We start from the raw sequence: 52,910 nt of genomic DNA, 5'->3' as shown, positions 1-52,910 counted from the left end.
CATTTGATCCCTATATTTTAATAAGAATGTGTTTTGTATGCTTACTTTTTTTGATAGAAAGAAACACAACATTTCAAACTCAAAAATTATATAGATAGAACACTTGAAACCCACTTCCAATTTAAGTTACAATACATGACAAAAGTGAATGCAGTGTTGAATTTTTGCGATAAATCAAAAATTAGTCTGCTTGACCTCAAAACTCAAAATCAAGTCTTCTTGACCAAAAAGTCTCTGCATATCCTTGTCTCATCATTTACTTAACGTTTGTGGCAAATCCCAGGCGGATTACTTAAGGGAAAAGACATTACAACAAATGCATACCATACTTACAACCCGACAATCAGCACGTGCATTGCTTGCAATCAATGACTACTTTTCTCGGCTTCGAGCTCTCAGTACTCTTTGGCTTGCTCGTCCACAAGAATAAGTCGTTCACCCCTTTAGGTAGCATTGTTGAAAGCATAAAGTATGTAACATCATGTACAGTAGTGTTTGTAACTCTAAATTGCAGTGTGGCTGTTTAAAATAGGCGACAGCAATATTCTCTTAGCATTAAGTAGGAGTAGCAGCAAAATAAAGTGGATTGTTTTGTGATTATGAGGAAACATCAGTGATGTTGATCTCTCTCTACATACATTAGACTGTGATTTCATGTAATTTTAGAAATGTCAGTATATCATTTAGTTTATTGACTCCTTTAGAAACGATACCTGATGAGTTTTCTCAGTTTATTAGTGCTTACTGCTTAAGAAGATACAGGTGAAAGTTTTTCCAGTTTAAGGAGCAACAATAACATGTGTTTTTGTTCCTGGAGTATTTAGTAATGTAAGATAATTGCTGTAGATTTTTGTACTCGTGCGTTTATATGATGTATACGACTTCACTCGTTATGTATCTAGAAAAAGTGCATCGAATGCATTAAGTGTGAAAATATGACCCATCTTCCTTCCTATCATATTTTTTTGTTTGAAACACTTCTTACCGGAATAGCATCTGTATTGTAACTGTAATGTATGTTAAATAGTGTAGTGAACCTTTTAGAAAATAAAGGAAAGTAGGTATTGGAGGGAATGTAAGTATTAGAACTATAATTAATATTGTGCAAAAGGTTACAAATTGTGGAGTGGTGGAGGGTTTATATAGACCTAGCAATTACACTTAGCACCCTTGCTAATTTCAATACAAGCCCTTAATTAATTATCAAAACAACCCTCCAACCATACTTAATTAAATACAAGGACAATACAAATAGGAAATACAAAACTAGCACTAATTATTACAAAAGCTAACAATCTCCCCTTTTAGTGCGGTTTTGGAGTTGATCCTTGTTGGGTTTTCTTCTTTTTCCTCTGCCTTCGGTTTCTTTTCTTGGTGGAGGATTCGGGTTTGTCTTTGAAGAAGGTTTGAGGTTTGAATGCTCTTTTTTCATATCGGCTCTTGGCTTCCTTCCAGTACTTTCTTGGGACAAAATGGTATCTAGGATCAGCAGGTCGGTTGGGAGGTTTGATGATGTTGTCGGCGAAGTTGACAGGAGGCATGTTGTGTAGACCAGGCTCATTGTTTGGCGAATATATTACCCAAGACCCTTCTGGTACGTGAATGACACCTGTTTGTTCATTGGGAAGCCTTGCCGCAATGATTGTCCTCGATCTTTCTCTATGTTCAAGCCTTGATTTGATCCTTTTAATCACCTTCAATAATCTCCTCTTTTCTTTATCCGATTCTTCAAATTCATGTAGACTTTCAATGACTCTCAAGCATTGTCTGAGGGTGCCGTCAGAATACTTGCACAGCTCGTCGAGTCGGATGAATATCTTATGTCCCTGATCGCTGTTGAAAACAAAACCCCTCGGGTTATCAAACACTGCACCGATGTGAAAGTTATCGAGGTTGATGCCTCTTATCCTTTGATTTGGAGCGGTCAGGTTGACTTTCTTCCTTCTCTTTTCGATGGCCAGTTGGAAGTCTTTTTGTGTTTGGCTGAGGATAAGACTGTCCATATATCTTTTGATAGCATAGTAGGCCTCTTGGTTTTCTGGATCTGGCTGAAGGAGTTTTCGGGCAAAGTAGTGGAGAAGAAAGATGAGATCTTCTGCAGTTAATAGATTGAAACGAGCCTCAGTAAACATGTATTGCCGACCATCTTCTCTCTTAACGACTAACCAAATCAAGCCTGGAGGTCTTGCAAACCCCGGTTCCTTCCATTCCTTGAAATGAATACCAACAACATCAACAATTTTTAGCTTAAACTGTTTCTTCCATTCTTTGTTTGCCTTTTTACTTTTGGCATCAACAAGATCTTTCAAGTACTTCTCACGCTGATGCTCGAGATCATAAGCCCTTCTTGCTCTTAGTTCATCAATGTCAATCCTTTCTAGTTCCTCTTGTTTTGAGAAGATCTGAGATGCTTTTTCTTCTAGAAATCTTGTAAGTCTGAACAATTGAGAAGGAATGGCCAGATAATCGATTCATTTGTCCTGAAGCCTCCTTCATTGATTCTGGGTGTAATGGTGGTGTTTTGAATGCGAGGATGATTGAGGTGATGAGCGAGTTGGTATAGGTTCAAATGGCTTAAGGAAGGATTTGGTTGAGGGACAGATGGATAGGTATCATAGCTAGGAGGGGGAAGATCATCATTATCAGAAGAATCGTCATCATCATTTGGATCAATATCGTTGCCACCAATGTCAAATACATCAAATTCATCATTATCTTTTGCATCTTCAACAATTACCAATGAGTCAAGATTAAACCCCTGAGATTGAGCATCATCTCTTAAGTCCACATCTTCTACGACTTCAGTGTCATTCCTTGCTTGATTCTCAGTGGTTTCTATGTTCAATTCCTCTGTTATCACAACATCATCATTTCCAGCTTCATCGTTGGCCACATTTTCATTGACATCTTGTTGAGCATCATGAGATCTCGTGTCTGTGCTTCATCTCCAGCATCTACATTGTCGCTAACAACTTCAGTGGTAGCACTTGCTCTGACTTCAGTCGTCTCAGTATCTCTGTTCTCCTCCTTGTGTTGATCCTGATCATCAGGACCATCACGTTTGCAATGGACGACTGCAGCTTGTTTACAAGATTCTTCTAAGTCCGCAATTCTCTTTAAAGCTGCTTCAAATTGTGCATTATGAAGAAACTGTTGCTGTTCGGCTTCTCGTTTTTGAAGTAGTAGCTGATGTTGATGATCAAATCGAGCTTGGAGAATTGCAAGAATGGCTTTGTCAAAGGTATCGGTTTGATTGTCTAGAGAGAGGAGAGCTGCATATAAGTCACCATATAAGGAATTGACTTTGGAGCGAAGTGATGAATCATGATGTGGAGTTGAATGATGAGGGGTATTGTTATGATGTGAGGATGAGACGGAAGGTGAAGAGTGTGGTAGTGATGGTTGAGGATTTGTATGAGGAAGAAGTCCAGCACCTTCTAGATCCATAAAGGTTTGTCTTTCTTATGGATTTGCTCTTAGTCTGATGCCTTCAGGATTAGGAGGAGGACTATCACTTGATGATGATGAGGGGGATGTGATTGGTGCTTTACCTTTGTCAACAGGTGGACGGAGCACTGCGGTTGGTGGCGGTTGAGTTGAATGGACAGGAACGACCGACATGGATGTCGTTTGCACACATGTAGGCTCCGTTGGGTTTACAGTGTGGCCTGAATGGTGTTGGCCACCAGGACTTCCCAATGATTTATGAAGCAAATGCTCTACATTGGTTGTTTCAGAACTTATTGGCTCAACACAAGTGTCAAGCGCAATGTTCCGGATGGTGGGACTACCGGGTTTTCCAAGATCGCCCGTTATGCTGGGGATTGCATCCTCAGCGCTTGTCATGATAACATAAGTAGGACTTCCAGACACTCCTTGAGAAGGTGGAATCACCGACTCTCGGTCTGTTGATGCAACATCCAAAGGATGTGTGTGCTCAGACACATGTGACCTGGGAGATCTAGACTCAATTGTGTGAGGAAATGAAAGTGGGAGAGAGGCAAGAGTCTCCGCTGCTTCAATATCGACATCCTCCGAGCGAGGAATTGATAGTGGACGTGGTTGGTGCCTGTGCAGAAATGAAACTGGATCCCGTAAAGAGAATCCAGAGTGGCGAGAAGGTGAATCATGCGAGGGTGGGGAGTCCTCGGCTTCTATCCTAGTGGTGGCATCACGACTAGTTGTTTCAACTATCAGAGGGCCATCGTTTTCTTTTTGCCCTATACTTAGCCCAGACCTCACATCTTCTCCATTTTGTTTTTCAACCCCTCCCTCAGGACCACCTTGTCTCTCCGGAATATCAAACACAACGTCATCAAAAGGATTATAATCTTGAGTATCATCATGACATGTGGAAGGAACAATTTCGGGAACATCCTCAGGAATTGGATTAAGAGGAGTTTTGACCCTTAAGGTGATTTTAGGAATTGGAGGGCGAGCAACAGATGATTATGAGGATGAAGAAGATGGAGTTAGAGGAGAAGGAGCAGTGAAGGAAGCAGAACGAGATCTTGATTTTGATTTTGTTTTAGATTTTGATCGGTGGTGAGTTTTATGCTTCTTTTGTTGAGGCTCAGTTGATTCTGGAATGTCGGTGGAATGAGATGGAGCGGAAGTGCCAGGTGCCGAAACATCAACAAACTCCTCTTTTCGTTTTCTTGACATACGACCCTCACGAGGCGACCTATGGGGGCGTGGGGAAGGCACAACTCGGTGTTGAGCGGCCATACGCCCTTCTAAATACACTCTATAGATCCTAAGGTCAGGATCATCTAGGGGCACCCGGCTAAGAAGAGATTCAGGAATTTGCATGAAAGGAAGATGAGAAAGGCGATCGTTTGCATAAACAGATCGGAAGCTTGATATTACAATGCGTGGAGAAGCGGGGAATCTTTGAATGTTGTGATTGTTGGTGATGAAATGCTGCAAGATAACAGTTAAGAAACGAATAAAAGCTATATACTTTTTGATAGCAGTAAACTTCCCATTTACTTGAAGACGGAGATGATCAAAGGCCACGGCAACAAAATCAATGTGGAGATCATATGCAATGCCAAATAAGTATGTAATGGTGGCTTTTGTGAAGTCGTCTTGCCCTTTTCTTGAAGGAGAGAAGCAATTGTTGATGATTGAACATAAAGTGTGCCACAGGGGATGAAAATTCTTCTTCTTTACGTCTTTAAGAGCTTTGATGTTGCCATCATATCCCAAGTCCTGGACTCGATGCAGGATTTCAATCAAAGGGGGAAGTTCGATGAAGTCATTGAAGCCTTCCCTTGAGTCAGCAGTAGGGAACTGAAGAATTTGTCTGAACTCTTCAAGGTTGAAGGTGAACTCTTGTCGGCCACCATTAGTTGTGAGCAGTGAGAATTTAAAGAATGGTACAGCTCTGCCTCGTCTAGGAACAAATTGAATCGTGCGCCATAATTCAAATAGTAGTTGTTCTTCGATTCCAGAAGCAGTGATGGTGAAGACACGATGTAATGGATGATGTGTGATCATTACTGGGATGATACCATGTTGACAGGAGAATGGTATCATCAGCTGTAGATTGTTCGGCATATGTACGGTGGCACCATCAACGAGGAAATCCATTATGCGATTAACAAGTATGCGAAAAGGAAACATTGTTTCCAAGGTTAATTTTATTTCAAAAAGGTTTAATCGTACACCGTTTTTCACAAAAGATGTAAAGATAGTCTAACAAGGCGTTCTATATCTTACTTCTTGGGAAAAACAATGTAAGATTAATAAAAACTCACTGTATGTGAGTGAAAGGAAATTAAAGAAACAGATCATACAACTTGTTTTGCAGAAGATGCGAAGGCAGTACATCAAGGCGTTCGATGCCTTGCTTCTAAAGAAAACCCGAAGTATGATAAGTTTGAAAGAAAAGTTTTCAAGTAATCACAGTTGATTGTACACCGGTTTTCACAAAAGATGTAAAGGTAGTACATCAAGGCGTTCGATACCTTACTTCTTAGGGAAAACCGATGTATAATTAATTGCAAGTAGAATCATAGAAAGATGAGGCAACAGCTGTTCGTGAGTCCATTCAAGATTCATGAACATTAGATTGTTCATAAACACGAAAATTCAAGGATACACCAATTTATATAAGGAAACCATGAAGAAATAAGGTTTAAAGAATTTTCTAAGTATTTAGTCCAAAAAATTTTCTAAGTTATTGAAGGTCGTTATTGGATTTGAAAATTTGTGAAAAATGGTATCTGGTGAGAGAAAAATTGGGCAGAGTGTCATTTTAGGAAAAGTAGGTTTTCAAGAACTAATATTGGTATGTAATGGTACCAATATTTGCAAAGCATCAAGAAATCAAGTGAAAACTTGAAATCGATGCACTTGCTTAGTTTGGGAAAACAAAATTTAATATCATGACAGAATAAACGCAAATAAGCACATAAATAAGGCAAGTAAGCAAGTAATTCATGTATACCACAAAGAACATATAAAAGATAAACAAGCATGAAGTAATATGAAAAGAAATAAGAAAATAAGATACCCGAATACGTGACACAGTCAGATAAAAGCACACGAAAAAGACACGAAGTCAATCCTGAAAATGAAAATTACAAGTTCTAAACATATAAGAGAAAACCGGTATTAAAACAATAAAGAAAAGTGGAAAACCGTTTTTCGTGAAAGAAAACTGGGATCTACACTATAACTATGGAAATGCCGGTTTCTGGGGTGAAAACCGGTATTAAAACAGGTAAAGTCAAGGAAAGCCGGTTTAAGTAAATGTTATACCTGAAAGCCGGTATTGAAGAATGGAAGAACAGAAACCGGTAATCAACAGAGATATTCAGAAAGTGAGGGAAAGCCGGTAGGAATGCCGGTTTTTGAGAGAATACCGGTATTAGTGAAGAAAAGAAAAACTTAGAAAAATTTTTGGAAAGGTTTTATAGGGGTCAAAGTCGGGTATTTATAGTGGTCAATACCAGGTTTTGACTACTGGTATTGGTTTGAAACTCGGTATTGATTTGAAATCCGTTTTTTTTATTGAAATAAACATGCAAACCAAAGTGATTTGGAAAAATGACAAAGGAAGACATTCATGGTGACGAGCATAAAATTCATGAGGATGGTAAATAATCAAATAGAACAAACTATGTACAAGAACGCAAACTCCCCCTAGACAGAAGCATGCAGTCAAGAAAGAAAATAGTTAACTCCCCCTAAATTCATGCATTCTACCCTTTTTCTCCCCCTCAAACATTGCACGTAAGATCACAGAAGCATACATCAAATGTTTGACAAGCAAAATAAACATAGAATGTATGGTGCAGAAGCAGTTAAGTTTCTAAGTTCAACATACCCAGCTTGGTTTTCAACATATTGAACCTTTGTTCGTCCAAAGGTTTAGTGAAAAGGTCAGCAAGCTGGTAGTCAGTCGGGACAAAGTATAATTCGATGTTACATTTCTCAACATGATCTTTGATAAAATGGTACCTCACATCGATATGCTTCGTCCGGCTATGTTGAACTGGATTGCAGGAAATAGCAATAGCACTTTTGGAATCACAGTATATGGGAATACGATCATAGTTGAAGCCGAAGTCAGATAGTTGTGTTTTCATCCACAGAACTTGAGAGCAACAACTGGCAGTTGCGACATACTCAACCTCTGCGGTTGAAGTGGAAACACAATTTTGTTTCTTGGAAGACCATCCGACAAGCTTATCTCCCAAGAACTGTACACTACCAGAAGTGCTTTTCCTATCAAGTTTGCATCCTGCATGATCTGCATCTGAGTAAGCTGTTAGTTCAAATCCAGTATCTTTTGGATACCATAAACCAAGATTCATGGTGCCCTTAAGATACCAAAAGATGCGCTTGACAGCCTGGGCATGACTATCCTTAGGGTCTGCTTGGAATCTTGCACACATGCAAGTGGAGAACATAATATCGGGACGGCTGGAAGTTAGGTACATTAATGAGCCAATCATGCTCCGATAAAGTTTTTGGTCAAAGATACCATTGAGGTCGGCATGTATTTTAGTTCTGGCTTCCATTGGTGTACCAATTGGTTGACAATTAAGCATATCAAACTTTTTCAACATATCTTGTATGTATTTGTTTTGACAAATAAAAATCCCATTTGAAAGTTGTTTTACTTGTAAACCCAAGAAAAAGTTTAATTCCCCCATCATGCTTATTTCAAATTTGTCAACCATAAGGGTAGAAAAGTTTTTGCAATATTTGGGGTTGGTAGACCCGAAGATGATGTCATCAACATAAATTTGAATGAGAATGATGTCACTTCCTTGTCGTTTGATAAACAAGGTCGTGTCGATTGTACCTTTTGTGAAGCCATACCGCAGAAGGTAAGTAGATAGAGCATCATACCAGGCACGTGGGGCTTGTTTGAGACCATATAATGCTTTATCCAATCGGTAGACATGATTCGGACGTTTGGGATCCACGAAACCTTCTGGTTGACCGACAAACACCTCTTCTTTTAGAACTCCATTAAGGAAAGCAGACTTGACATCCATTTGGTAAACTGTGAAGTTCTTGAATGCCACGTAAGCAAGAAAGATGCGAATGGCTTCTATACGAGCAACTGGAGCAAAGGTTTCATCATAGTCAATACCGTCTTGTTGAGAATAACCTTTAGCTACCAATCTAGCCTTATTCCGGACAACAATTCTGTTTTCATCCTTTTTATTCTTGAATATCCATTTTGTTGGAATTGGAGCTTTGTTGACATTTGGATTGGGAACCAGTTTCCACACCTCCAGTCGATTGAATTGAGTTAATTCCTCTTGCATTGCACGAACCCAGTCAGGGTCTTTCAGAGCATCGTTAACGGTTTTTGGTTCAGCAATACTTAGGAAATTGACGAATAAACATTCGTTGGCGGAAGCTGAGCGGGTTGTCATTTTGGCGTTTGGGTCACCAATGATTTGAGATGGAGGATGTGGAAGCATAGAGCGGGACCATTTACCATAGTGGGGATGAGGTGTAGCAGGTTCATTATTTTCATCAGGATTCAAAAATCCCGCAGAGTGTTGATCAACAATTTGTTCAAATGAAGGTTCAGTAGGAAGGACATAATCAGCATTAGGATCAGTGTTATTGTCAAAAGGATGATGAGAATAGCTGGAGGAACTTTGTTGGGAGTAATCATGAGACGAACTAGTTGGTGCAGGGGATTCAGGAGGAGACTCAGTCGAAGATGGTGGAGATGATTCAGACGATGAATATGTTGATGGAGTTTGCTGATGGAATCTGGATGAATCTGACTGAGAGGAGGTCGAGGTTGAATTCTTAGGAGTGACCAAATTTGTTGGTTGAATTGGAGGATGATCGTGATAAAATTCATCAAACACAATGTCTAATTCAGCAGGTGTTGGAGTGGGGAAAGATCTATGACTAACTGTTGGAGTGGAAGATGCGGAATTCGATGGACAGTTGTGGGTAGAGTCAGAACCATGTTGTTCAAGAACCATATCAGTTAGTTCATCAAATTTGACATTCATGCTTTCCATGATATGCTTTGTTTGACGAAAGTAGACCGGTATGCAATGGATTCTTTTGAGTACCCAATGAAGTAGGCCTCGTTCCCTTTGGGTTCAAATTTACCAAGATTTTCATGATCATTCAAAACATAACATACGCATCCAAAAATATGCAGAAAATTTACATTAGGCTTCCGATTGTTGATCACCTCGTAAGGAGTTTTGTCGAACCGCTTGTTGATGATTGAGCGGCTTTGTGTAAAACATGCGGTAGCAATTGCTTCAGCCCATAGATTTTGTGGTAACTTAGAGTAAGCAAGCATAGTGCGTGCAGCTTCAACAAGGGTTCGATTACGTCTTTCAACAACTCCGTTTTGTTGTGGAGTTCTGGTGGCAAAAAACTGATGAGTAATGCCAATGGAGGAACAGTAACCTTCAAGAGTGGCATTCTTGAATTCAGTACCATTGTCAGAGCGGATGATTCGAACATTTGATTGGATGTTGACTTGAGTCTTTTTGATGAAGTCGATGATAACTTGAGGAGTTTCACTCTTTTCTCGAAGGAAGAAAACCCATGTATAGCGAGAATAATCATCGACAATGACAAGAATGTAACGCTTTGCATGAATGCTCTGAGCGCGCATCGGGCCACACAGATCCATATGAAGAAGATGTAAGGGGGGCTTCAGTGCTTAAGTGTTTCTTTGGACGATGCGATGCTTTCTTCATCTTACCAATGGCACAAGCAGAACAAACGGTGTTTGTTTCAAATTTAGCATCAGGATGTCCATCAACCAATTGTTTACTGGCAAGAACATTAATTGTGTGAAAATTGAGATGAGATAAACGATGGTGCCATAACCAGGTTTGTTGAGCAGAAGCTTTGGACACAAGACAAATTTCGGATGAAGGAGTGGGGAGTGAGTTAAGATCAATGGTGAACAAGTTGTCATCACGGGTTCCGGTAAGAATATCAACACCATCTTCCGTTTGAACTTTGCATTCATATCGACGGAAGAGAACTTGAAGATCATTATCATAGAATTGACCAACACTAAATAAGTTATGTCCAAGTCCTTCAACATAAGAAACATGTTTGATGGTAATCCCATTTTGAACAATATCTCCATATCCAAGAATAGGAGCAATGTTATCATTACCAAATCGAACAGTTCCCAAGAATTTCTCAACAAAGTTCCTTAGGATGGATCGGTTTCCAGTCATGTGTCTTGAACATCCGGAATCGACATACCAAACACATATAAAGTATTCCTGAAGAGTTTGAGAATATGGTTTTAGGTACCCACAATAAATTGGGTCCATGAGGGTTAGGAAATCACATGCAAAGCATTTATTAAGAAAGAGATGAATCACGAGAGCAAGTACAGAATAAAAGCAAGCACACACAAACAAGAAAAGATAAAACACTTAAGCACAAGAGTATAGTTATTGAGAATAAAGGAAACATCACACAAACAAGTTCAAAAATAAGAAACAAATTACAATCATCCAAAGGTCTTATTGTCTAGAAAAAGTAGTCCTATCAGATCTAGAACTAGAAACATAAGGTCCACGAGCAATCCATTCTTGTTTCACAGAGGTGGTTTTCCCATTAGTCTTGACTGTCCTAGTAGCATGCAAAATTCTATCTTTAGGAAGCCACCTACTCATAGTGTCTAGGCGCAAGTCACCTGAAACATGAAAATGTTTGTCATTAGTAGGGGTTTTCTTATGAGAATTAGCCACAAGTGTCTTTCTAACGGGTTTCTTCGAGGTAGTTGTAAACCATCCATATTGATCATGGTATCTAGCAGATCCTAAGGTCTCGTCTCTAACAACTTTTAAAGTGCATTTAGGGGTGACAAACGATTCCTTAGGGAGGCTAGAGTACTTGTGATATTTAGGTTGGGTAGGAGCAGAATTATCAAGTGGAACCTTAAGTCTTTGATGTGAGAAATTACGGCCTTTAAAAGGTGCTCTAGGTAATGAAGACTTGGAAGTCGTCTTAGTGAGAGGTCTAACAAACTTGGAATCTTGAACAACAGATGGAGAGTTGTTGTTCTTTGGTTTTGAGGATTTAACAGTTGATGAAACCTCTTTCTTTTGAAAAATTTTCTAATATTTCTTAGAACCTTGTTTTGAGACAGAGGATTGCTTTGGTTTTGAGACAAAAGGTTGCTTTTGTTTGGAAGAATGAACCTTTTCTTTTGTTTGTTCAAAATGTTTTTCAAAAACAGGATCGAAAACTAGATCTTCTTCAAGAAAGTTATTCAGATTTGGCAAGGTCGAGAAATCCATTTTGACAGATTTAGACCCCGACTTTGATTCCAAGTTTACATTGGGGACAGCAGAAGTAGAAGGACAAAAATTGTCATTGGCAGGGATTTTTGGTATAGAAGGGGAAGGAGAAACTTTGGCTGAGTTTGAAGAACTTGAAGACATTGGTTTAGTTTCAACATTTTGCTTTATTGGAAAATTACATGATTTGAGCAAATTAGAAGCTTTTTCATAGTTATTGTTAACAAAAGCTTGAAGTATGATGTTTTTATATTCCGTTTCCAATTTAAGTTTGTTGAAATCTAAAAGCAAGGTCAACCGTTTATCTCTTTCATTTTCAAATTTCTTTGTTAAGGTATCAAGTTCACTGAAATAAGCTTGAGTTTCTTCAGAAAACTTGACTGGTTCATCAATATTTGGAAAGAAATGATCATATGAAGCATTTTGATTGACACTCTTCTCAGACTCAAACTCAACCAAAGGATCAAGGGTCTCACTGTTGAATTCATCGAAGTCATTGTCATTGTCAGTTTGGATGGCAATGCTACGGGTCTCAATAGGATTATCAACATCAGAAAATGGGTCATTGCTCTCACTTTTTGGTTCATGAAATTCATTATCCTGGTCAATTTGGATGGAAATACTGCGAAACTTTATGGGACTATCCACATCAATCAAAGGGTCAGAATCACTATCAGTAGCTAAAGTAACATCAACTAATTCACAAACAGATTTGATTGTAGAAGAGAAAGTAGAAGAGTTTTTCAGGACATCACAGACAGGACAATTAGGATCAATACAATCAGAAGAACTATCAGAAGAGGTAGCAGGTTTATCATGCATTCTTGAGTTACAATGGCCTTGAGACACCAGAGCATTTATCACACGTTGTAGTTCCAAAATGGTTTGTTTCAAGTCGGCCACTTGGTTTTCTAAAACACCTTGAGGGATATAAGGTCTTGGTGGAGCTGGTTTAGGAGCAGGAATGTCAACCTTGGGTGTTTGATTACTTGAAATGATAGCAAATTTGTTATCCTCGGACTTTTCATCAATTTCCTCAATGATGATAGATTTTGATTTGTTTTTAGGATGAAGTGGAAGATTGAAAAGATCGAAAGAGTCATTGATTTGATCATAATTTAAGTTAATTCTACAACATTTGGATAAATGCTCGTCAGTCTCAAAGTCACCATAACTTGGTCGAACATATTGAATGGTTAGTCCATATCGCATAAGATCAGCATCATACAGTGATGGGACTTCAGTTCTTCCAGTGAGTAAGTTATTGGGTTTCTCGAAACCCAACCCTTGAGTAAAGTTAGAATCAAAATCTCGAGGTTTATGTAGGAAAATTTGCTTGTTTGAACGATCAAGTTTGTAAACCTTGACTTGGTAAAATTTGATTTGTTCTTTTAATTCATCGATTTTATTCTCAAGCTTTTGGTTTAAAGAATCTTTGATGCGACAAGCATAATTTAAGTCAGAGATTTTATCTTCAAACTCTTTGAGTGTAGGTTTGGTTTCGAGAAGTCTTTGTTGCAAGGTAACAAGATCCTCAGACAATGCGTCAGCACGGAATGACTCATTAGATTTGGCAATTTGTGCTTCTTTAACAATCTGAGTTAGCTCATGAACTTTTACTTCAAGGTTTTTTTTTTCAAGAAGTAATTCAGATGTAGGAGTGAAAGAAACTGAGGCTTTAGTTTTTTTAAGAACATCGAAATCCATTTGAAGTTGAAAATCCTTTAAAAGGTTGTCTTTTTCAATCAAAGCTTCATTTAACAAAGACATGTCTAGGGTTAAAGAGTTGTTATGAGCAACAGTTTTATCACATTCAGACTGTAGACGAGTAATTTCAAATAGAGGAATATCATAATGAAGATTATAATTTACCTCGTCATCTTCTGTCTCCGAGCTGGCAGTTCCTTCATCAAGAGCTTTTGATTTCTTTATCTTAGTCATGAAGCAAACATTTGCCTTCAATTCTTCGGTTTCTTCATCAGTCAGATGGAGCCACTGTTCATTCTCTGCAAAGAGAGCCATGCCACATTCTTGTTGTTTGACAAGCATCAACTTGTTTTGATAATATTCTTTGTTCTTCAGAGTGGGCTTTGGGCAGTGTATGGCAAAATGACCAGGAGCACCGCAGTTATAACATTTCTTTGACTCAGGCTTTGGCTCAGAAACCTTCTTTTCAAACTTTCTGGGATTCTCAATCTTCTTGTTAGTGGAAGCAGATTTGTCATTGGAGTCAAACTTTGGAGCATTGGAACTTCTGGCATATGAAGACACGGATGAAGTGCGGAGTTGATTGTTTGTCGGTCGACGCTTGAAGTACTTGCGTTTGAAGGATTGAGTAAACTATGCCAAGTCACGAGACATTTGTTTCTCTGTATCATCCATTTCTGGATCACTTTCAACAAATGGTTCGTCATCAGAGTTCATTTCTTTAATGGAAATGTTGGAGGATCGATAAGACTTTCTCTCAGCAAGTAAAGCAAGTGGGTCTGTGCTTGAGTTTTCAAGAGCCTTGGATTGTTGTTTCTTCATAACTTCCCTTGCATTCAATTTCAACTTCTCATACAAACTGTGGATGTCGAGTTTGTGAAAATCTGATTGGGTGTTGATCTGAGTACCAAATGTTTGCCAAACATCTTCTAGGCTTCTGATGAACTTGATATTTAGTTCCATTTGTGTTTTCTTGACTTTTTCCTTACTCAGATCATTGATGACATTACAAAAGCGGTCATACGCACTTTCAAGAGATTCACCTTTTTCCTGCTTAAAGGTTTCATACAAGTCAAGAACAAATGACAGACGAATGGCAGTGGAGACCTCAGAACCTTGAAATTGTTTTTCGAGTTCATCCCATATCTCTTTACCAGTGACATAGGAGTCAACATTTCGATAGATTTCATTTGGAAGAGCATGGTAGAGATAGGAAACAGCAAAATCATCGGCTTGAGAGCGGTTTTTCTGAGAAGTGCTCCAGCTTTCAGGCGGTAGAGGTTCCTTGGTAACTGGATTAGTGTGTTCAACTGGCCCATTCTTGTATGACTCCTTCACTTGAGCTCCGAGAGGTTGTTTAGAGACCTAGTTCATAAAACGATTTCTCCATTGTGGATAGCAATCACGGTACAATACCGGTGGGCGAGTCTCAGAACCGATGATTAGAGAGTCCAAAGTAGTCATTGGTAGTTCAAAAACCTGTTTTGAAGACAGAAGTTGAGCAGAGTAACGTTTTCACAAAAGTTGTGAATTAAAGAACAAATACCGGTTTTGAGGTAAACCAGGTATTTCAACAACCACCACACAGCAAATCTCAAAAGAAATCGGTTTTTTTTTTTTTTTTTTTTTTTACAATAGATGTACTAATACCGGTTTTCGTTTTGGAAGAACAAAAACCGGTTTTCAACTTAGAGGAAGAACAGAGTTTCGGCTTAATAAATGTTCAATAGAGGAACAAATTCCGGTTTTGGTGGAAACCAGGTATTAAAGTATTCAAACACAACCACACAGCAACCCTTTACAAATACCGGTAATCAATGAAGTATTCACTAATACCGGTTTTCGTTGAAAACCTTGAAGATTATAACGAGTTAGAAAATTGGAGAAAAGGAGAACAAATACCGGTTTTGGGGTAAACCAGGTATTATAATAGCCAAAACTAGAAATTATGAACTAATACCGGTTTTCTACAATGGAAGTAGGAAAACCGGTTTTCGAAGATAAAGTCAAAAATTATGAAGAGTTATTTAAATTTAGGAAATGGTAAACTAATACCGGTTTTGGTGTAAACCAGGTATTGAAAGTAAAAGAACAATGAAAATTTCGATGGAAAAACGGTACGAATTTCGGTATGAAACCCGGTATTAGAACAATGAAACACACTGAGGAAACCCGGTATTAGACCTACGAAACAAGAAATATGTAAACCGGTATGAAACCCGGTATTCAGAACAGAAAGTTTGTTTTTCGATTTCAAGACATTGTGATTTAAGTTAAGATTTGAAACTTTATGGGTGATGTTTTAGGAAGGTAAGGAGTGAATTAATGCGAGAAATTCGATTACTTTAACATGTTTAGAGGATAAAGAACAAAGCTTTCGGTTTTGGGATAAAAACACAAAATAGCACACAAAATGAACAAAATCAATCCATGGATCTTTCACAAGTTGTGATTTTGCTCTGATACTAAGTGTAATGTATGCTAATTGTGTAGTGAACCTTTAGATGAAATAAAGGAAAGTAGGTATTTGAAGGAATATAGGTATTAGAACTATGATTAATATTGTGCAAAAAAGGTTGAGTTTCATTACATGTGGGGGGTTTATATAGACATAAATTGCACTTAAACCCCCTCCATAATTTACACATAAGTACATTGTGAATTACATGATAAACCCTTATCAAAAACATAATAAACTCAAAGGACAACACAATTACTTAATTACAAAACTTGCACTACAAAATATAAAGCTAACAGGTTAGATACGAGCTTTACCCGAAAGGCATTCATAAAAGAGAGAGAATGGGGTGATCGGTGATGGTAGAGGTGTAGTTTCACCTTTTAGATATGCATCTTAGTCGCTAAGATGTTTAGTAAATAACATATATCTTATTTACTACTGACATACATCTTAGTTCTAAGATGTATGATAACTAAGATGTATGTCAATAAAAATTAAGCTTGTGTATTGATACTTCACTTACTAAGATGTATGTTAGTAATAATTAAGCTTGTGTATTGATACTTCACTTCGGACAGAAAGCCATCTATGTGTGTGTATTAACTATTAAGAGTAGAGTTTTAAATGCGGGTTTTCACAATACTCCGGTCTACATTTTGGACATACTTTCCTATCCTTGATAAGACAAGGGGAAAAAAATACAAGCTAAGACGAGAAATGTGAAACGTTTCCCACTAATCATCTTCAAAGCCCACAACCACCCATCTCAATGACCATTTATATACCTTTGAGTGGACACAATGAAAGATTGAAAGGTGACTCTGAAGCCCAATCTTTTATATAGGACAAGCCTGGAGCCTAACCACAAAGATTAAAGAAGAATGGAAGCCCAACAAATTGGGTTAACATTGAAATTTCACCCATAAAATCTATGGAAGGAAACAAATTGTGCACGAATATAAGGGGATACTGTTATGCATCCCATAATCTGGAATATTGAATACGACCTGATACAGTAGCATAGTGATCGAAACAAAAACCTTCAAATTATTCTGATTCTGATCGATCTTGAAGATGTTCGAACCATCTCCAATCAACAACTGGAAGCCGCGAAACTTTACATCAGCTATTCTGCTTTCACTCGCTAGCTGTATCTTTTTATATTTCAGTTTTCCGCTTTGGCTTCAATCACTTTCTTGGCAAATGAAGGCAAACAGAAAGCAGCTGCATGGATCTGTTTGTTGAAACCATTGAATAAACTTTAATATTGAGAGATCATAAAGAATTGCATGCAAATATGTTTGGATAACAGATTAACAATTAAAAGTTAAAACATACCTCTTGGTTATAGAACTTCAAGGGTGACTTGCTTTGGCCGTCCTTTGAATCTATCGAGTTGACTGGGTTCTTAAAATCAACTTCCGGTCCCTCGGTTGAACATAGCATGAAGCCAATAACCCCACTGAAATCAAATTGGATTCAAACATCAGGAAAAAAATTACAATAACTTGTAACGAAAGAAGGAATATGAGAAGTTTATCAATACATACACCCTTCAAAAAGAAAGCATCTTTGCTTCATTTTAAGGTCTAGTTGAGAAAAAACGCAGTTAAAAACTAAATGAAGATCCATGAACTCAAATCCAAAGTGAAAAGGAAAAAGATGATGATTAGCATTGGATATAAGAACACTATGAAAGCTCACACTATCAGAGAAAACGAACTCTAAAAAAAAAAATTGCTCACTCATCATGACATATCATCATTTTCATTTGTGGGTCTGATACTTGATTTCATAAGTGGAGATGGATCCTTTAAATGAAAAACACAGAGTGCATAAAGAAATTACAAAGAACCACACTGATTTTGAGCACAGAAGAAACAAATAAATCCCATGTTTTCTAAGAAAGACGCACACTCATCAAAGAGATAATATTCTTTCATCCTTTCTAGAATTCTAGTAAAGCCATTGTTTAGTTTCATGGTCCATTTAGAGAAACAACGATGTGCATAAAGAAAATACAAAGAAAACATAATGAAGAGTGGGCACTAAAAATAGCAAACTGAACCCATTTACTACCGATTGGGCCGATTTGGATTTGTTTGATCTCACGGGTCCATTAAAACTTTACTAAACGAGACAAGAATCAGACAAAATTGAAAAAATTAAGTCACCTAAAGTCTACTTTTTGATGCAGAAGCATCCTTTGCTTTACTCAAATAATGTATTCTAAAACAATAACCCATTAATATTTATAAAAATTTTAACAGTAGACTGGATTGTTGTCAGGTCAGCCTGCCAACAGCCCCACCAATTTCAAACCATGTAAATGATGACCCATTTCGACACAATCCCATTACCCAAGCTGCCTAACCCGCCAATCCTGTAACATCTAGTGGACACTATCAGAAAGACGTATTCATCAAAGAGCCTTATTTGCGCCCTTACAATCTTGCTTCATCTCCTTGAGGACATGAACAATGTCATCCAAAACCAATGGGCTCCATCTCAAACAGAGACATAAAGAGCCATGCACTTATCTAGTGAAATTCTAAACAATAAAAAAATAGCAAGTGATTACCTTGGATATGTAGGAACTGTGGTCCATGCATAGTTGACAGAGCCTTTAAAAATTTGGCGGCAATTTACAACAATATCTTCAATAATATGCATGTGCAGCCATATGCTCTCAGCCTGAGTACACATCACCCCACCTGGACGAAGTGCTTTCGCAACAGACTCAAAAAAGGGCTTCTCAAAAAGTTCTTGTGCAGGACCTGAATTAAATCACCGTGTAAGTTTATCAAAATGACTTTAAGTTCAACTTAAAAGGGCGTTCAGTAAAGTTGGCATAACGGTTGGGTTGGGTAACATGTCAGGTTAAATTTAGAGCAACACATGCACATCTAATGTGGGACCAAACGTGTCATGCAACAACATTTACCATTTTACTACTACTATGAAAATATTGATCATATTATACTTTTAATAAACAGATATAGGAGATCTTAGCATTTGAAAACACTTTAAAAGCTAACTGGCCCATTTGACCACTTACTTTGATTAATATTATAATTTTTTCCATTTTATCTGTTCAAGATCCAGTTTTAATTGTATACGGGTCAAAACTGCCAACTTACTGTTGGTCTGGAGGAAGGAGACACTTAGCAGCAGGGAATACCTATGGGATCTGAAGAATCAACTATAACAGCATCATAACTTCCTTCTTGGGCAGCCTTTAAAAATGCAACTCCTAACGGATGAAAAATAGATATATATCAAGTCTTCACAACATTAAAACTTAAAATTAGAATGTCAGAAGTCTATATTTCATTGCATGTACATACCATCACCAACATGAAGTGTGACACGGGGATCTTCATATCCAACGGCTACATCGGGAAAGTATTCTTTAGAAACCTGCAAAGGGAAAAAGGAAGTCGCATCAACTTTTGACGCCCTACTAAATATTAGTTTTAAGAAGGAATAATGACTTCTATCTTCGTCTATTTTTCGTACTTAAGTCAATTTTGGGTGTTCACATTTTCATAGGAACTGATATTGTTTTTGTCAACAAGATTTCGCTATACACGTTAAGCGTCAAATATTCTATGGCCTGGAGTGCTTGACAAAAAAGGAAAAAATACATTCAGAAAGGATTATGATGACGCACATCGACCACCATCTTATCGATTTCACATATATCAATATGCTCAACTGAAGAATGGCGAGCAACTTCTCGCAGGACACCACCATCTCCTCCTCCAATAACCAGAACCTGCAGATAGAGAATGTAAAACACAACATACAAACTGAAAAATTGGCTGAATTCTTTCTGTGAAATTGTTTATTTTAGTTTATGTTATTGAAATACAGTATTCCTCAAAGGCTCAGAAATATGCAGTTCTAAATACTGCCAAAACCTTCTTGGGGTTTGGGATCGAACATAGTGGAAGATGAGTAATCATTTCTTGATAGGCACATTCATCTCTCTCTGTAAGTTGAATTACACCATCCAGTACAAGAACTTTCCCATATGTTGCGGACTGAAACAAGCAGAATTAACATAAGTGATTATTCAAAAAAAAAAAAAGCAAAACATACTATAACAATAAATAAGTGAAGAGTGTGACAACAGTCAACATACTATCAATGCGAGAAAATACCTGAAAAACCATAACATCTTGGTAATCGGACTTGCCTTGAAACAGTATCTTTTCAACCTTCAAAGAGTGTGCTTCTCCTGCATGTAAATGAAAGGGTCTGTCAGCAAAAATAACTAGATACAATCAGTACTTATTACAATAGAACCCTTATACATCTCCCAGCCATAAATCCTCTGTGTGCCATAAAAGAAATCCAATTTGCATCAAGAAGAGTCCAATTTAAAGCTAAAACCATATATTTAACATATGTCACCCACACAAGATGATAACACTAGTTTTGGTCTAAAGTATTCAATATACAATCATGACACAGTTATTTAAACATTTGGCTAAGAGTCATCCACTTACATACGCTAAGGAAAAATAGAAACTTTAATGGACCACCAAAACTCCCTAATATAATATCCACTATAGAAAGAAATAAAATCGTAACTGATTAGACACAAGAATAAGGCGTACATCAAAGTGTAACTGAGAAAAGGTAGGACCACAATATCAGAGTATCAAGTTGACCTCTAAGACTCAACAGATCGATTAGCAACTAGAAAATCAGCATTGGTTTATCAATGAAAATACATATACTAAGAATATACAAGACTTTAGACAAGAAAACAAAGTACTTCACAAAATATTATTTAAAAAATCATCTTCAGATTATGAAAAGTCAACAAATCAACTTTTTTTTTTGCTTTAAAATGGGTGTACCAGAAAACATGAATGATTGACTTTTGCACAACTTTAATCACATGCATGCTCAACTAAATTTGACAGTTTAGTTCTCTAATCATATATATCACTGGGATTATATTGTACTGCAATCATAACATCCTAAGTGCACGGATAACTCAAAGTACATTTTAAATATAATATGCTTGTAAGTAAACACAAAGTATAAAGTGAAAACATCATGATGATATGCAACAAATGAATTTCCAAAAATTTAAAGATTTCTAAACAATTATAAAAAAAAAGGTTTGTATACAGTCATCAACAATCATAACACAGTATTATTTACATGCATTACAGATGAAAAAATTCAAATGAAACAAATATTAAAGCTCTAAGCAGAAGTAAATCAAAGTAGTTTTAGGATTAATGCCTAGGGATAGATAAGATGGGCGACAATAACCCATAACCAAAGTTAGTTGGCGCAAAGCAATTGTTATATAGCTTCTATGATTTTTAAGACCAAAAGGATTTATCAGCAAAATTCATAGATACTTATAATCATCATTTGCATCATTATTTGCACCAAAATAAATAACACATCCATTTGTAGAGTCATTGATAAACAAAGTGGCAAATACAACAAAATACTTTTAATTTACTTAATAATGAATCTAATCTTGAAAAAAGTATATACGAGAAAAATGTACGCTGCGATTTTTGTTTTAAGTATGTAAGTGAAAAATCATTTAACATTTGTTTGTAGATCACAAGGCAATAGTTCACCATTTCGGAGTTCGGACCAAAAATAACAGAAACTGAGAAAGCCTTGACTTGATGATTAAATACAGCTTTAAACAATCTTAGAATCAAACCCCAAAATAACAATAATATGAAAATATCTTTAAAAAGATTTATACATGTTAACTCCACTCAGCAAACAACCATGTTATAGCTTTAATACCAAAAAATAAAATAAAAAATTATACGCGGTAAATATTGTATATAAAAATAATTACTTTTTGTGTATTAACCATAGCCTTTCAACAATATAAATAATTTAATAATAAAAAACCCTACCCTAAACAAAAATGTAAAACAGAGGAGCTCTGCAAACAACCCAAGAGACACTCATATACACAAATAAATTAATTTTAAAAAAGTAAAAAATCTTAAAAATAAAAACTTTAAAAAATAGACATAATTGCTATCTGAAAGTAAAAACAAAGAAAAGGAAAAATATCAAGCTCTGATTTTTTTTTTCTTTTTAACAAGCTAGTGAACACAAAGATTATTTTATTATCATTATTATTATTATTTGGAAAAACATATACATACACAAACAATATATATTGAAAAAATAACAAAATTACACATCTAAAAACAGAAAAGAAGCTCTGTAAAACAGCAATCAGATATTAATATAAATATAAATATATACATACATATAGATATAGATATAAAAAGTGAAGGAACGCTGACCAGGCCACATTGGGCTAATTTCTGAAAACCAGCCAGGAATAACAGAGGATATGCTACCACTGCCATTGGTGGCGGCGGCGGCGCCGTTCTCTCCTTCTTTAAGTTTTTTCATCGGCGAATCAGTGACGGCGGCGTTATTTTCCGTCATTTTGTGTATGTATGTATGTATGTTATGTGTATGTAAGTGTGTGTGTGTGTGTTTTGAGAGTGTGAAAATTGGTGAGAACCCTAAAAAGACGGAAATGTAAAGAGAATGTTGAATAATAATAATAATAAAAAGGAATTTGAGATTCTGCTTAGGAAAGACGCATGGATATGTTTCCTCTTTTGTTTCTTTTAAAAATGTTATCTTTTTATCATCTATCATTATCATTTTCATAATGATTAATCAACCTAATTCATATATTTAAAAATTAACCTAAAATCTTAAGAATTTAACATGTGGATTCTATCAATTTTTTTCCTAATTTTGTCTCTTGATTTTTTCACATATCATCATCTTACTATTAGGCATATCTTTACACACACCAATTAGATTAACTTATCATTATCCTTATTATTATTATTATTATTACATCAAAAGTTAGAAATTTTTTCAAATGCATGTGTTGAATATTTACTAGCATGGTATTTGACAGTGTTGTGATGCGGCGGTAGTGATGACGATCTAGTGTTGTCGGTGACAGTACTATTGGTGGTGTTGACAGTGTCAAATGGTGTAGGTTGATGTAAAGGTGATAGTAAAATATTTTGAAAGATAAGCGCTTAAAGTGTTAATTATTAAAATAATGGTTTAAAGTGTAAATTAATTTATAGGAACAAATTTGGTAAGTTATAAAAATTTATTCCATAGTGGGTGTTTATTAAAAGCAATTTAGTACTTTCGTATGTAAATATTATATAACACTTTTCAAAATTGAGAGGTGTGATAATTTTTATAAACAAGTATAGATATATGAAAAACCTTTTTTGAACTACTTTTTGACATAACTTTTAAATATTAATAGCGCGTTAGTTGTTAACATTCGAGACAGCGTATTGACATTTCCACCTTACAAATGTTGAAGATGTGATTAAAACCCTATAGAATACCTAACCACTTTGACTGAAAATAAAATGTTTTTGTTTTCTTTTTTCTTTTTTTTTTATATTTTTTGTATTCTAAATATGATGAAAATTGGAAAAATCGGTTTTCACATTTTTAACACTTAGGTATAACATTTTTTTACAATATTAAAATTGTTTATCACAAAATGTTACATTGTCAATTTATGAAAATTACTCCTTAGTCTCATTAGATTAGATGTGTTCATTTTTTAATTCTAATAATCTTTAATTTTAAACTTTAACTTTAAATATATATCATTTGTGTTATATAAAAGGTTTTTTTAGAACGGTTGAAATATATATTAATAGAAGTAACCGTATAGTAAATTACTAGAGATCACAACCAAAGTACAATTACAATAAAATCACCAATAAAAAGATAGTACATAAGATAAAATAATAATAATAACAATAACTTGCTTGATCAAAAAGCTTCACTCGAGTCTTCAATCAATAGTCAATGGGCTCACTGTCCAATCCATCCAAGAACTATTATGTTTGTTGCTTCAATTCGTAATCCACAAAAAAGAAGTTGCTACAATGGCATTAAAAACCTCATCGTTTTTCTCTCGGATGTGAACAAAATTATTCCTAGTTTTCCATATAAACCACCACCAGACGAACAATATAGCTTTCAATCTAGAGTCTATATTGGGAGGCAGTTGGAGCGCGTCCACCCAGTCAAGAACAGCATTTGGTGACATCATCGAAAAATTCAATTTAACCCACTGCCTCACTTTATTTCCCGTTTCAATCATTAGCTTACAATTTTTGAACACATACAGAGACGTTTCAATCCTTCTTTCACAATAAAGGCAGCGAAAAGTATCAACATCCATCCCTCTTGAAAACAAATTCAAATAAGTAGGAATGGCATCACAAATTTATATAACTATTATTAAATAAAACTTGATAAAAGCTATATTAATAAAAACACTCTTAAAATATAATTAATTTATATAACTATTATTAAATATTATCAAACATAAAGATTTAATTTAAGTCATGTAAAAAAAAAGACTTTAAAAATCTAAAATATGACATTTAAAAATCTAAAATATGACATTTTTGAATGGAACGGTAAAAGTAACAGACTAATAAGTAAAATATACGAGTATTTACATATTTTATTATGATGTAATGATATGGTACTCAATTTAGGATTTTTTGAAATTGGAGTTTTGGTTGGATATTACTAATATTGTATCTTTTAGCCTTATAAATTAATAAAATACAGTAGTATAATTACTTTTTCTGGGAAAATATAATAGTGAGAATATCTTTGTCACTTTTTGCCCACTTGTGGTTATCTATTGGCTAAAGCTGCTTTTGGCTTAATGTATTTGAGAATTTTTTATGAAGATAATGATAGTTTCTTTACCTTATTGACCTACGTTTGATCTGATATCTTGATGTGTGATCTAGTGATTAATATTTGGTATTATAATAGTTAGGTTATGAAGGATCTTTATAACTAATAGTTATTATAGTTTGATTAGTATTATAATAGTGTCTAATGTTGATAGGTTGTCATCTGTATACCATTTAGAGCGCTTACAGTGTCACAGTTTGTCCTTGACCTATTTTAGGTAAAAGTAAATGGTGTACAACAGTACAGATCATCATTCAATGTTGATTGGTATGTAAACTAATCGTTATTGAAATTTGAAAACAATTTATGGAGCCATTGAAGTTACCATCATCAACGCTAGAATGAATTAAGCAACACTAGCATCGTAGTTGTGGAATAGGATGTTAGTGGATAATTGTTTGCTTTTGATAACTCAAGTTTAAATTTAAATTTACAATTTTCAATATTAAATTCAAATTTTTAGCAAGAACTAAAAAAATGCGCGATTCAATATGATAACAACTGCCCGGCAATTATTTGTATTGGATGGTGGTTACGGAGGATTATCAAAAGGAGGAGATTAATAATGATAAAATATTAATTAAACTAGTCTTGCAATATAAAGTTGGTGTTCTTTTGTTTAGATTGGTAGTCGAAATTTCTAAACAATGTTTGTTTGGATTATCGGATTTATAGTGGATAATTTATAAGAATGACTTTTATTGTATTTTGTAAAGGAAGCATCAAGTATGCAGAATGGACTTGTATTTGCTAAGTTGACTACTTTTAAGGACTTGGAAAGTTGGAAGTTGCATCACTGAAACTATTATATATTAAGAGGGTGTTTGGGATTGTGTTATAAATTGGTTATCTGATTATTGCGTTTGTAAAATGTAAATAATCTAAAAAAGTGTTTATATGAAAAAGTGATTATCGGCTATGAAAACACAGTTTTTGAGAAGCATGTACCTACATGCTTTTTCAAAACGCAGTTTTGAAAACGCATAATTTATTTTGAAAACGTAGATTTTGTTTTGTAATCGCAATATCAAACACCCCCTATAATGTTTTGTCATTAGGGTGATAGCTTAGTGGTTAGGGAGATTTTCACTTTGTGGTTTCTTCATAGGGGATCATGGGTTCAAATCTCGCCACATGTAGATGTGGTGAGGAGGTCTTAGCAATGTTATACTCATCAACACATAGGATAGCAAACCCTTTAGGGCATTGCCAAAATTCAAACCCGGCGTGGACGCATCAAAATTAAGGATGTTAGCCATTTATCCGCTCTGACTTTAAAAAAATAATAATAATGTTTTGATTTTGGATGTAAAGCTCAAAGATCTAAATATGTGAGAGGGGAACAACCAACCAACCAAATATTAGAGTATGTTGCCTCCGTATGTTTCCATTTTAAAATATGTATACTATTTAGGAACCGAACGAGATTTTAGACCCGTGTTCAGTGTTGGATACGGGGTTTACGATAGTATCAATATTAGATTTTCATACATTTAAGTTATAAAAGCTTATAATTTTGAACATATACGGTTCCAAGTGTTATACTTTGCAAGTTGTAGTACCATAATCATAGATTCGTCACTTTCATTATTAGTTGAGACATATTGATGAAATTGTTTGTCGTAGTCATTCCACAAGGCTCATGCTATAATAATTTTTCTATTATAAAATTTTTTGAAAACAGTTTTACTCACAATGTGATATTACTTATTGCTTGCCAAAAATCCTACTTCTACAATTGGTAGGTCACCGGGTTATTCAAATAAGTCGTGTTTTCCGTGGTTTTCCATGTTACAACTTCCGTACCAATTCGGTCGATCTATGAAAGATAATTAAAAATCAAAATATAAATGTATTTGTGATCCTGTAGTTGAATTCAAGTTTATGTATTTGATCATGATGCGAGTCTATAACACAAATAGGTTTATTTTTAATCATATGTTTTATGATAATTAGATAACAATTATGATTGTTTTCATATTCTTTGATAACAATTATAACTCTTGATTTTAATGACAATTATAACTTTAAACATTAATACACAAAGCTAATATATAAAAAAGGATAAAATTATGTACATTTTTTATTGAGAGATTATGGTGAAATTTTTTTAATTAATTAAATGAATTTAAATTTTTAAAAATTCTCTCAAGTTCATGGCTAAAAATAAATATAAATTTAGTATTCAGGGGTAAAAAGTGTAAATTATTAATGGAAACAAAAAAGTGTAAATTAATGAGACTTTTTCTACAAATTAATACAAATATTAATATAATAATATATTTGGATAATGATTATTAGGATTTTTAATTTATAGTTTATCTACATGATTATATACGCGAGAGTCAATTTTATAAAATCAAACGATTTGATTGATTAATAAGTTATTAATTCAACTGTTTTATAGTATACTCGTATATTAAGATTAAGATACCTAATATAACAAAAGAACACAAGTTTAATTAGAGGGGTTTAGAGTAAGAATATATAATGTGACAAGGGTGGGGCGTACCCGTATAAGAAAACATATTTTAGATTTCTTTGTTATTCATGAGTAATTCACGTTTTTAAAAAATAAATACAACACAATTGTTAATAAATATGATTATTGATATATTTTTTCACAATTTTCTTCCTATATGCTATATATAATACTGAGATATACATACTCCCATGTATTTTTAATATATATGAAAATGATTCACCCTCATATTTTTATGGATTAAAACTTTAAAATGTAAGAGTTCTATACTTAAGTTTAGGTGTACAATAACCATATACTCCTTAACCTCTTATAATATAAGTAGGGAGAAGGGAATATGAGGCTATTAGACATCTAAGTTGGATGAAAAATCTTTTGCATACCTTTTTTCAAACCATAAAAATCATGGAGGACCAAACATTTATTTAAAATATTAAAATAATGATATTTGAGGAATTTAATTTTCACCCAAATTAAATACATAACAGTCCTATAGTTACTTTTCTCGTATAAGTATATAGTATATTAGCAAGCAAAGATGTAAACACGACTACACGCGCGAGAGATACATATATTTTTCTCCAATAGTCCAATGAAGCAACTCTACAAGTTTTTGGAATCAACATTCAACAAAACTAGAAATGGGTTGATAATAACAAGGTTATTTAATAACTAAAATCATACTCGTACAATGCGACGGTGATAATGGTAATGGTAACGTGATGATTGTGGTAACTGGTAACTAGTATCAACAGTGAGTGGTGTAAGTTAATGATATAAAGTGTAAATATCATTAAAGGTATATTGGTTATTCAAATAGAATTATAAATAATGTTAGTTGTATATTATTAAGATTAAGGGTACTATAAGTATTTTAAATATAAAAAAATTAAAACAAAAAGAGGAGTTTACTATACTTTTTGAATTAACGATGCATGTTTTTGGTAAGTCAAATATATCATCCCAGCTATGGGTATAATGGTCAAACCATCAAGAACATATTGTATATACTTGAACAAAAACAAACAACTGGATTGTAAACTGTAACTAATTAAGCATTGCATTCTGGTGGAAGAACTTTGTATCTTGATTTGTCTTTGCAATAAGAGTAAATCATAACTTTGGTTCGAGCCCAATTTAGACCAACGGCTTGCTGCCTCGTTAGCGTTGTATATTCATTTCCATCAACCGGGTCCGCACTTGAAAGTGTTGATGTCTTTGAGCACAAGTCACTAGATGATGAATTTGTTTTTGACATCACACAACCTTCCATTTCGAGTTCTCCAAATGATGCAACGAATGGTGCATATGCATAGTTAACGGGGTATTTCCCTCCATGTGTGGCCCAGTCTGAACCGTCCCATATGGTTGCGTATAGTGACATTGGCTTTGATGGATATATAGAAGATGAGGCTTGGTTGTGAATTACTTCTCTTATCGGTACATTGTCGACGAGAAACCTGTACGTATTGCTTACGGAAATGTAATTGAGCATCAACAATTTCACATTCTATAGTGTATCCTTAAGCTAAAAGCCTAAAAACCTCATTCACATAGGCCGAACCATATACATCAAAGGGGTTACGAGTATCTATTTAGTGTAATTTTGTTTCCAAAATAATGTATTCTATATAGGTGTTACATGTCAAACAAATAACTAAATCTAAACTTTTAAAAGTTTATCCTAACAATACAACTCATAAAGAAGTATTTGTGTAACTAAATGATAAATGGAAACTACCAAAATGCTAAAAACTCTTAAAAATCGTTAATAACAGCCAAACAAAACCTTCAAAATCGTTAAATTTTGTAACAATGCGTATTATTTTTATTTTACGCCGATATAACTATATAAGGCTAGCGATAAAAACTTTTATCATACGAGTCCATTTTATGTACGTATACAATTATAGCAATTATCACGAACACATTTGTATATCTAACTTTTTCATCATATGAGTCCATTGTAAAATTTTACACAAAGCCTTCAAAAATGGTTAAACTTTAGGTTAAGTGATCATGATGAAACTTACACTATGTGATGGATGTTCCATAACATGCTATATTGATGAAACTCTTTAGTAGGATCAAACCAAAGGGAAAACTTTTCCTCTCTTCCTGTTTTGACACTTCCATTCCCATAAATATTTGTTTGAAGAACCCATTCCTTTCTCTTCTCATGGCCGAGCAATTCAAAGTCAATCTCATCATGGTTGTGTGGAAAAACATCTGAATTAGACATCTAAACATATATCAAGGTATGCAGATATATATTAGACATTTCACTAAACGTACATTTATAATAAATATTTTAATGACAATTGTGCAAAGAAAAAAAAAACTCACATAGAATGCTAGTACTACTCCTGAAGTTATCCCCATTGGCAACTTAATTGCAGCACTAAAGAATCCGTGGTGGTATCTATCTTTTGACACCAATCCAGAACCTATAACCATGTCCGAAAAATGGGTTCAAGTCATGAGTACAATATATGTATTATTAAGAGTTAATTGAACAAATCAATCCTGGTGGTTTACAGTTTACACATTTTCATGATTTCATCCCTCAAAACCTTAGATTTATTTTTAATAGATTTCATTTTTCCTCTTTACTTTTTTTTAACACCTTACATTATTTTGAAGGATGAAAAAAACGAAAAGTGTGTAGAGTTTTATAACACCTTACATCCCTAAAAAGATGTAATCTGCTAAAAGAAAGTAGATAAAGAACGACATTCACTAAAAATAAGGTAAGGAATAAAAACCACTAAAATGTGTAAGTTATATGGATAATTTGTACAATTAACTCTATTATTTATGTGTTTTTGTATTAGTATGAATAAAACAAATAAAACAATTATTTTTGTCTAACTAAAAATCGTTATGCATTATGTTTTGGTATCAATGAATCATGAAACTTATCATATTAATTGATTACATCTTTAATGAATTAGTTTTATATATTTCTTTAGTTATTTTATATATTTTTGCTACATGTATCAGTTTTATATATTTGTACTTTGTGAATTTTCGTGTAGTTTTACTTTCAAACTTGTTTTAAAAGAACCTTACCGTGTGTGTTTATATACTTATATACTTTTACCTGAAGATTTGTCTAAAATAATATCGGTATATGATCCATTGCTTTTTGTATAAATGTTTGAAGCTCCATAATAAGTTGACAACTTTTCTCCAATGAATGTTGGATGAAAACGTTCTGTTAACCGCTCGACATTTGGAGGACTATAAATTTGCCCTCGAGACGAAACCAGGATCAAAAGGTAGCTACTACAAAAAAGAAGACGTGTGAGATGAAACCTTTGTAGCAAAAATGACATTTTGTGGAGTTGAAGAGGATACTTCATTGTTGGAAGGGATGTTCTTGGTTTATATATACTTGCTTTTTGTGGGTTGGTTGGCTAGCTATTTAATAATGATCGTTTATTTCCCGAATTTGGAACCTGTTTTTACAATTAAGATAAATCTTTATAATATGATGTAACAAAACGATGTAACACATGAAATGTAGTAGCTAAGCAACTATCTCTAATCTATATGCTATAGGGACAAGAGTGATATGAGGGACGGGGAAGTGCATGTTAATATAACGGATAAGGTTATTTTAAAGTTATTTATAACTTTATTGGTAAAGTACGTTGTTAATTGTAACACTCTTGAATTAAAATTAAGGGTCAAGATTTAAAAATGTCTTTAAATTTTAACCTTTGATTTCAATCCAAATATTAAGATGCTTTTAATAGTAAACTTGAAAGTAATTTTAGAGAATCTTCATTTTAATATATATGAAAACAATGTAAAAAAAAAATTTACAAAACAGTGTTCTTTAAAAAAAAAAATTTGAAAAACTATATGTTTTTTCTAGAAAACAAAAAAGTATGTATTTTCCTAACTAAACGTGCGATTTGTGTTTTCGAATAATTTATTTAGCATATACCCCATTCTAAGGAAAAAGTATAGATAAAGAAAATGTTTGAAACATTAAGATAATGCATATGTGTTAATTATAATATCATATTTTATATGGTGAAGATTAATCATCGCCCAAGTGGTTTAACTGACATTGAAATGCATGTCAAGTGTCTTGCATTGATATTGTGTACGTACTTAGCCATTGAAAGTGTCAATGTCGGGATATATCATAGAAAAAGAATAAAAATAAGAAATAAATGAAGTAATGTAAATGGCATTTTGATCAATTCGTTACTTATACAGTTATACGCTATAGTTTTATTTACTAGATTTTAGACCCGTGTCAAATACACAGGTTTTATAACACTATCAACATAATATAAGAATAAGTATATGGAACAAAAAAATTTTATATATTAAATGTAAAAATATACTTATACAAAATTTGAGATATTCAAATATATATACTGAATGCTAAATTATATCAAGGTTGGATGATATAGTAGAGTTATTATTATACAAACTCCTCCAAAAAACAATATCTTAACTTTAATTACACAATTAATCGAGTTCTCATTTATTTCTTTTAAAAAAGGTAATATTATTTTCGTTAGTCATAGTTGTCAAGAACAATAAAAGTATCAACTGATTTGTGGGTTTTCAATGATTTTGTGTTGTGATTTTATTTGTAAGACCCAGTTTATATAAGAAGTATTTATATCCTAAATATAGTTTGATTCCAATTACTAATAACAACAATGATTAACCTAATTATAACAACAATATTACAATCAGTTTGATTACAAATAATAATATAAAATAAAATATTGATATAAATATTAATTCGTATTAATCCAAATATTGCAATCTCTCTAATTTTAAGCGATATTTTGTTATTAGATAGACATTATGCAATACAGTATTAATTATTTTTAAATTGGGTTAAAGTGTTAATTGGTGATGAAAAACCAAAAAAGTGTAAATTAATTTAGACATGTATTGAATTACTTCATTTTGAGAAATTAAGGGTTGTGATTGGTCAATTGAGATTAGATCAGTTGCCTTTTAATATATATATATATATATATAGATTTTAGACCCGTGTCAAATACAAAGGTTTTACAATAATATCAATATAAGAATTAATATATGGAACAAAAAAATACTTATACGTTATATGTAAAAATATACTTAAAAAATAATTGAGATATTCAAATGTAAATACTGAATGTTAAATCATATTAAGGCGGTGGATAGTGTAGCATAGTTTCTATTATACAAACTCTTACAAAAAAAGCAATATCTTAACCGTGATTACACAATTGATTGAGTTTTCATTGATGTCTTGCAAAAATACTAATTTTATTTCGTTAATGGTGACCCATATTTGGTTGTTAGGAAAAATAACAGTAGCAGCTGGTTCGTTTGGTTTTTAATGATCTCAGGTGTTGTGATTTTATCTGTAGGGTTTAGTTTATATACGAATAATTTATATCTATATAATAAATAAAACGAAACTCGATCATGCGATTTTTATGTTTAGATAAAGATATAACTTCATAAATGATAAATATAAAGACTGGCTTTGAATTAATTAGTCTTAAATATATATTTTATTTTATAAATTATAATTAGTATAGTATATCTACATAAATATATAGCCATTTAAAGTGTCAATGTCGGGATATCATAGAAAAATAATAAAAATAAGAAATAAATGAAGTAATGTAAATGGCGTTTTGATCAATTCGTTACTTATACAGTTATACACTATAGTTTTATTTATAAGTATCAAAATTTTAAATTAATGCTTTTTAAAAGTTGATTTTTTTTTACTATTTTATTATTAATAATATATATATAAGCTTGTTTGTCTCATGTAATTCATACTAACTTATAATTCATACTAACTTATACACACCACCTATAGTGGGCTGAGTAAGTTTTCCCCTTCTGATCTCTAGATGATAGGGGTTTCTCATTGAGGGTTTAATTTGGGAAGATGTATATGTTGAGTGAGCTCTTTAACACGAACCAGTTAAGATAACGTAAATTAAATCTCATGATATCTGTGATTAATTCACACCTTTAAAAAAATACACAAAATTATATGTTATAATTTTATTGACAAGTAAATGATAATTAATATTATAACTTCTGCATATAAACCATGTTATTAAACTTTGTGTGATCAAATTATACTTCCAAAAAAGGAGATAGAAGTTTTTTTTATAATAAGTTTATCTGGGATTCAAATTGGATATACGAATAAACATGTAGTTAAATCCAAATTTATCATTTAAAATAAAAAATATTGTTATACGTGATAAAACAATGAAAATGAAATAAAATGAAAGTAATAAAATTTTGACATGATCTCAATTTGCTATAAAACATATTACTCCTTCAATTAGTTATTTATTAGATTTTAGACCCGTGTCAAATACACGATTTTTATAACATTATCAATATAAGATTTAGTATACGGAACAAAAAAAAAACTTATACGTTAAATATACAATTATACTTAAAAAAGTTGAGATATTCAAATGCTAATACTGAATGCTAAATAATATCAAGGCTGAATGGTGAGCAAAGTTTCTTTCATACAAACTCTTATGGAAAAGCAATATCTTAATTTTGATTACACTATTGACTGAATTTTCGTTGATGTCTTGCAAAAATGTAGTTTTATTTTCGTTATACACGATTGTTAAAACAATAAAAATAGCGGCTGATTCGTGGGATTATCAAAGATTTCGTTTTTTGTGATTTTATTTGTATGTTTAATTTATATAAGAAGACTCTATATCATAAATATAGTTTGATTCCAATTACTAAGAAAAACAATGATTATCTTAATTGAAGTCTGGTTACAATTACTAATAACAATAATTTAATTTGATTACAATTAATAATATAAAATAAACTAATGATATAAAATATGTAACCTTCCTAACTTTTAACTATATTTTGTTATTAGATAAATATCATGCAATAAAGTGTTAGTTATTTTTAAATTGGGTTAAAAGTGTAAATTGGTTATAGAAAACCAAAAAGTATAAATTAATTATGACACATGTTGATTTACTTAAATTTGAAAAATTGAGAGTTGTGATTGATCAATTAAGGTTATGTCAGTTATCTTTTTGTATATATAAAGATTTATTATTATCTACATGTACAAAATAACGCAGAGTTTGATTTGAATTGTGATTCTTACATTCACCTTTTGTTTCAAAAAATATATCAATTAAAGTTAATTAAAAAATTGAAATACATTTATATTAAATAAATACCGAATAAAATTAAAATAAGTAAAAATAAAACATAAAACGATTTAAAAAAATAAGACAAAAAGTTGTAGAAGAAATGCGTAAATATCACAACTTAATCAATACGAAAGTTAAAGAAGAAACATATGAAAATTAACTCCATATAAATATTGATTCTAGTTTACCTTTTTTTTCAACTTTAGTTAAATAAAAGATTCGCAATTTTTTTAATAGCTAAACTTACTACAAACACAAACAACAACTTTATACGAAACAATTTAGAGTTAGCTCAACAAAAAAAGAAACAAAAAGTGTACAGTATATAATTTGAAAAATACATAACAATTCATCAACAAAAACCATCTCGAACGTTTTGATTTTCCTCGGGTTGTTCTACTCCGAAACAGTCCATACATGCACAACATGGAGTCGTAAATAATGGTTAACATGTGTTGGTTTAAGATCTTTAAGATGAACTAATGTTGTCTTATCTTTTGTTGTTAAAGAAGAAACCATAATGAACCTATAATGGATATCAAAATAATGATTAAATAATGAACCTATAAAAGAGATAATAATAACAATAACATAAAAATTTAATGTTAAATAATAATAATAATGATTAAATATGAACAAAGTATATAAATAAAATAAAAAACCCTTTGGGTAATTGATCGTAGCTCTTTTTTTCGGCCGTATTTTTTTTTTTTTTTTGGTTTAGAATATGTGAAGGTTTTTTTTGTAGGTTGTATATATATAGACAATAAAATACTAATAATTTTTAGGAGTCTTTTTTATTAATAATATAAAAGTCGGCCTTAATAAATATAACTATTAAATAAATATTAAAAAAATTAAAATTAATATGGAGGGAGGATTAGGCTCAAAGAGGGGAATTAGGGGGACAAATCTACCCCAACTTTCTCTTTTAGTTATATTATAGATAATAATAATAATTAAATTATTTTTGTTAACAACAAACAGGGTAGTACATGTTTATCAGTTTTTTTGACCGGCGGAAAAACTTACACTTCTCTTAAAATTGATATATCTACCTCGAGTTTTAATTCCGGTAAGGCGGTAATGTCCTAAAGAATTGGTTTTCTCATGTCTAATATTACAAAGACCCCTTTCCCAATTATTTTTTATAGTATTTGAACCCTTACCCGCTAGGAAAACACTCTAACTACTGTACCATGTTTATCCTAATTGTTATTATAATCATATTAATTTTTTGAACGGCTCTTAATTAGTTATATATCCAATTCATTAGTTTCAGCTTATTTGCTGATAAGAAAAAATACTTTGTTGTATTATTAAGTTGAAATATTTGTATTTGCAAGAATGAAAAGGACATTTTTTTTATTTTGGAATAAAGCATGACAATTATGTAGTGTTTAGCTGCTGTTTGGATGTTTACAGCTGTTTAAAAATTGAAACAAAAGGTTCCATTCATGGTTTGGTGGCATACATGACATAATTGGTCCAATTTTTTCCATAGGCAACTTGCTTTTAATTCATTAATATTGTGATAGCTTAGCTTGTTAGGCAAAAGTGTTAAAAATCAGCTGGACACCATAGTAGACCAAAGTCATATCTTGTCAAAAAATTTTAAGACAATAGTTGTATAAAATTAAAAGGTAATTTCAAAGTAAAACTCTATTAACAATAGAGTTGTAAGCTGTAACCAGTTGATCGTAAGTAATTAGGAAAACCAACAAACACAAAACAGATAAGGCTACCCCCAAACTTTGAAGACCACCAACTAATTCCTTAATTCACATTACACTATGTCTAACACATAAAAGACTACCCAAATCTAAACAAAAAAAGTCTCTATGTATAGTATAAAGTACTAACTATTTATTTTTACCCGTTTTTAGTTTTATCATTTAAAGAGATTATATCTTAAATTTTGTCCCCCGTCATAGTAAACCTTTATGCACATAAATCTTTTAATTTTTGTCTAAATCAAAATTTTCATTATCAGTTTTCATTAACACCAAACTTTTGGTTTCTCATGTTTCTATCGAACAACTTTCACACGTATATGATTTTACCAGTTTACATTTGGTATTGATTATTTTCTTTTTCGTTATATAGGACGTTTTTTAATTAATACATAATAATTTTAAGGAAAATGATAAATTCTCCTAACCAAATAACCTAATAATCCTTCTAATACGTTAAGAAGGTAACAAGTGGTATCCACTAATTCTCTTTCCTAATATTGCCCCATGATTTTTCCACATGTTATCATCTTGTTGTTAGGAGGATTTTTAGGCCAACTAGTTAAGTATATTAATCATTTTTCTAATTTTAATCATCGTTACATTTCACTTTAATGTAACAATTAAAGCAAGATATCATCCTTAGAGTATCATTATTTGCACTAGTATGGTTACTCTTTTATACATCTTCTTATTTTTTTTTTCTTATATGTTTTTTTTTATTCCTGCTACATGTTTTATTGTTATTTCAAATATTTTGATATAAATGTATCTTTATTATTTCACTAAAGGTAATATATTTTATTTGTATTTAAAACTTTGTCGTATAAAAAATATTATTTTATTTGTATTTAAAACTTTGTCGTATAAAAAATATTTTTTTTCCAGTAATACACGGATATAGGAACTAGTATTAGTCGATTTAAAAATATATATATATATATATAAATGGTATTGTAGTTGTATTTGGCTCAAGGATCAAAGTTAAAGTTAATAAAGGGTGTGTTTGGTTTATAATTATGATATTGAAAGATTTATTTCATTCCCATTGATGTAATTTGTTAATGACATTACATATATGTTCTTCATTCTTTATTTGTTCAAAATGATAGAGATTTTATTATAATTGTTTAACGAGTCTCTCACACGAAAGGGGATGTTACAAATGGCGATGATGGTAACGAAGGCCACGAGCTGCAGTGATTGTCGTAGTTGAAAATCGCAAGAAAACCAAATTGTCTGGACAAAAAAAAAAAGAAGGCGTATTTCTATATATTGTTCTTGTTATTATATGAGTTTGATGATACAAAGTCTAACAAATTACTATTGATGAAGTGTTGTTACGTGCTTGTAAAATTAACAAAGTCTTTACTTTTAAATCTTAGTTTACATCTTATCCCTAGATCCAGAATCTGAGATCTAGATATGAGATCGAGACAAAGCCATCAAGAAATTTTACAAGGGTGGAAACTTTGGGCCGGGGTCCTTTCGGAAGAACCCTAACCTTTGGGTAGTATGAGTAAAGTTATCTACATCATACCTCCCTCAAACACCGGCTCTTGCCGCAATTGAGTATTGTTGTCGTCGTCTCTACTTGTAAATATAATACGGAGCATCACAATGTAGTTATACATGGTTTACATGTTTTAGTTTGGACCCTAACCCATCGTAACACATGCGTGTAGACGGCATTGTTTGTTCAAGTTAGGCTCAAGATATATGTGGCCCACTGGTCCTGATAGCTATTTTAGTTGTTTTTTTTACCTTTTAATAATGGTTGAATATATAGAAAGAAAAACTATATAAACTTTTATTTCAATATGATTATGATTTGATACAATGGTGTTCATATTGTATGCTAAGCAAGTGTGAAACTGAAAGTTATAAAACTAATGTAAGCGATATGTAACTTATATTCAAAATCAGCCAAAAATGAAATAACAAACATTGACTTTAGGTATATATATATAGTTTAGCTCAACCTCCTAACCTTCCATTTTGACTCTTTTTTATTTTGTGTGTTTGGCATGTCAATAAGCTAGTTTTTCTATTATATTTTGTTTTTCTCTTATATCTACGGACTACGATACTGTCAAAATATATATCAAATGTATCTGGAATGCCAAGCATCATCCTATCACTACAAAAAATACTACTTTTGGCGACCAAAAAATTAGCGACGCTAAAATTCTCGTCGCCAAATCCCACAAAACGACAAAACAATCGGCCGAAAGACTTTGAAAGTCAAACCTTGGAATGTCGTCGCCAAAGTCGTCGCTAACGGCGTCGCTAACCATATTTTCATTTTCATTTCGAATTAAATTATGCATTGGTCAATGAAAAAATAAAGGTGTCGCTAATGGCGTCGCTAAAGTCGTCGCGAAATAGTTTAATTATTTTTTTTCTTTTCTCGTTCTCCCTCCAAACAAAAGAATTTCCCGCCAAATTTGTTTGCGACGCTCTTAGCGACGACATGTCGTCACAAAAATAATTTTTATTTTTGATTTTTGTTTTTGTTGTTTCCCTCCACCCAAAAAAATTTCCCGCCTCCTTTTGCGACGCTCTTAGCGACGACAATGTCGTCACAAACATAATTTTTATTTTTGATTTTTTGTTTTTGTTGTTTCCCTCCACCCAAAAAAGTTCCCGCTTCTTTTTGAGACGCCATTGGCGACGAAATAATCGTCACAAAACATTTTTTATACATTAAATACTTTAAATATACTTTAAAACTAACTTATCAAATACTAATTTATAATTTTTAAGATGATATATAATTTCTGAAACTATAAATAATTTTAAATACTAATTTATATTATATTTACGAATTAAGTATAATATATTGTATTGTTTATTAATTATTTAAAAACATAATGTGTTAAATAAATAATTATACAAAATTTATATTAAATTTTTTTAAAAAAAGTTATTTGGGCCAGTTAAGCCCAAATTGATTCGGAAGAAACATATAAGTCCCGATGGAATCCAAAAGAAACGTATTAGGCCAATTAAGCTTTTACAGGTGAGCAAGAATCATATTGGGCCCATCAGGCCCAAATAGATACTAAAGAAACATATTAGTCCTGATTCAGTTCGAAAGAAAGATATTAAGTTTGATTAAATGAGTAAAAAAACATATTAGTCTCGAATGATGAGAAAGAATCATATTGGGCCCATCAAGCCCAAAAACCGCCAATGATACAACTGATAAATACATACTTATCGATGAATGAAACAAGAATCATATTGGGCCCATCTGGCCCAAATAGATTCGAAAGAAACATATTAGTCTTGATTCAATATGAAAGGATCGTATCGGGCCCATTAAGCACAAATAGATGAGAATATGATCATATTGGGCCGATCTAGCCCAAATAGACACGCAAGAAACATATTAGTCTTGATTCAACATGAATGGATCGTATGAGGCCCGTTAAGCACAAAAAAATAAGAAAAGAATCATATTGATTCAACTTTAAATATATTAATTTTAAAAATGATATAGATAATTTCAAAAACCATATAGAATTTTTAGATACTAATTTATATTATAGATAATTTCAAAAACCATTTAAAGTTTAACTTTTAAATGTATTAATTTTAAAGATGACATATGCTTTCAAAAACTATATATAAGTTTTATTGGGCCTCAATGAATGAGAAATAGACATAAGGTTCATACTAGTCCTGATTCAATATGAAATGATCGTATCGAGTCATTAAGCACAAACAAATGATCAAAGAATCATATTGGGCCACCTGGCCCAATAGAATACGAAATAAACATAATAGTCTTGATTCAATATGAATGGATTTTATCGGGCCCATTAAGCACAAACAGATGATAAAAGGATCATATTGGGCCTACATGGCCCAAACAGATACAAAAGAAACATATTAGTATTGATCCAATAGGAACGGATATACAACTTGTCAATGAATCATCCTCGGTCGTCTGAATACGAAATAATATGGATGGATCATCTTGGGCCGTCTTTCATTTCGTTCATATAGTTTGAAAGAATATAAGTGGGTAATTGTTAATAAACTAAGTATTATTAATTAATTAAGTAAATAAGTATTATTAATTAGTTAAGTAGGGTGTACGCAGGAGGAAAAGACAAAGTAAACCTATCGGCGACGACAATGTCGCCGCGCACGACGTCGCGAACCAAAAAGAGAGGGGTTAATACCCGCCTTTTCCGATCTAGATCTATTCCTCCCCTCCAAAACTTTCTCGCGCCGTTTCACACCCACCACCACTCTGTACCAAAATCCACCACAATTCCACCCAAAATCCACCCTTATCCGACCATATTCGTCACAACCAACACCAATCCCGACCACCGCACCCTTCTCAGCCACCACTACGCTCGCCGCCGGTAACTAATCTTTTTTTTTTGTTTCTTTTTCTTTTTATAGTTTATATGTATATGGTTTAATATATATGTATATATTTTGTTTTGACCACCATAGCTCCGCCGCTGTTCACCACCGCCGCCGTCGTTTGTCTCTTTTCACAACCACTGCCGTCGTCCTGCTGTTCACAATCACCACCGGTAATTTTTCTTTCTTTTTCTTTCTTTCTTTTCCGATTTACTGTATATTATTATCAATAAGTATATATTTCATATATACTAGAAATAATTGGTACCTCTGTTTATTTACCTTTGCATACAAGACAATGATGAGTAAAAAAAATTATATAAACTGTTTTCTGAGTAAAAAATTATATAAAAATTATATAAAATTACCAGCCATGGTGAAGAGACATTCAAGTCTAAAATACGTAACTTGTTATTATGTTAAAGTCTGAAACGTTTAAGAATTTGTTAATATTGTCAGATTGTCAGACTTGCTGGTATATAAATTAATCTTGACTAACTTGAATTCCTAAAATAAAGGTTTGAACTTTGAACAAAGGGGTTGTAGCAGGGACGAGGGTGTGATCTATCTGCTAGTTTCGTCTTTGCCGAAAATTATGTGTTTCTGTTCTGCATCTGTTCTGCTTCTGTTCTGTTATTTTCCGTGTGTTCGAGCGTACTTAGACCCTGACATCTCTACCCCAATAATCGAGCTTTGCTACTTCTTTAAGCAACTTTGTGCTCGAACCTTGATGGTACCTGACATGGAAAAAGCTAAAGAAAAGCTCATCCAAATTTTGTGTCATTTCGAGCTAATATTTCCTCCGTCATTTTTTGACATAATGATTCATTTGGTTATGCATTTGCCCGAAGAGGCCATTCAAGGTGGGCCTGTTTACATGCGGTGGATGTATCCATTTGAAAGATACATGAAAAAGTTGAAGAATTATGTCAGAAATAAAGCGAGGCCTGAGGGTTCTATTGCTGAGGGATATGTTGCAGACGAAGCCGCCACTTTTTGTTCAAGGTATCTAGATGGTGTACAAACAAGATTTAATCGGCCAGAAAGAAATGAGGATGCTCCGATCCCCACTCGTGACTTTTTTGTTTTCAAATCCTTATGTACACCTATTAGTAAAGGTGTTGATACGCAGTTGGATCCCAAACTAAAGACGAAGATAGATTGGTTTGTTCTTAACAATAGTTCGGAGATCGATGAATACAAGAAGTAAGTTTATTTACCAATGGATCGTTTTTCCTTACCTTATCATTTTGACGAATTATACTAATTTCGTGAATATCTGCAGTGAATTTACCAATCTAATGCCGCCTGGGACTAATTTACAAACAACGTTTCCTGGCTGGTTTAGTGACAAGGTAAACACATGCAATACTCTTTCAAAATAACAATATGTCGTATCTAATCTTTCAATTTCTTTTTTTTCATAGATCAAATGTATGCGAGTAAATGACGAATCTAGCGTAAGTGATGAGTTATTTGCTTTGGCGAATGGACCAACAAGTGTAAACTCATACACGGCTTGCATAGTTAACGGTGTGAGGTTCGTGGTTGAAAGTCGAGACTCACGCCGAACAACTCAGAACAGCGGGGTTTCAACAACCGATTCTAAAGGAACCACGTATTATGGTGTGTTGGAAGATATTCTGGAGCTGTGCTATATAAAAAAATGCAAGGTTGTTTTGTTTAGTTGTAAATGGTACAAAACCGATAAACAAGGTTGTGTCACCAAGAGTAACATAACGAGTATTTGTACTCGGTATGAATGGTATAAAGAAGAGCCATATCTTCTTGCAACGCAGGCAAATCAAGTCTTTTACCTTGATGACCCGGTTAAAAGAAAAGGTGCATCTGGAAAGTATTGGAAGGTTGTCCAAGAGGTTCATCATCGGAAGATTTGGGAGCGAGATATCAACGCAGGTGATATTGAAGTGGATCTTTTACATGGCAGCAATTCATCTGATATTTTGTTGTCGGCTAACTTGGATAATGTGCCATACACGGGTTTGAGTAGTGGCGAACCAATAATAATTGAAGATGCTCCCGCTATGGAAAATGCCATGGAAGAAGATCTGCTAGACGATGATGACGACACAGATGATGGTGACACGGATGATGATGACATAGATGAACACACAGACGACGATGTGGAAAATGAATGTGAACCACACGTGGATATTAGTTATGATTCTGATTGATCTTGCGTTGTAATTTGTAAAAGCACGTTATTGTAATAATTTGTTTGATCTTGATTGATGTACACATGCATTATTTAAATGAATATTAATTACCGTTCTATTTGGCATTATGTTTGTATACTTGTAATTTTTACAGATGGCAGCAGTGCTCCCCTCGTCTCACGGTGGCGACTGTGGGGGTGATCCCCCAGGTGGTGATGGTAATTGGCAACCACAATCGGGGTGTGCGGCGAGCGGTATGACAATTTTCTGTACCATTCTCTTTACATGAATTTAATTACATGTATGTTTGATTTGTTTTTGCTGAACTTAATTACTTGTATTTTTGATTTGTCCATCTTATATTTGTAGGCGCAAAGGAGGGGCGAAAGAAGAACAAGAACCTTAGCCTTAAGGCGGCACACAAAAAGTCGTCCAAAGAAGTCCTTGACATTGACTTTGAAAAAGGGTGAAGAGGGACCTACATTGCTGTTGGTGTTAACAGCGATAACTTCAATTCTCTGGTCGGGACAATCATCTCAAAGATCCCGTATTACTTTCCTTCATGGGCGTCCATTCCTCCCCAGTATACCTGCACCATCTATGACGAGCTGCAGGTTAAGTGTTTTTAGTGCAATATTTGTTGTATTTTGTGAAAGTATAAAGTTGTCTTACTTGTACTTATATTTTTGCAGGCTTGGTATGATGTGGACTCCCATATCTATGGCCCGCAAGGGAAGTTCATCAAGATTGGATTGAATAAGTACTTTGCAAAGATATATCGAGATCAGAAGTACAAGTTTAGCCAAACCCACTTTGAGGCCAGAGGGGGGGTAAAGAATGGAGTTGCACTTAGGACATCACCTCCAGGAGATGTGTCTGCTGATTACTGGGAAAAGTTTGTGGACTTCAAGATTTCAGATGCTTTCCAGAAACGGTCTGCTGCTAACAAGAAATGTCGATCAAAGCAAACCATTAAAGTCCGTCATGGAAGAAAGAACGGGGCTCAGATCAGATTCAATAACGTAAGTTATTTTGTTTTTATAGGATAGTTGTGACATTGTAAAAAAAATACTAACCTTATATTTTTTTTCATGTATTTACAGAAAGGCGTTAGCCCAATTGATCTGTACAAACGCCACCGGACCAAGAAGGGTAGATTTACCGAGCCCGAGGCTGAGGAACTTCATGTATGTTTTTATTACTTGTATAACGTTTATGTTTAACATACAATGTTTGCATATTTATAACTTGGGGTTATTTTTGTCTTGTAACCATGTAGAGGCGGATGGAGGAAATGAAGAATGACCCGAATTGCATGTTGACTGAGGAGGAGATCATGGAGGAGGTGTTGCAGCCGCGCCGTGGGTGGACCCGGGGGTATGGACCAAAACTCCCCCAGTCCGCCTTTGTATGTGAGGCCTCTTGTAGCCGTTCTCAGCGCATGTACACGCTTGAAGAGATGCAAGAGTATGTGGCAACCTACACCGCACCCCTTTGGAAGAAGCTTGGTATGGCCCCGTCGACCTCGAAGAATGCAAATGACGAGGAAGATGATTTGGAGGATTATGGGGCTAGTGATGACGAGGAAGATGATGGAGAGGAAAGTGGTGGAGGAGAAGATGATGGGTCGGCGGATGCTTCAATGTAGGTTGTGAAACTTTAGAACTTAGTGCTTTTGGTAAAACTTTGAAACACTTTGACATGTTTAACTCTTTGAATGTAGGTTCCCCGTATGATCCTTGAACTTAGATCTTTTGGTAACACTAGCTTTTGAACACTTTAGTTATGGTAACTTAGGTACTTTTAACTTAGTTGTAACTTTGTTGATGTTAGGATTGGTAATTTAGTTTTTTGTTGATGTTAGGATTGGTAATTTAGTTTGTTGTTGATGTTAGGATTGGTAATTTAGATTGTTGTTGATGTTAGGATTGGTAATTTAGTTTGTTGTTGATGGCGTAATTGTTTTTGATGTTGTAGATTGCAAGTTTGTTGTTGTTGATGATGATGTTGTAGATTGCAAGTTTGTTGTTGTTGATGATGATGTTGTAGTTGTAGTTACTAGAAAACAGGTGTTAAAAACAGGTTTTGGAAGCTGAAAATTGCCCGGAAAAACCGGGTGGAATTCTGGAAATGCAGCAGAATGCTGCCTAATTTTCTGCAGATAGCGACGCTTTTAGCGACGCCTTTTGTCGTCGCTAAGTTAATTCACAAATTTGTATTATGCACAGCGACGTAATTAGTGACGCTTCTGGACGTCGCAAATCATTTAGTGACGACAAATAGCGTCGCTAAATCCGTCGCTAATTTATTTTCGATTTTCTTTTTTCTTTATTTTAAAAATACATGGGCGACGACAACGTGCGTCGCTAAATCCGTCGCAAATTTTTTTTAATTTTCTTTTCGCTTTATTTTTTAAAGCAGCTGGGTCCCATTGATGGCGTAGCAAACTGCGTCGCTAAAAGTCTTAGGAGACGAACTTTCAGCGACGTTTTATTATCGTCACAAATTGCGTCGCTGAATGGTTTTGCGACGACAAGGTAGGTGTTTCGCGACGACAATAGGCGTCGCTAAATGCAGTATTTCTTGTAGTGCTATGTTATTTTTTGAATTCGATAGGAGATACTATAAACGTTTTTCTTGGTTTTCATTTAACTCGTGATACAACCTATTCGTTTGTTGGTTTTAAGTTGTCGCATTTTACGTATACTAATACTTCGTACTTTATATTTTCAATTTCTGTATATACCATGAGAATATACTAGATTATATCCCGCATAATACGCGGATAAACATATATAACTAATAAAATACTAATATTTCATGATGATATATTGACAAATTGTAAATAAAAAGAGTTGAAAAAAAAATAATTTTATATCTGTTAGAAAAGAATTGCATGATGTAGATATAAAGAAAAAAAAAAGATTTTAGTGATCAATTGTTCACATACTTAATCTTTGTATTATATTTATATCATTTTATAACAAATATAAATAAAAGGTGTTGAAATTTGGCGATGTTATCATTTTTATAACTTTTTATTTTTTGATTGATCTAGACGCTATGTATAGTAGATATATGTTTTATTTAGATATAAAGGTAAATACTTATAATTATAACTAATAATTATTACGTTATATAAATAAAACATGTATAAAGTCATATATATTAACAACTAAAAAAATCAAAAAAATTATTTTTTAAAAAATAATATTAAGTTTATGAATTAATTTCCATAATTATATCATTAAATCAATTGCTTTCTATAATTATAAATTGTAGAAACTTATTTTCCATAATTAATGACCATATTTAAATATATTAAATTTAAATTAAATATAAAAAGGGTTATAAAAGGTAAATGACATCATTAATCTGATCTAATGGTTCTAATTAAAAGTTCTTTATCCAAGGGTCTAAATTTCTTAATTTTAAAATTAAGGTTTTTCTTTTATATATATTTAGAGATTATATTCAGTTGGATCCATATATTTAAAGCAAAAATAAAAAGCTATAATAAGTTGATTTAGGATCGGTTTGAGATTTTTAATGGCTATAGGGGAGACTGAATCCTGAAGTCCTTTTCTTAGAGTATATAATAAAATCATTTTCATTATTCGAACTTAAAACCAACAAAAATAGACTATAAACATTATAAATAAATAGACTTAAATAAAAATTATCAACGTTTGGCATGTTTTTGAAATGTTTAATATCGACGACGTTCACATTTCAAAAAGTTAGGTAGCGGCGGGCCGGCGGCTGTTTTTATCTTGTGGGAGATGAAGGCTATATGGTCGGTTTGTTTACAATTCAATGATTCATTGTTTAAATGTTTACTTTATGGTGCATTGGTGCCTAATTCTATTTAGGCCTATAGCCCAATAAACAACCCAATATATGAAGTTGGGGGCCTTTGCTTTTGGTGGACTTTAGGCAATCGCCTAACTCATTAAGCTATTTGGGCCGGCTCTAAGTTGATTATCACTGCTACATTATAAAACATTTATTTTTTTAATTTTTTCAATTTTAAGTAAGTAAAAACTTAAAAATACTCCTATCAAGAAATCTCAAGCAATCATTTTTTTTTCTCTCTTCTTAAATCTCAACCACTCATTTTTATCTCTCCTAAATAAATCATTTTATTCCTTTATTTCATTTAAAATATTTTATTTCAAAAACCGTACATTGATAAATTATAACAATCATATAGGTGTTCTTAAAATTTCATGCTCTTTCTTTAGAGATGTCATTCAATATACTTTCAACAAATTTTTAAATCTGATAACGGAGCCCGTATGGCTAAGGCATTTGGATATCACACTCTATGACCTATCACTTCTTATGATCTATCATACTCTATGACCTATCACCTCCAGCATCTCACCGCCGCAACGCACGGATACTTTGTCTCGTTCTCTTATGAAACCTGTATGTATGTGTATGTAATTTTTTTTTTTTGAACAACATAAAATTAAATCTCTATCTCTATATATAATAAAACAAAATTATTTTTTATAGATATTATTAGAAAGTTGTTGATGTGGCAAATCCATATTTCACTTAAAAATTCTTTTTATTTAATTATGATGTCATATATATAAATAATATATAAATAGCCTAAAATTATCAATCATTTGTTTAAAGAATAAAAAATCTCTCTTATATAATATCACAAATAAAATATTTTTTTTTATTTAATTGATTTATTAACTATATAATTATTGTTTTAGTTGAATTATTAGATTTATATCAAGTTATAGTGTTTTAAAAACAAATATTACATAATTTCTTTTAATTTATTTTATAGTTTTACAATTTTAATTAACATGTCCGGGTTAAACCCGGGTTGATTAACTAGTATATATACAAAGGACAAAGCTCAATATGAGCTAGCCTAAAAGATTACATCACGAGAAGAGGATTTAAAAGCCACTCTTCCCATTTAATGTTTATCTTACGATTCTTACTAACAAACCAATAGAAGGAATTTACATCCCAGTGTACGTAATGTAATTTACTCAAATCTTGGTGAAATGATTAAAAAACATTTGGCTATATTACTTAGAATGGCACCAACCGGTACTACACAGATCTCATGCCTAATGTCTTAGGGGGAGAAGTGTAGTCGACTAGTTTTATCGGCAAAAACCATCAGCAAGCATCGACTAATCGGCTACACTATAGCATCTCCATCGGCTTGTATCGGCAAGTTTAATCGGTTAGTATTGCCTATATATATCGGCTAGTTTTGGCCCATCCTTGTGAACGTTAGGAGCGTGTACTTTGTGACCGTTTTTTTTTTGGGTTCTTGTGCTCGCCGGAAACCTAAATTTTTTTTTGAGGGTTTTCGATTTTGAGGCTCGATTTACTTTTTTCTTGGCTTCTATTGCCGGAATACGTGCCAATAAAACTTGCCGATGCTCCTAACGTGATATATCACCCCTCCGGTGAGATCCGAAACCCATTTTTGGGGTATCCGGTCTTCGCCGGCCAAAAACATTCACTTTTACGGCCAAAACTTTGTTTGGCTTTGATAGGGGTGTAGTTGGCTATGTAACTACTTGTTCTATCGGTTTTCCAGCGATCCCTTTTTGGGGTTTCCGGTTTTCTGATGTGCTTCCTGTTGCTTCTTCCTGTGGTCTTGCATGTTGCATCGGTTCTCCGGAGAGCCCTTTCTTGGGTTTTCCGGTGAGCCCTTTGCTGCTGCTGCTGTTGCTACGGCGGCTTGTGGTTTTCCGGCGATCCCTTTCTAGGTTCTTGGTTAACTGCTGCTGCTCTGTTACTGTAGGATGTTTTTCGGCGACCCCTTTTTGGGTTTCCGGTTAGACTTCCTGCTCATATATGTATATTTATGTATATTTATATATTTACATTGCCGGATTTTTCCTTGGTAGTGTTACGGTAGCGATGCCAGATTTTTCCTTGGCGGCGTTGCCGGATTTTGTTCCATTAAAGCAATAGGTAGCCGGAAAAAGTAGCTCGTAGCCGATGATGATATCGTTGAACAGTTTTTTAGGTTGCCGGAAAAAATGGGCGATGATGATACAAATGTTTGTAAAAATGGGACTCGGATGATCCGAGACGTATCTTGGCGAGGTAAACCCTTCGGGTTAGCAGCCATGGCGTCTCCGACTTCCGAAATTCCCGACCCCCAAATTCTGAGCCCAAGTTTTTATTTTCACAAAAAACGGTCACTTTTTTTAGTTTTCCGGCAACTATTTCCGGTTACATTTATTTAGTTTTGAAATTGGCAAATTTGTTACTTTTCATATACTATACCGCATGTTTTGGCTACTTCTTGACTAGTTTTTGGCAACGACACATTGTAATATATGATTCGCCGATAGTTTACCAAACTTGCCAATTAGCCAATTTAGTGACACTACACCTCTCCCCCAGTACCCCTTAAATGACCTGATCAATTTATCGATCGGTCTTTTACAAATCAAAATAATAATACATGCCTACATGGTATATACCCCTAGCACTTGAAATAAAATTGACAACTGAAATCCTCGTATTCAACTACTTATACTAGTTTGTTAAACGAGTCAATGCACCTAATGATTACTGTTGATTTTTTAACTTTTTTTGTACTGTAAATTACTAATTAAATAGAGCTGCAGCTATACAATGATTTTATAACGATTGTTACTTTTGTTGGGCATGGCTGATCATCCAAACCCATTCAAACCCATCGATATTAGATTACTAACACTATCCAACATCTTGATCAATGACAACAGTCACAAACTCACAAGTCACAACACTAGCCAACATCTTGCTTATCAACTAGTAAACTTTGAGCCCCGCAACCTTAATTTTCGTTTTGAACTGGTTGCGTTGTTTTAGTGTATTTGCGTTCAACATCCAATAGCCTAATTAAAAATCTTACTGTCATGGATAAGTTTGTTTAAAACATATATTTATTGAAAGGCAAAACCACATTAGCTTTCTTCTACGTGTTGCGGATTTTCAGTTATTGTGAGTACATTTTGTTATTTATGAGGTATCGCTATCATACGTTACCTTGAATTTTTGGCATATGAAATATGGGTTTTGATCATTTGAAAACTAAAATTTTTGTGAAAACTAGAAAACTGCCAAAACACACTGTGATCTGAATTTAACACGATGTGTTTTTAATATGTTTTTCGAAAACACATTGTGTTAAGTTCATATCACAGTGTGTTTGAACAATTTTCCTATTTACAACGCTATCAAAAACATACCGTGATTTAAAACTTAACACAACGTATTTTAGGTTACACAATAAAAACATATTGTGTTTTATAAAAACACATTGTGTTAAATTCGTGTTTTGGTCAGTTTTCTAGTTTTCACAAAAAATTTAGTTTTCAAATGAATATTTCTCAATGAAATATATATTTATTTAAAACAATACGACAAACGCTTCTAAAACTTGATAGTATGGACTACATATATTTAATATGTGGAATAAACCAAAAATAAAGAACGGAGGAAAAAAAGTTGAATGAAATTTTTAAATATATAGTTGAAAACCCCAAAGGAGAAAGTGTGCAAAAAACTAAATAATTGTATACCATGGTACGGGATGCGCAAAAACCAAAAGAAAGAAAAAATGTGCAAAAACCAATAACTAACCCCTAATAAAAAGTCCGAGCATGATGCGATATGCAAAGTTTGAATAATGTTACCGGGTGTTACGTGGAAAAATAGTAATGCACTGCGAGTTACTATTAGTGAGTTATTGTTTGGAAACCCAAAAGAATATTAAATGTGTGAAAAATCGATAAATAACCCGTAACTAGGAGTGTTCGTCAAACCGTCAATACCGGACCAAACTAGGGGTATATGTACATGTATTTTACGATAATGTGATGGTAGTACAATAGATATAATATAGTTTATGTAACTATTTTGCTTCGACATTGTATGCTTTTGGAGAAATTGAACTTTTGATTGTAAATTAAATTATGTGGGATCTATATGAAAAATATTATATGATGAATGTCTTTTGATTGTAGTCTCAAACATATATTGTGTTCTAATAATGTCATAAATGTTTTAATTTTAAATGTTCGTTATGACTCTTTGTCACAAATGTTAATATATATTAAGAGGCAACTGACCTAGCCTTAATTAACCAATCACAACTCTCAATTTTCTCAAAACTAATTAAAACAACACATGTTTAAATTAATTTACACTTTTTGGTTTTCCATCACCAATTTACACTTTTAAACCTTTTTATTAAAATAATTAAAATATACCTTTTGATAAATAAAAACCAACTTTGTTTACAATTAGTCTTCATCCAGCTATAATTAGAACTTATTAAATTGTTAATGACTTTATATAAAGAAAATAATATATCTAATAAATAACAACTATATAATCCAAAACTTTTATGAAAAACAAATACACAACAAAATCTACAAAATGTTGCTTTAATTGTATTATTAAGAAAATTGTTACAACAACAAGCCATGACAAGAAATTGATAGATGAATAAATTAAACGTTTTCGTCATTGTTCCAGTATTGCGTTATTTATTTTTGAATTTACAGGTTTATTCTTTCATAATTATAATTACATTGTTTATATTTCAACGGTTTATTCTTTCACAACTTTTCTTGGATTACTGTAACACCCCAAAAATTAAAACCTTTTTTATTTATTTATTTTAAAGTTTCAACAATCATTTCAAAGAGAATATGTAAAAATATTTAAAACATATTTCATCCAAAAATGGTATACTAAATATGTATGTCAAAAAGATCCGATTGTAATTGTTATGGGCGCACATAAGTACCAAAAACACAAGTACAAAGGATCACTAACCCATGATTTCAAGTATTTTCTAAGATGTTACCACCTCCATAGCAACTTTTACACACCACGACTTCTAAATTATCCTCTTTTTGTATCCATCTTCTGGGTTGCCTATAAAATGAAAACAACTAAACAATAAGCATTCCCTTAGTGAGTATATCTACATGTATACATACATATCATGGCCACAACATAACATAATCCGTTAGAACATTAATGCCAACCGGGTCTTACATAACGTCCTAACCACCATACCTAATATGGATCCATGTTACACTACCAAGCTCATGAGTCGTCACCCAAGACTTCTGGCCTCACACATTATAATCAACGACTAATCATGATTTATTTTCCAAATCATATTAGCCCCATGACAGAATATAACATATAAATATATTCACCTTGTCCATGACATCAACACTTTCACATTATGACTTTCTCGCATGAACACCTATTAAGTTTATCACAGTTTTCGTTAGAATGCTATCGTTACAATTGCACTAGCTAACTTACAAGTCACAACTTTGAACTCATCTATGATGTTTGGCTCATCTCACTATCTTTTTCAAAAGTTATGACCATATCCTCTTGGCCTCTTCATATTATTTTTACTTTACCATTCTCATTATTTCCATTGACTCTATCAAGTCAATAAATGATATTTTATTTGCCAAACACCACTAAAAATTTTATAAGGATTTAGCCAATGAAAGGAGTTAATCTAAGATAGTTAACCATATCATTTCTACTAGAATTACCGTTTCAATTATCTACTTAATTTACCTTGCTTTTCTTTCTTTAAATACCCCAATTCAAAAGAACTAGAATCATAGTTATTGATTGACAAAGATTAAATCATACATTACCTCGAATATACGTGGATTAGATGCATGAATTTACACTTGTGTTTTGACCTTCTTCTTCTAAATTATCATTTATTTGTCGTTGCTAATATTATTGTTACTCTTCAACGCTTAAAAGGATAATTTCAAAACTAAATAATGATCACGGTGAAAATCGAATGAATGAAAGGAAAATGCATGAGACTTTGACACTAATCATTGTGATGACATAATATGTTTTTAAGAAAATACTATTTGACATCATTAGACTTTTTTTTGTTAATAATTTATTTTTTATATAATTAATTTATGACATCATTTTTTGAATTTAAATTTTTAGTCCCTTCATTTGAAAGTTTTTAAATCTTTCAAGCCTAATGTAAAATAAACCTAGTGTATAATAACATTACTTACTTGACTTTAAAATATAGACATTTTTACTTACGATTTTTTTATGTTTCATTATGATAATAAACATGTATTTACAAAACTTGTTTAAAAATACCCGAGTTTAACCCAGGATAATT

General features: G+C 33.1%; 2 protein-coding genes across 2 annotated transcripts; both read right to left on the bottom strand.

Annotated features, from left to right (window-relative positions):
- Window positions 1–16,819: 16,819 nt before the first annotated feature.
- On the bottom strand, window positions 16,820–22,517 carry LOC122584470 (spermidine synthase 1-like). The gene is made up of 9 exons (XM_043756628.1): window positions 22,263–22,517; window positions 20,115–20,191; window positions 19,872–19,994; window positions 19,622–19,726; window positions 19,296–19,368; window positions 19,130–19,201; window positions 18,530–18,725; window positions 17,287–17,410; window positions 16,820–17,182 (listed from the first exon to the last, which is right to left on the bottom strand). Exons 1-9 carry the CDS (start codon window positions 22,408–22,410, stop codon window positions 17,114–17,116), a joined length of 987 nt encoding a protein of 328 aa, XP_043612563.1. The 5' UTR covers window positions 22,411–22,517; the 3' UTR covers window positions 16,820–17,113.
- A 5,658-nt stretch (window positions 22,518–28,175) lies between these two features.
- LOC122584472 (probable xyloglucan endotransglucosylase/hydrolase protein 33) lies at window positions 28,176–30,570 on the bottom strand. The gene is made up of 4 exons (XM_043756630.1): window positions 30,327–30,570; window positions 29,570–29,670; window positions 29,257–29,465; window positions 28,176–28,683 (listed from the first exon to the last, which is right to left on the bottom strand). Exons 1-4 carry the CDS (start codon window positions 30,559–30,561, stop codon window positions 28,275–28,277), a joined length of 954 nt encoding a protein of 317 aa, XP_043612565.1. The 5' UTR covers window positions 30,562–30,570; the 3' UTR covers window positions 28,176–28,274.
- Window positions 30,571–52,910: the final 22,340 nt, after the last annotated feature.

Source organism: Erigeron canadensis, unplaced genomic scaffold, assembly GCF_010389155.1.
Source record: "Erigeron canadensis isolate Cc75 unplaced genomic scaffold, C_canadensis_v1 Conyza_canadensis_unscaffolded:31, whole genome shotgun sequence".
Taxonomy (NCBI): domain Eukaryota; kingdom Viridiplantae; phylum Streptophyta; class Magnoliopsida; order Asterales; family Asteraceae; genus Erigeron; species Erigeron canadensis.
This window is presented reverse-complemented; position numbering and strand designations above follow the sequence as displayed.

Bases quoted from the DNA above. Each gene is read 5' to 3' on its own strand.
- LOC122584470 (XM_043756628.1), bottom strand. From the start codon at position 22,410: ATGACGGAAAATAACGCCGCCGTCACTGATTCGCCGATGAAAAAACTT. The intron at 19,727-19,871 runs GTTTTGGCAGTA...CTCTATCTGCAG, and splicing joins CGATCCCAAACCCCAAGAAG to GTTCTGGTTATTGGAGGAGG. The intron at 19,369-19,621 runs GTGCGTCATCAT...TTCCCTTTGCAG, and splicing joins TCGATAAGATGGTGGTCGAT to GTTTCTAAAGAATACTTTCC.
- LOC122584472 (XM_043756630.1), bottom strand. From the start codon at position 30,561: ATGTCATTTTTGCTACAAAGGTTTCATCTCACACGTCTTCTTTTTTGT. The intron at 29,671-30,326 runs GTAAAAGTATAT...ACATGGTTATAG, and splicing joins TATTTTAGACAAATCTTCAG to GTTCTGGATTGGTGTCAAAA. The intron at 28,684-29,256 runs GTAAGTTTCATC...CAATACGTACAG, and splicing joins TGGAACATCCATCACATAGT to GTTTCTCGTCGACAATGTAC.